Source organism: Rana temporaria, chromosome 9 (genome assembly GCF_905171775.1).
Source record: "Rana temporaria chromosome 9, aRanTem1.1, whole genome shotgun sequence".
NCBI classification, from domain to species: domain Eukaryota; kingdom Metazoa; phylum Chordata; class Amphibia; order Anura; family Ranidae; genus Rana; species Rana temporaria.
In genome coordinates, this window is record NC_053497.1 from 86,081,190 (window position 1) to 86,138,274 (window position 57,085).

Consider the following 57,085-nt stretch of genomic DNA (forward strand, 5'->3'; position numbering starts at 1 on the left):
ACCGGCTCTGTGTTTACATCACATGATGGCTGTGATTGGACATGGCCGTCATGTGAGCAGGAGGGCCTATCACAGAGCCCTCCTGCTGATCTGAGATGCGCCGTGTCCAGGTGACACGAGTGCATCGGGAACGCACGCGTGCGATCCCCCTCCTTCTGAGAGACGTTCTCTGAACGTCCACTCAGAAGGAGAGAGCGCCCGCCCGGCCGTATATGTACAGTGGCCGGGTGGGAAGTGGTTAAATAATTATTTATTTAAAAATAAGGGGTATTTTTAAACATTCTAAAATAGGGTACCTTCAACTTTTTTTTACAACAAAAATAAATAAATGCTACTCAGGTAGCAGCCCCATGGTGAGTCGAACCTATGGCCTACGGCACTGGTAGTGCGGCTCTCTAGCCACTACACCATGCAAGACTGCCCAAATACAGTTAAAAATTGACAGGGTAAGTGATCTTCTAACTATCAGATTGCTGCTGCTGTTGCTGCTGCTATAGCTTCTGTTTTTTCTATAGGGGATATTTCCAATCAGTATAACTTGTTGCTGTCAGTCAAAACTACAACCAAAGAACACCATACCTACTGTGAAGCATAGGGGTGGCAACATTATGCTTTGGGGCTGTTTTTCTGCAAAGGGAACAGGACGACTAATCCGTGTACATGAAAGAATGAATGGGGCCATGTATCGTGAGATTTTGAGTGCAAACCTCCTCCCATCAGTAAGGGCATTGAAGATGAAACGTGGCTGGGTCTTTCAGCATGACAATGATCCCAAACACACTGCCCGGGCAACGAAGGAGTGGTTTTGTAAGATGCAATTCAAGGTCCTGGAGGGGCCTAGCCAGTCTCCAGATCTCAACCCCATAGAAAACCTTTGGAGGGAGGTGAAAGTCTGTATTGCCCAGCGACAGCCACAAAACATCACTGCTCTAGAGGAGATCTGCATTGGAGGAATGGGCCAACATACCAGCAACAGTGTGTGACAACCTTGTGAAGACTTACAGAAAACCTTTGACCTCTGTCATTTCCAAACAAAGGATATATAACAAAGTATTGAGATGAACTTTTCATATTGACCAAATACTTATTTTCCACCATAATTTGCAAATAAATTCTTTCAAAATCAGACAATGTGATTGTCTGGATTTGTTTCCACATTTTGTCTCTCATAGTTGTATACCTATGATGACAATTACAGGCCTCTCTCATCTTTTTAAGTGGGAGAACTTGCACAATTGGTGGCTGACTAAATACTGTTTTGCCCCACTATATATATATATATATATATATATATATATATATGTAGCGTCCCCTTACTTTCAGTATGGGCACTAAGCTAAAGTTAGTGGGGAATGGGAGAGTTATTTTGCTCCCATTCACAATTTATTCAATTGCAGGGCTGCTGTCCTTTCAGAACTGTCTTGTAGGTCAGTCTGCGTTTCAGGGGTGCGTTTCCACCTCTGGGCGGCAGTTGGCGCTAGAGGGGTTCTGGCAGGGTCACTTTTGCCCAGCAGCCATTTAGAGGAGTTTTTCCCTCGCTGGGCATGCTTGGGAAGGGTATATCTGGGACAGACGCCATTGACTCTGAGTCCTTTTTCGCGGGGTCCGAGTTCCAGGTCTGGCATCCACTTTCAGGGTGCGCGCATCCATGGACCCCGCCACCATGGCCTACCTGGCCGGAGTTGTGCACCATGCGGAGCTTCATCCTGATGATGAGAGGGGCCCCAGCGACTTGCTGGGTCCCAACCTTTGCTAAGAGCTGTGAGCTTTGCGGTGGGGAATCGGCTCAGGGAGAACCCAGAGAGCGGTTATCCAGGAGGCCTGAACGAACCATTGGGGATCTGGTCACCACGACACTGACAGGTATATTGCAGCTGTCAACCAGTGACCTTAACTGAAATTTACTGGGAGGATTCACTCAATCCAATTATTGCACCCTAATTCGCTAGACCTGTGGCAGAGGTCCAGAGTCAGGCCTGTGGCAGAGGTCTGTTCCTCCCAGCGATTTACAAGTGTAACTTCGGCTGCCAGGCTTGTGGCAGAAGTCTGTCCGGGGGCACTTTACCCACTCTGGTTAGAGTGGCGACAAACTGATCTCACTATTACTAAGAGCAGGACTGCTCTTTTCATATCCAAGGCCTGATACTAAAGTTGTTCTTATGCTTCATGAACCTTCCCTTTCTTTTCTTATGTTGATGTTGGCCATGTTGGGCCTTGGAATAAAGCATTGAAGAAAATCCAATTGATGACTGGACCTTCGCTCATTGCCTCAACTCACTAATATCACCCCTAGACACCATGCAAGGTAACTCAATACGCCGATCCCACAAACAACCAGTGGCTCCTGTGGGGGTAGGGCTATATATATATATATATATATATATATATATATATATACACATATACATACACATACATGTGAGTGTTTGGGGGTTTAAAGTAATTTTCTAGCAAAAAAATACTGAACTTGGAAAACAAAAAATGCCAAGAAAAGGCTTGTTTGGCAAAGCTATAAATTGAATATTAAAATGTATAAATATGTATAAATGTTAAAATATTCACCAGCAATGAACCGATTACTGTAATTTAAAACACATGCACAAGGAAGACTCACCTACAGTGAATGTCAGATTCACTGCTTCATAACTATGGGCCTGATTTACTAAGCTATGTGCGCTGCGCTGGTTCATGCATTAATTAGTACTCCGGGTGGAGGCTTAATCAGGCGCATGAACCAGCGTAGCAGCCGGCGCATTGAAACTAATATGTAAAGCCGCGCCGAACTCCCTATAGAAGTCTATGGGAGAAATCAAAAGTGTTCATTTTAAAGGCTAATCTGCAAGTTTAGTCCTAAAAAGTGTTTGGGGACCTCAGTCCTGCCCCAGGGAACATGTATCAATGCTTTTTTTATTTTTTAAAACGGCCGTTTTTTCGGGAGCAGTGAAATTAATAATTCTTAAAGTGAAACAATAAAAGTGAAATATTCCTTTAAATTTCGTACCTAGGGGGGGTGTAATGTCAGCATGTGAAATAGCGCATTTTTCCCGCACTTAGAACTCCCCCTGCACAAAGTGACATTCTGAAGGAAAAAAGTCATTTAAAAATTCACACGCGGCTATAATGAATTGTCGGCTCTGACAATTCTAAAGGGATTCATTCATAAAACAAACAAAAAAATGTGTAGGGGTTCCCCCAAATTAAATTACCAGGCCCTTCAGGTCTGGAATGGATATTAAGGGGAACCCCGCCGTAAAAACCAAAAAAAAAAAAAGACGTGCGGTTCCCGGCAAATATCCATTCCAGACCCTTCAGGTCTGGTGTGGATTTTAAGGGGAACTCCACCCCAAATTGAAAAAAAAAATGGCGTGGAGTCCCCCTAAAAATCCACACCAGACCCTTATCCGAGCACGTTGACCTGGCCGGCCGCAGAAAAGAGGGGGGGACAGAGTGCGGCCCCCCCCCTCTCCTGAACCGCACCAGGCCACATGCCCTCAACATGGGGAGGATGTCCCCATGTTGATGGGGACAAGGGTCTCATCCCCACAACCCTTGCCCGGTGGTTGTGGGGGTATGCGGGCGGGAGGTTTATCAGAATCTGGAAGACCCCTTTAACAAAGGGGACCCCCAGATCCTGACCCCCCCCCTGTGTGAAATGGTAATGGGGTACATTGTACCTCTACCATTTCACCCCAAAAAAAATGTCAAAGTGATAAAAATGACAGTAGCCGGTTTTTGACAAATCTTTTAATAAAATCTTCTTTTCTTCTTTCCTTCGGGGTTCTTCCGCTGCCTCTTTCTTCTAGTCCACATCTTGCCCGACGTCTTCTTCTATCTTCTCCGTCCGTCCTTCCGCCTTCTGGTCCCGCATCTTGCCCGTTGTCTTCTCCGCCAGCCTCCTCGTCCGCATCTTGGGTCTTCTGCGGTCTTCTTCTCGGTCCGCCGCCTTCTCGTCCCCTGCGTTTGAATTGTAATTGGCCGCCGTTTTCCCGCTCCTGGGACCCGCCCCCCTCTGACGCCACAAGTAAACTCCTTAGAAGGTCATGTGCGTCAGAGGGGGGCGGGGTCGCAGAGCGTCACACAGCGGGGGAATTCAATTTCAATCGCGCCGCCCGGAGAAGAAGTTCCCGCCGTGTCACACTCATGTGACCCCGCCCCCCTCTGACGCACATGACCTTCTAAGGAGTTTACTTGTGGCGTCAGAGGGGGGCGGGTCCCAGGAGCGGGAAAACGGCGGCCAATTACAATTCAAACGCAGGGGACGAGAAGGCGGCGGACCGAGAAGAAGACCGCAGAAGACCCAAGATGCGGACGAGGAGGCTGGCGGAGAAGACAACGGGCAAGATGCGGGACCAGAAGGCGGAAGGACGGACGGAGAAGATAGAAGAAGACGTCGGGCAAGATGTGGACTAGAAGAAAGAAGCAGCGGAAGAACCCCGAAGGAAAGAAGAAAAGAAGATTTTATTAAAAGATTTGTCAAAAACCGGCTACTGTCATTTTTATCACTTTGACATTTTTTTTGGGGTGAAATGGTAGAGGTACAATGTACCCCATTACCATTTCACACAGGGGGGGGGTCAGGATCTGGGGGTCCCCTTTGTTAAAGGGGTCTTCCAGATTCTGATAAACCTCCCGCCCGCATACCCCCACAACCACCGGGCAAGGGTTGTGGGGATGAGACCCTTGTCCCCATCAACATGGGGACATCCTCCCCATGTTGAGGGCATGTGGCCTGGTGCGGTTCAGGAGAGGGGGGGGGCCGCACTCTGTCCCCCCCTCTTTTCTGCGGCCGGCCAGGTCAACGTGCTCGGATAAGGGTCTGGTGTGGATTTTTAGGGGGACTCCACACCATTTTTTTTTTCAATTTGGGGTGGAGTTCCCCTTAAAATCCACACCAGACCTGAAGGGTCTGGAATGGATATTTGCCGGGAACCGCACGTCTTTTTTTTTGGGGGTTTTTACGGCGGGGTTCCCCTTAATATCCATTCCAGACCTGAAGGGCCTGGTAATTTAATTTGGAGGGACCCCCTTTTTTTTTTTTTTTTTTTAATGAGCAATGACTCTATTCTTTATAGCCATGAGTACTTTAACCACTTGCCCACCGGGTTAATTCTGGCACTTCTCTCCTTCATGTGAAAATCACAATTTTTTGGCTAGAAAATTAATCAGAACCCCCAAACATTATATATTTTTTTTTAGCAGACATCCTAGGGAATAAAATGGCAGTCATTGCAATACTTTTTGTCACACCGTATTTGCGCAGCGGTCTTACAAGCGCACTTTTTTTGGATAAAAATCACTTTTTTGAATTAAAAAATAAGACAACAATACATTTTGCCCAATTTTTTTCTATATTGTGAAAGATAATGTTACGCCGAGTAAAATGATACCCAACATGTCACGCTTAAAAATTGCGCCCGCTCGTGGCATGGCGTCAAACTTTTACCCTTTAAAAAACTCGATAGGCGACGTTAAAAAAATTCTACAGGTTGCATTTTTTGAGTTGCAGAGTAGGTCTAGGGCTAGAATTATTGCTCTCACTCTAACGATCGCGGCGATACCTCACTTGTGTGGTTTGAATACTGTTTTCATATGCGGGCGCTACTCGCGTATGCGTTTGCTTCTGTGCGCGAGCTCGTCGCGACGGGGCGCTTTAAAATTTTTTTTGGGGGTTTTCTTATTTATTTTTATTTAGTTTTATAATGTTTTACACTGAAATAAAAAACAAAAAAAAAAATGATCAGTTTTCTTCCTATTACAAGGAATGTAAACATCCCTTGTAATAGGACTAGTGTGTGACAGGTCCTCTTTATGGAGAGAGGCGGGGTCAATAAGGCTGGAAAGCATGGTATTGAAAAAAAAAAAAAAAGATCTCATGCTTTCAGCTGCAATCATGTTCGTTCACCACAGTGGTGTAGTGTATAGCACTTTGACCTAGCAGCAAAAGAGTCGTTGGTTCGAATCCCGCCCGTGACAGCATCTGCATGGAGTTTGCATGTTCTCCCTGTGCCTGCGTGGGTTTCCTCCCACAATATAAAAACACGCTGTAAATCGGTTCCGGTCTAAATAAGCCCTAATATGCAGTAGTATATTAAGGTTTGGTTCTGCCCTAGGCCTGACTACATATCTGCACCTCCTAATAGAAAAATGACCCACCCCTTCCTGTCAAGGTCACACCCTGTTTTTGTATAACCCCGCCCAGTAATTTTCAGGGGACCCACACACTAGTTCTGGGGGGGCACTGGATTCCCTTAACCACTTCCATACCAGGCACTTACGCACCTTCCCGCCCAAGCCAATTTTCAGCTTTCAACACTGTCGCACTTTGAATGGCAATTGCGCGGTCATACAACACTGTACCCAAACAAAATTGGCGTCCTTTTTTCCCCACAAATAGAGCTTTCTTTTGTTGTTATTTGATCACCTCTGCGTTTTTTTTTTTGCGCAACAACTAAAAAAAGACTGCAAATTTTGAAACAAAAAAACCTTTCTTTTTTTAGGTTAATTTTTTTGTAAATAAGTTTTTCTCTTTCAATTACGGGCACTGATATGGCGGCACTGATGGGCCCCGATGAGATGGCACTGATGGACATCGATGAGGTAGTACTGACGGCACAGATGAGGTGGCATTGATTGGCGGCGCTGCTATGCGGCACTGATGGGCACTCATAGGCGGCACTGATGGGCACTCATGGGCGGCACAGATGGGCGGCACTTATGGGTGGCACTGATGGATACTTATGGGCGGCACTTATGGGTGGCACTGATGGATACTTATGGGTGGCACAGGTGGGCACTGTGCATGGATGGGCACTGTGGGGTGGCACTGATTTTCCCAGTCAGTGCCCATTTGTGGGCACTGATTGGCATCTTTTTTCTTATTTTTTAATGCTTTTTGTTTTTTTGTTCTATATTTTTTTTGTTTTTGCACACCCTGGTGGTCCAGGGTGGGCATCCCTGGTGGTCCAGTGTGGTGATCCGAGGGGGGGCTGCGCTGATAAACAATCAGCGCGAACGCCCCCTGTCAGGAGAGCCGCCGATCGGCTCTCCTATACTCGCGTCTGTAAGACGCGAGTGAGGAAGAGCCATCGATGGCTCTTCCTGTTTACATCGTGATCAGCCGTGATTGGACACGGCTGATCACGTGGTAAAGAGTCTCCGTCTCCGTGAGAGACTCTTTACCGAGATCGGAGATGCAGGGTGTCAGACTGACACCCCGCATCACCGATCGCCGCGCTGCGTGCCCCCACAGGCGCGTGCGGCATGAAATCCTGCAGGACGTCCTGTCAGGATTGTGTAACCACTTCCCGGACGTAAATCGGCCATAGGCTGGGCGGGAAGTGGTTAATTTGCATAGTTTTTCTCTCACTTCCTGTTTGGCTATGGGGCAGGAAGTGAAGGCAAATCTCCCCAATTGGACACAGATAATACAAAATAAACTGACAGGGCCTATAACCCTCCCTCACTCTATCCAAAATGAAAGAAAATAAAACTTGTTGATTATAGTTCTTGTCAGGGGCGGACTGACCATTGAGTCACTCGGGCACTGCCCGAGGGCCCCATGCCACTAGGGGGCCCCATCCGGGTTGCCAGGCTCAGTAAAACCAGGGACAGTATGTAAAAATCTGTGTTTTTTTTTAGATCTGTCCCTGATATGTCCGAAAATGACATGCTTTTAATGTGAATATCCCAAGATTTTAGCTGCCCGCCTCTGCACTACCTCCTGGCGTGGTGGTCATCTGTAAGCCAGAGGGGCCCCATAATCTTCTATTGCCCAGGGGCCCCATGAGTTGTCAGTCCGCCCCTGGTTCTAGTTTAAGCACAAATTTCATAGAGTTTTATTGAGAGCCCTAAGAAAATATAACCATGCCAATAGGCCAGGATAGAGCGTTGCTAATATGTAGGAATGTGTGTGTTAGAGCACCCCACCCAATGTTAACTAAAAAATTATTAATTTGCAAATAAGTATTATCTGCTCATTTTTTTGGGGATGTCTGCACCCCTGATAGTGACAACATTTGTGAGGTGTCTTCACCCTTTCTAATTCATTCACTTCCTGTCACATAGCCAAACAGGAAGTGAGGGTAAAACCTTACTAATATATTTTCTTGTGGACACAGAGATCAAGCTAAATAGTTTCCCATTATGTAAATTGCACTCTAGCATTTTGCTGTGTACACCCCAAATTATTAGGGATCTTGGACTTTGGGGTCCATTTACTAAAGGCAAATCCACTTTGCACTACAAGTGCAAAGCAAGGAAGAAAGAAAACAAAACAACTTTGCTTCTACAGGATTGGATGTTAAAACCATCAGTGCTTCCTCTCTGATTTTCAGCAACTATGCTTGTACTGCAGAGTGGCTTTGCCTTTACTAAACCCCAAACTAAATAATCATTTGGGGCAGGGATCCTCAAACTACGGCCCTCCAGCTGTTGTAGAACTACACATCCCATGAGGCCTTGTAATGCACTGACATTCACAGACATGACTAGGCATGATGGGAATTGTAGTTCCTGAACAACTGGAGGGCCGTAGTTTGAAGACCCATGATTTGGGGTGTACACAGCAGTGCTGGAGTGCAATTTGCTTAATGGGGACACTAGTTAGATTGACCGGTGTCCCCAAGAAATGACACTGGTAGGGTTTTAACCTCACTTCCTGTTCAGCTGTGTGACAGGAAGTGAAGCCAATTTTAAGAAAAGGGACACAAAGCTCAACACAAAAATAAAAAAACACAAAGCAGGGGTTCTAACACTCACTTGGCTTCCCTCAAACACCCACAATTTGAATAGGATTGCCTTGCGCTAGATTTAAGCACAGTGCTGTAAATCAGCACGTCAAGCCTGTCCACCAATAGCAAACCCCCCCCCCACAGGCCATGTTTGCAGGTTTTCCTTCATCTTGCACATGTGCTTTAAAATAGTCTGGACAGCAATTCTTGATAAGAGAAATCCCCAAAACATGTCCTGTCGGGGGTACTTGAGGGCTGAGGACCACTGCAGAATAAATAAAATACTTACCAGTTTTTGTCTTTAAAGTCATGGGAGAATAAACATGGCAAACATTTCATGATTACACACCAGGAAAGAAGCTTAGACAAAAATCACACATAATTTGTTAGGCCCTAACCTAGTTCAGCTGCAGCTGTCAACATATGTAGCATGAAAAAGTAACAAAAGACAAACTTAACAATTTTAAAGTAATTTTTATTGGTCAACAAAACAAGGAAAGCAAAAAAAGACAAACAAACAAAAATACATTTCAAAATTCTAATTAACCATAGCTTTACACATTTTTCATAAAATAAGGCCACATAGACAAATACATCAAAGTGAACATCATTTAAAAATAAACCAAAACCATTGGCAAAATAAAACAAACCACATTTGTGTTTAGCAACAGCATTTCTGCCAGCCTGCCCCTTCTGAGGGCAGCTGAGGACTGATCGATCCAAGCTTTTTATAACAGTGCTAGTAATGAAGCAATTGAAATCACATGAACAAATTGCAGTCTCTAGTTTGGGTGAGCTTGTAATTGGGCACACCTGCAATTAATCCAAACCACGCTCTATGAGCATCCAATGAGTGTTTTTCACCTTTTAAAAAGAAAGGATATTTTTTTTCTAAGTGTTTGAGCATGCTCAGTTCATCACACATGTAGGAACCAAGCTGCAATGGAATGAGAGCTTTTTTTTTTTGGTTTCCCCTGATCTGATGCTTTCCAGCCTGAAGGGGAGGTGTTAAAGACAGAAGTAAACACGCACATTTAATAATCTATTTGTGTGAAAAAAAAGGTTGCCAATTTTGTTTGGGAGCCACGTCGCACGACTGCGCAATTGTCAGTTAAAGCGACGCCGCGCCGAATCACAAAAACTTGCCCGGTCATTGACCAGAAATATGGTCCGGGCTCAAGTGGTTAAAAATTAACAAAACACAAAAGTGAGCCCAATTTTTGGGGATAATGTGAAAGATGATGTTACACTGAGTAAATAGATACCTTACATGTCACGCTTTACTATTGGAAACACTCCTGCAATGGGGCCAAAATGAATTCCGTGAATATCCCCATAGGCGACCTTTTTCTTTTTTTTCCAGGTTACCAGTTTATAGTTACAAAGAAGGTCTAGTGGTAAAAGTATTGCTCTCGCTCTAACGCACGCGTCAATACCTCACATGTGTGGTTTGAACGATGTTTATATATGTGGGCGGGACTTGCGTAAGTCCCGCCCACATATGTAAAAATTATTTTTACTTTTTGCTATAATAAATATCCCCAAAAATATATATTCAAAAAACTAAAAAACCCCTCAGTTTAGGCCGATACGTATTCTACATCTTTTTGGTTCCAAAAAATCGCAAATAGCGTTTAGTGTTTGGTTTTTGCAAAAGTTATAGCGTCTACAAATTTTTTTTTTTTGTTGTTTTAACTAGTTATTGGGGCGATCAGCGATTTTTATCGGTACTGCGACATTATGGTGGACACATCGAACAGTTTTTTGGAACCATTGGCATTTTTCTAGCGATCAGTGCTGTAAAAAATGCATTGCTTACTCAAAAAATGCCACTGGCAGGGAAGGGGTCAACACTAGGTGCGAGGGAGGGGTTAAATATGTTCCCTGGGTGTGTTCTAACTGTAGGGGGGGGGGTGGGACTGACATGTGTAAATGACAGATCGCTGTTCATGAAGGGGAACTCCAGACCCCCCCCCAAAAAAAATAAGGTGGGTTCCCTCCAGGTGCATACCAGGCTCTTAGGCTTGGTCTGGAACATAAGGGGTTAAACCGGGGCCCAAAAAAATAGCGTGGGGTCCCCCCCAAGATCCAAACCAAGCCCTTATCCCAGGCACGCAGTCTGGTCAGACAGGAATGGGGGTGGGGACGAGCGAGCGCCCCCCTCCCTCCTGAGCCATACCAGACCACATGCCCTCAACATGGGGGAGTGTGTGCTGTGGGGGAGGGGGGCACTGCCCCCCCACCCCAAAGCACTCTTGCCCCCATGTCGATAGGGACAAGAGCCTCTTCCCGACAACCCTGGCCGTTGGTTGTCGGGGTATGCGGGCGGAGAGCTTATCAGAATCTGAGAGACCCCTTTAATAAAGGGGTCCCCAGATTCCGGCCCCCCACCCTATGTGAATGAGTATGGGGTACATCGTACCTCTACCCATTCACATGGGGGAAATGTAAAGTAAAAAAAAAACACCACACAGAATAAAATATTTTATTAATCTGCTCCGGAGCCCCCCCTTTCTTCTTTAGCTCTCTTAGAAGGGGGGGTTTCTTCTCTCCCGATCTTCCGCCGGGACCCTGGGCTTCGGTGATTTCTGCCGGGGGAGGGCGCCATCCCTCGGTCCTCTCCGGAGCCTTCCGCCGGATGCCCCCACCCCATTTAAGCTCTTTTTCATTAGGGAGGGGCATCCGGACTTCGGGGTCTTCTGCCGGGGGATGGCGCCTATCCCCCGGTCTTTCCGGTGCCTTCCGCCAGGGTTCCGGTCTTCCTGGTCTTCTGCCGGGGGTGCGCCAACTCCCCGGTCTTTTCTCTTCTGTCTTCTCTGCTCCCTCTTCTGCCTGGCTCCCCCGCGGAGCCAGGGCTTTCTTCCGTCTTCTTTCTTCTCTCTTCCTTCTTCTGCCTGTCTCCTCCGGGAGCCCAGGGCTTGTCTCCGCTGTCTTCTTCCTTCTCTTCCATTCGATGTTGACACGACGAGGTTCCGCGCTGACATGCCGTGTCAGCGGCGGGCATGGACTTATATAGGGTAATGCCACCATGTGACCTCAACCCATGTGACATCACATTCCCTGGGCATGATGGGAATGTGATGTCACATGGGTTGAGGTCACATGGTGGCATTGCCCTATATAAGTCCATGCCCACTGCTCAGACGGCATTCCAGCGCCGGACCTCGTCGTGTCAACATCCAATGGAAGAGAAGGGAGAAGACAGCGGAGACAAGCCCTGTGCTCCGCGGAGGAGACAGGCAGAAGAAGGAAGGGAGAATAAAGAAGACGGAAGAAAGCCCTGGCTCCGCGGGGGAGCCAGGCAGAAGAGGGAGCAGAGAAGACAGAAGAGAAAAGACCGGGGAGTTGGCGCACCCCCGGCAGAAGACCAGGAAGACCGGAACCCTGGCGGAAGGCACCGGAAAGACCGGGGGATAGGCGCCATCCCCCGGCAGAAGACCCCGAAGTCCGGATGCCCCTCCCTAATGAAAAAGAGCTTAAATGGGGTGGGGGCATCCGGCGGAAGGCTCCGGAGAGGACCGAGGGATGGCGCCCTCCCCCGGCAGAAATCACCGAAGCCCAGGGTCCCGGCGGAAGATCGGGAGAGAAGAAACCCCCCCTTCTAAGAGAGCTAAAGAAGAAAGGGGGGGCTCCGGAGCAGATTAATAAAATATTTTATTCTGTGTGGTGTGTTTTTTTTACTTTACATTTCCCCCATGTGAATGGGTAGAGGTACGATGTACCCCATACTCATTCACATAGGGTGGGGGGCCGGCATCTGGGGGCCCCCTTATTAAAGGGAGCTCACAGATTCCGATTAGCCCCGCCCGCATACCCCGACAACCAATGGCAAGGGTTGTCGGGAAGAGGCTCTTGTCCCTATCGACATGGGGGCAAGAGTGCTTTGGGGTGGGGGGGCAGTGCCCCCCTCCCCCACAGCACACACTCCCCCATGTTGAGGGCATGCGGTCTGGTACGGCTCAGGAGGGGGGGGCCGCTCGCTCGTCCCCTCCCCCATTCCTGTCCGGGCCAGACTGCATGCTTGGGATGAGGGCTTGGTTTGGATCTGGGGGGGACCCCCGCGCCGAATCGGCGCGGGTTTAACCCCTCACGTTCCGGACCAAGCCTAAGAGCCTAATGTAGCCCTGAAGGGGGACCCGCGCCGATTTCAAGTTTGAAATTTGGCGCCGAGTTCCCCTTCAGGGCTGAAAACAGCTCGGAGATTCCCGTGCGCCGCGTCACGCAGCGCATTCACGGGTACGCCGCTTGGTATTTACCAAGATTTTCACGGCGTACTGACAGGGCGCACGGGAATCCCTGACTTTTCTCTCTGCGCATGCCCAGTATGCAAATGAACCTCCCGAGGTTCAGGCGCACTGTGCAAGCGTACGGGGATCTGTTTTCAAAAAACACTTTCCCTTTCAATTCGGCCCGCCAAACACTTCAAAACACATGTCACTTCACTTCCCCTGCATCCCCCCACCTCCCCCCTTAATAAACTCCCGCCCAAACCCCCGCAATTTATAGTTTAATGTGCCGTGCGCCAGGTCTGTACTGGTGCACAATGCACCCTCTCCTGGGCGCACGGAGCACATTAGTAACTAGGGAAATACACTGCACTAGCAGCGTATTTCTTTAGTAAATGGCCAAACGGCTGCTACTCCTGCTTTTACTCCATGAGTCATGGAGTAAAGGCTTGGTAAATCAGGCCCTATATATCCAAGACTATGGGGGTTATTTAGGAAAGGCAAATCCACTTTTTACTAGTGCACTTGAAATGTCACTGAAAGTGCACTTGGAAGTGCAGTCGCTGTAGACCTGAGGGGGGACATGCAAGAAAAATAAAAAACACAGCATTTTAGCTTGTACATGATTCAATAATAAAATCAGCAGAGCTTCCCCTCATTTCAGATCTACCCCTCAGATTTACAGCGACTGCACTTCCAAGTGCACTTTCAGTGCAATTTGCAGTGCACGTTGCACTTGTAATTTAAACTTGTAGTGCAAAGTGGATTTGCCTATAGTAAATAACCCCCTATGTCTACTAGCAACAGAAGTGCTTTGCCTGTTGCTGACCCCATCTAGGTTTCAATTTGGAAACTAATGCCGCGTACACACGGTCGTTTTTTGTGATGAAATAAAACAACGTTTTTCATCTTGAAAAAAACAACGTTTTTCTAACGTCATCATAAAAAACGACGTTGCCCACACACCATCGTTTTCTGAAAATGCTCTAGCAAACACGTACGGCGGCACTCTGTTCCATTCAAGCTCCCGTCTCATAACTTTCTTCTGAGCATGCGCGGGTTTAAAATGTTATTTAAAACGTCGTTTTAGCCCACACACGATCATTTTTTATGACACAGTGTGAACCGAGTCTTAGGGGTCTATTTATAAAAAAAATGATCACAAATAACCTCTGTAATGTTTATAATCAGTTTATTTCCTATGGTAGCCAGCTCCACCTAGTGACCAAAATGCAGTATTTTCCTATAATAACTCAATCTGAAAAATAATGCATTATAGCCATTAGATGAAGCAGAAAATCATAACAAATAAATATATTAGACCCCTTTCACACTGGGGTGCTTTGCAGGTGCAATAACACTAAAAATAGCGCCTGCAAAGCACCCTGAAACAGCCGATGCTGTCTCTCCAGTGTGAAAGCCTCGAGGGTGCTAGCAGGACAGTACAAAAGAAGTCCTGCCAAATTTAGTCAATTCCCGTTTAAACCTACCTATTGGTCCCAGTGACTCCAAAAAGTGTCACAATTGTAATGCTTGCCAGTATTTTATTTCAAATAAGCCCCCTGGTTGCGTCAAAGCCGAGATGGTGGGCCATGTATCTGATTGCAAAAAATGTGATACCTGGATATAGTCCCTCTCTCTGAGTTTCTAAGGGATGTTTTTTAAGGTGGTCCGGTAAGTTTACGTAACACCAAGGTGTCCTGCCCAATGTTACCTGACTCATCTCTTGCTCCAATTCTATCTATAATTTGAGTTCTTTGTGTCTGCTCCAGTCTATGACTCTTCTCGAATGAACTGCTTGATGGTATTTAGACACATCTGGGACTGCTAGGCCCCCATAGCACTTGGTAAGGGTCATTTGATTTCTGCTTATCCTTGGTCGTTTATTGGCCCAAATGAATTGAGTAAAGAGCGTGTTTACTTGCCTAAAGTAGGCCCCCGGGATTCCTATTGGTATGGCTTGAAACAAAAACTTTTGGGCAAAATATTCATTTTAATGGTGTTACAGGTCTACAAGAAAATGACGGCCGCGGACCTCTAGCGGCGGTGACAGCGATGGCGGCTGCGGATAAAAATCGGGGGCCCCAAGTATTACTCGGGGCCCTACGCAGCTTGCGTAGCTGGCGTATAGGGCGGATCGGCCCTGTACCCAGGTTTGCAAGATCTTCTAAGGCAGGCCAAAAGAGTCTGTAGCCATTTCAGATGGTCATACACAGCCAGTGTTCGGTTGGCTGAAATTCAACTGGAATTCCACCTGCCTGTAAACCGCCTGATTTGTGACATGGAACTGAATTTTGGTTTCAGCAGAGAGCCGTCAATGAGTATCTGTGTGAGTATGGCACAAAGACAGGCTCAGGGCAGCTCGGCTTTTTCCCCCCCCACGCTAATGGCTGCTGATAAAGGATGAATGCTCTGTACTGTCACCATTTGAGTAGACCACAAGGATGGTGTGCTGTGACAATTCATGCATCAGCGACACAATCCCTCTTGTGTTCTTGCTGGGGCATACTTTGTGTGGCAATATGGACAGCGCATTCGAGGAAGAGCAGCGGGAGGAAAAGGAGGGCTTCCTTTTCTCTCAAGGCCCACTTTATGCAGACACAATTTTTCTTATGCCACAGAACACACAAGAAGAGAGGGAGGAGGAGAGGGGGTAGAAGAGCATGTCTGTCCACAGACTCCATTGACCGGCTGATATTTGTCAAAAGAAATCAGTCCTGGATTAGCAGAAGCTATCAAGCCCCTGATGCCAATATCGCTGAATAAGTGTTATTGAAATCTCTAATCTCAAAATGACTGTCTAAGCTGCCTAGCTTTGTGGGTGTTGATTTTATCTTGAAGTCATTTTTTAGTATAGGTTTCATGGCACAATTAAAACCTAATGACCATTTTTTCAGCACCTGTTTGATCGGTGCATCAAATTTAAATTTTTTACAGCAAGGCAAATTCTTGCTTAAATCAACAGTACCTCTAGAACAGTGGTTCTCAACTCCTGTCCTCGGACGGCCTCCCCAAGCTGTTGTTTACTAAATAATGAAAGCTTTCAGGGAAAATATATTTAAATATAATTTTTTTCTTTATAAATGTCAGTTTTGCTGCAAATGGTTCTATACATGGTACAGATGCATCACTTTACAGGCAGACTAAGGGGACCCCACAGGCACTATATTTAACCACTTGCCGCCCGCCTTATGCAAAAAGACTTCGGCAAAGTGGTTTCAATATCCTGAGTGGACGTCATATGACGTCCTCAGGATATTGAGCCCCCGGGGGCGCACATCGCGGCGATCGTTGTTGCAGGGTGTCAGTCTGACGGAGACTCTTTACCACGTGATCAGTCGTGTCCAATCACGGCTGATCACGATGTAAACAGGAAAAGCCGGTAATCGGCTTTTCCTCACTCGCGTCTGTCAGACACGAGTAGAGGAGAGACGATCGGCTGCTCCTCTGACAAGGGGGGTTTGTGCTGATCGATTATTAGCACAGCCCCCCCGAGGATGCCCACACTGGACCACCAGGGATGCCACTAGACCACCAGGGATGCCCACCACAGGTATGCCACCCTAGACCACCAGGGATGACAATCACAAAAAATGGATGCCAATCAGTGCCCACAATGGATGCCAATCAGTGCCCACAATAGGCATCACTGATTGGCAGGCATTGTTGTTTGGCACTAATTGGCATCCATTAGTACAACACATACATTAGTACGTTAGTGCCACCTATCAGTGCCCATCTATGCCCATCCGTGCCACCTATCAGAGGGGGGAACGGGTGGGTCGCCCGACGTCAGAGATGAGAGAGGAGGAGGGATAAATAGCCCTCCGACTCCTCCTACAAAGGCCAGCCTTTACATATATATATATATATATATATATATATATATATATATATATATATATATATATATATATACGTCCCCTTTAAAAAGCGGCATTGTGGACGCGCACGTGTCGCCAGCGGCGCGCGAGCTCCGTGACTCCGACCACGGGTCCCACAGACTATATGTCTGCGAGCATACCCGCGATCGTGTCACTGTGAGGAAGAAGGGGGAAATACCTATGTAAACAAGCATTTCCCCAGTCTTCCTAGTGACAGGAAAGTGAACACAGCTTCCTGTAATCGGGAGCGGTGATCACTGTCTTGTCACACACAGCCCATCCCCCCTACAGCTGGAATCACTCCCTAGGGCACACTTAACCCCATACAGCGCCACCTAGTGGTTAACCCCTTCAATGCCAGTGTCATTTTCACAGTAGCAGTGCATTTTTATAGCACTGATCGCTGTAAAAATTAAACAATGGTCCCAAAAATGTGTCAAAATTGTCCGATGTGTCCGCCATAATGTTGCAGTCACAATAAAAATCGATGCTCGCCGCCATTACTATTAAAAAAATTATTAATAAATATGCCATAAAACTATCCCCTATTTTGTAGACGTTATAACTTTTGCATAAACCGATCAATAAACGTTTATTGCGATTTTTTTTTACCAAAACATGTAGAAAAATATGTATCAGACTACACTGATGGAAAAAAAACGGTCGGATTTTCCATCATCAAAACACGATTCCCATCGGAAAATCAGATTATGTGAGAGCTGTGCATGATGTCATACGCCTAGGCTTTTTACCAATCGAACATATTCGCCAGCACACCATGGATTGTACAATTACGTCCAAAAAAGTTTTATGGCAGAAAAATCAAATCACAAAGGTGCAACGTTTCGGAGTCACGCAGGACCCCTTCGTCAGGCAATGTGATGACGAAAGGGTCCTGCGTGCCTCCGAAACGTTGCACCTTTGAGATGTGATTTTTCTGCAATAAAACTTTTTTTGGACGTAAGTGTACGGTCCATGGTGTGCTGACCAATATGTTCGATTGTTTGATGTCTCCAGGACCCAACTGGTAAACTGGTGCAGTGCCCACCATTCTTTTGAGCCATTTTAACAGGAACGTGTGCGATTGGAATATTGATTAGGCTTTTTACCAGACAAGAAACAGGAAGAGGCCTGTATAAGGTATTTACTGGCAGAATTTTTTTTTTTACTATCCAGATAAAAAAAGATAAAAGATAAAAAAAAATTACTGAAGTTCCACTTTAAGGAGATTGTACAATCAGATTGTACAATGTGTTATTATGTCCTATTTTTTTTATTTCTCTCGCACATGATTGGGTATTTAAAGTGAGTTCACGTTTTTTCCTGACATTCTATTGGCTGCACGGTGAGCACACAACAGACGTCTTTAATAGTGAATCATCAGCAGCAATAATTCGATGCCAGGGATGGGATGACGGTCCCGCCCCCCGCCGGTCTATGAGGCTCCACCCTAGAAACACTAGAACTGTCTACAAACTGTCCCAGGACACCGGGGCTCCAGAGGGCTGCCAATCACCGGCGAGGGGTGGAAACATTGACGTCACCTCGGTGGAGCAGCTGTTTAGCCGACGACACTGGAGAGACTATACCAATCCAGCCGTAGGGGGGTTCGTCGCAAACCATGAGCTGCACTGAACTGCGTATATGTTAATCCTTTATTACTGTGTGATATTACATACATTCCCAGCACACATAAAGCCGAATTCTCTGCCCCGTGTATAAAGACGGGGAGATTATAGCTGGAAACGCGGGCCGCCCTCCCCCCTCCGGAGAAGAGGTGAGGTTACCCAGCCTCAGTGGCAGGACTTGTTTTTCTTTCGCTGTGATCACATATCCCTCCGCCAGGGTCGGAGCTCCCGGAAGAGGGCTGCTTGTTGGTGTTCCGCCGCCGCCGGGTTCGTTCTGTTTTTTTAGTGTTTCCCGGGGTGACCGCCGTGACATCCTGTGTGGAACATTCTAGATATTCGACCGCGGCCTCCTCCTTCTCCCTCCTTTGTCTCTACAGTCCGGCTTCCGGTAACAAATGTCAACCCCGGCCAGACGGCGCCTCATGAGGGACTTTAAGAGGTAAGATACCGAGTCCCGGGGATGGGGGGCGGCTTATGTACGAGGGACTGACCGTGTGATGTGTGTTCTTATCACAGGCTACAGGAGGATCCCCCCGCCGGAGTCAGCGGAGCCCCATCCGAGAACAACATCATGGTGTGGAATGCCGTCATCTTCGGGTAAGAGTGACGTCACTGGGCATGTCATCAGGTACAAATAGGGGATCAGATCAGGTTCCGATAAGAGCCCACCAGGTAAAGATATGGGACACCCCTCCCCCATTATCTTATTCACGTCTGAGGGTCCTCGTGGGCCTTGTTGGGGGGTCATCAGGTACAAATAGGTGACCCCCCCCCCATCACGTTCCAGGAAGTGAGCCATGCCAGGGTAAGAGGTCACCAGTTAAAGATATGCTGCCCCACCCCCATTATCATATGAGGGTCCTCGTGGGCCTTGTAAGGGGTCATCAGTCCAGGGACCCCCCATCACGTTTCAGGAAGAGTCATGCCAGGGTAAGAGGCCACTAGGTAAAGATATGTGCCCCCCATTATCATATGAGGGTCCTCGGTGGGCCTTGTAAGGGGTCATCGGGTACAAATAGGGGACCCCCCATCACGTTCCAGGAAGAGTCATGCCAGGGTAAGAGATGCCCCCCCCCCCCCCCATTATCATATGAGGGTCCTCGTGGGCCTTGTAAGGGGTCATCAGTCCAGGGACCCCCCCATCACGTTTCAGGAAGAGTCATGCCAGGGTAAGAGGCCACTAGCTAAAGATATGCGCGCCCCCCCCCCCCCCCATATTATGAGGGTCCTCTGTGGGCCTTGTAAGGGGTCATCAGGTACAAATAGGGGACCCCCCATCACGTTCCAGGAAGTGTCATGCCAAGGTAAGAGGTCACTAGTTAAAGATATTCTGCCCCCCCCCCCCCATTATGAGGGTCCTCACTGGGCCTTGTCAGGGGGCATCAGGTAAAAATAGGGGACCCCATCAGTTTTCAGTAAGAGGCCACCAGGTATAGATATGGGAGACCACCCCCCCCCCCCCCCCATTATCTTCAGGTATGAGGCTCCTCACTGGGCCTTGTTGGGGGTCATCAGGTACAAATAGGGGACCCCATCAGTTTTCAGTAAAAGGCCACCATTTAAAGATATGGGACCCCCCCCCCCCCAATAATCTTCAGGTATGAGGGTCCTCACTGGCCTTCTTCTACATCATATTCTGGTAAGAGAGCCATGTCATGGTAAGAGGTCACTAGATAAAGCCGTCGCTGTGCCATGTCCTGGTCAGGGGTCCTCGGGTACAATATGGAAACACCCCCCACCATCAGACTCGGGTAAGGGAGCCATCATTGGGCCTTGTCTCAGCCCAGGGTCACCAGTTTTGAAACATCCCTCTTTCCCATCTTATTTGGGTAAGAGAGCCATCACTGGGTTCCAAAAACGCTGCCCCCCTTATCCCATATCATCATATTCATGTAAGAGGGCCATGTCAGGGGTCATCGGGTACAAATAGGGGACCACCCTATTCAGATGAGAGAGGGCCATGTTAGGGTAAGATGTCGCCAGGTAAAGATATGGAACTCCACACCATTATCCTATTCGGGTAATATTAGCCATCACCATGCCATACCAGGGGTTATCGGGTACAAATATGAACCTCTCTGTCCTTCGTAGTCATCAGGTACAAAAAGGAGACCACCTCTCTACAACATATTCGGGTAAGAGAGCCATGTCATGATAGGTCCCCAGATAAAGCCATTGAGCCATGTCCTGGTCAGGGGTACTTGGGTACAATATGAGACCCCCTCCCCCATCAAACTCTGGTAAGGGAGCCATCACTGGGCCATGCCTTGGTCAGGGGTCCTCTGGTACAATATGGGGCCCCCATCAGACTCCATCTTATTCGGGTAAGAGAGCCATGACTAGGTTTGTCAGGGTAAGAGGTCAGCAGGTTACAGGACCCTCCCCCCCCCCCCCCCCCCCCCATCATATTCAGGTAAGGCGGCCATGTCAGGGGTCATCAGGTAGAAATAGGGGACCCCCATCTTATTCAGGTAAGAGCGAGAGGGCCGTGTTGGGGTAAGAGGTCACCAGGTAAAGATATGGGACTCCACCCCATTATCCTGTTTAGGTAGGAACAAGTATGGACCCCTCTGCCCTTCATTGTCGTCAGGTACAAATGGGGGACCTCCTTTCTACATCATATTTGGGTAAGGGAGCCATGTCATAAGAGGTCACCAGATAAAGCCATGTCTTAGTCAGGGGTCCTCGGGTACAATATGGAATCCTGTGTCAGACTCGGAGGGCAATGTCTTAGTCAGGGGTCCTCGGGTACAATATGGAATCCTGTGTCAGACTCGGAGGGCCATGTCTTGATCCGGGTTCACCAGTTAATGTGAAACCTCCCTCCTTCCCATTTTATTTGGGTAATCCCTGCATCTATAGACACCAGGGATCGAACACTAACCTCTCTATCCTTCCCTGTAAAGAAAAGTTCAGTGTACATACCTTTTTGGAAGCTGATCTGACCTGCTCCAACCCGATCCTAAGCGCGGGAAAGCTCTGCAGAGGACACGGACGTCAACGGCTGTGAAATGGATGGGAAGTGACGTCACCCATAGTTCTAATGGGCTTCCATTGTCCTCCGTCTCCTCTGCACCCGCCTACACAGAGAAGCCACGTCTGACAGCTCAGCGTGGGATCTGGTCGCCGAGGGTGGCTTCCAAAAAGGTATGTATACTCGTTTTTCTTTACAGAGATGGAGAGGTTAGTGTTGGATCCCTGGTGTCTATAAATGCAGGGATTTTAGATTTTCGCATGGACTTCCACTTTAGGATGATCATGTCGGGGGTCATCGGGTACAAATCTGGGACCTCCATTATCATACTTGGGTAAGATGGCCATTGCTGGATCCATATCTGGATCCAAGTTCATGAGGTACAAGTGTGGGTTTCCCCTCCACCTGATAATATTTGGGTAAGAGAGCTGTCACAAGGCTATGTCCAGGGTCATCAGGTACAAATGTGGGGCACCCCCTCTACATCCTATTCATATAAGAGAGCAGTGTCAGGGATAACCAGGTACACATAAGGGACCCCCATCTTATTCAGGTGAGGATACAAAGTAAAGATATGGGACATCGCCACCCCCGTTTATCTTCAGGTAAGAGCCATCACTGAGCCATGTCGGAGGTTACTAGGCACACTTTGAGGACCCCCAATTATATTGGGGACAATGTATGAACTGTAATGCAGCTATGTGTGATTTGCACACTTACGGTAAATTTTTATTTTGCCTTTGTCCATTTTTATTTTTTTGTATATTAGACACAAGAGCCCAAATGGCTTTTTACCTATTTTGTTACATTACAGCCTTTTTTATATCAGAACACAATAGTCTAAGTTGGTGAAGTAAAATTAGAAAAATATATACATAAAACAGTTTTTCAGGAATAAAAAAACTGATAATTGGCATGTGCATATGTATTTCACCCCCTTTGTTATGAAGCCCATAAAAAGCTCTAGTGCAACCAATTACCCTCAGAAGTCACATAATTAGTGAAATGATGTCCACCTGTGTACAATGTGTCACATGATCTGTCATTACATATACACACCTTTTTGAAAGGCCCCAGAGGCTGCAACACCTAAGCAAGAGGCACCACTAACCAAACACTGCCATGAAGACCAAGGACCTCTCCAAACAAGTGAGGGACAATGTTGTTGAGAAGTACAAGTCGGGGGTAGGTGGGTTGGTAAATGGAAAGCACAACGGCAAACCTGCCAAGAGATGGCCGCACACCAAAATTCATGGACCGGGCAAGGAGGGCATTAATCAGAGGCAGCACAGAGACCTAAGGTAACCCTGGAGCAGCTGCAGAGTTCCACAGCAGAGACTGGAGTATCTGTACATAAGACAATAAGCCGTACGCTCCCTAGAGTTGGACTTTATGGCAGAGCGGCCAGAAAAAAGCCATTACTTTCAGCAAAAACAAAATGGCACGTTTCAGTTTGTGAAAAGGCACGTGGCAGACTCCCAAAATGTATGGAGGAAGGTGCTCTGGTCTGATGAGACAAAAATGTAAACTTTTTGGCCATCAAAGAAAACGCTATGTCTGGCGCAAACCCAACACCTCACCCAAAGAACACCATCCCCCACAGTGAAACATGGTGGTGGCAGCGTCATGCTGTGGGGATGTTTTTCAGCAGTCGGGACTGAGAAACTGGTCAGAGTTGAGGGAAAGATGGATAGTGCTAAAGGGATATTCTTGAGCAAAACCTGTATCACTCTCTGTGTGATTTGAGGCTAGGACGGGGGTTCACCTTCCAGCAGGACAATGACCCCAAACACATTGCTAAAGCAACACTTGAGTGGTTTAGGGGGAAACATGTAAATGTGTTGGAATGTCCTAGTCAAAGCCCAAACCTCAATCCAATAGAAAATCTGTGGTCAGACCTAAAGATTGCTGTTCATAAGCGCAAACCATCCAACTTGAAGGAGCAGTTTTGCGAGGAGGAATGGGCAAAAATCCCAGTGGTAAGATGTGGCACGCTCATAGAGACTTATCCAAAGCGACTTTGAGCTGTGATGGCCGCAAAAGGTGGCTCTACAAAGAATTGACTTTAAGGGGGTGAATAGTTATGCGCATGGACTTTCTGTTATTTTGTCCTATTTGTTAGTTGCGTCCCAATTAAAAAAGAAAAATCAAAGTTGTGGGCATGTTCTGTAAATTAAAAGATGCAAATCCTCAAACAATCCATGTTAATTTCAGGTTGTGAGGCAACAAAACACGAAAAATGCCAAGGGGGTGAATAAAATTTGCAAGGCACTGTACTTGTATGCGATAGTATCCTGTTCTTTGTACTTTATGTGACATCCCTGGTGTTCTTGTCAGTCCCTCTGCTGCTTTCCTATTAAAAACCTGACCACACTGAGAACACATCGTGGTCTGTTCCCTAGTTTATGCTGGGAACTCGGTGTGCTCTTCTCCAATAATCAGACCTGTCCTGACACACCCCTGCTGCACAGCCATTCACTGGGAAGCTCAGTCTGCTGCTGCTTCCCACCCTTTCCCAACTCTTATGCAGCTGAGAACAGAGGGAATGTGGTCATTTATAAAAAAAAAGGGGGGGGGGGGTTGTTTTCTAATGTATTTTTCTATCTATACAAAAATATTTTGTCTTTCATTTCTATTTTAAACGGAATGGGTTGTTTTACAAGGTGATCGTTTTACAATTTTACAAGGTGATCGTTTACAGGACACAGTTATGCTGTGGTAGGTTGGCTCCCCCTGGGCGAATTGCTGTAGGGGGCACAGGCGCGCCGGCCGATGCGCACGCCTGCAATGTCTGCCGGGTCCCCTGCGATCACTTCTGAGAGACAGAACGGAAATCTGTCCATGTAAATGGACAGATCTCCGTTCTGTCAGCAGAGAGGAAATGGATCTTATGAACAGTGATCAGTGTCCTCCTCCAGGCAGTCCCATAACAGTTTGTCTACCGGTGGAGGATGTTGCTCCCAAATCTGAGCTTGCTTGTGGGTATGTATGTAAGATTGAGGGTCAGTTGGCCCCAATTCTTTAAGTATAGTATCCCTTAATTTGATCCCTTTCTCCCCAAACCTAGAACGCCCAGGTGCTTGCATCTCTGATCTAGAAACATGTGCAAGTCATATATAAATTTTTTTTTTCTTTTAATCAATTTATCCCACTTATTGGTTTCTAGAAGTACTGGTGATGTAGCGAAGGTCTTGCAGCTGCTTCCTGGGAAGGCTACGTCACCAGCGCCTTCCAGAAGATCTCAGATGGAGGGGTGAAGCCCCCCCCCCCTGTGGCTTTTTTCTGGTGGACTGGCACTGAAAACAAGCAAAATAAAGCCATCTGACAAGGCTGTCTATTTTTAAAATGGCAGTGCATTTTTTTACATGTTTGTCATTGATGGTGTCAATTTAAGTAGGTTTCCACCCTCAACCTAACTGGTCTTTAAAAAAAAAAACAATGTCCCTTCCCCCTCCTAACACCTATGTATATACTTATCTATTTTCAGGCTGCTCTGGTCATGTGATCTTTGTGTCAGCCGATGGCGGCTGCACGGGGGAGGAGAGAGCACTGGTCAATGGCTGGGAATGCCTGTCACCCATAGGCTTCCATGACCCAGCCATTGTCGGCACGCCTTCCTCTCCCTTGCAAATGCCACTGGCTGACACAGGGGAGATGAGTTGCGTGATTGCACCAGAGTGGATTGAAAATAGGTAAGTATATAGCCCTTTCTTCTTCCTGCCCTTGCAGTTCATTGAGAACTACAAGCTGTCTGCCGTGATGGAAGATGAAACTTGTAGTTAGTTTATTCACAAATCTGTGTGAATAAATGCTGCCGCTGTGTGGGAGGAGCCCCACACATTTGCTCTAAGTTTAGATTGATGACAGCGGGTACCCCCCCCAAATCTGCTGTCACAATGGGGGGAGTGCAGGTACTGGAGCACATGTAACATGTTACACCCATATATTAGGGTGCAACATATTAAATAGGTGAACCTATCCTTTAAGACGAATGTGGACAACAACTGAGCACCGGAGGCAGGATTGAATGGAAGCCGTTCTCCCAGCAATCGCGGAAGGGAAAGAGAGAGTGGGGAACATCGCTGTAATGGCTTTCATTTGCATTGCTGTGTGTTCCCCTACAGCCCCGCCTCCTGACCCTGGTACTTTGCTAGACAGGTCACCTGTCCAATTCGGGACATTTTTTGTCCAGGCCAGGAGGCAGGGGTGTATGTAAACATGGCTAAATGGATGTTTTTAGACGTCGGTTTCTAGCTGTCAAGTTAAATTGTTCAGATGAGGTTAAACAACGTCCCGTGTACTTGAAGCCTTAAAAAGATATCTGCTGGGTTTTTCCCAGTTTGGCCTTTCTTTATTTTATCACATGTAATATATTTTTCAGGACCTTGTTCACAGGGGGTTTTCCATTTTCAAGAAGAGTACAAAACCTCTGGCCTTGTGAGCCATGGTGCAGCTGCCCAGAAAGGTTGCTTGCACATTTGGAGGTTTTTAGGATATTATATTTTTTACTCAGCACGGCTATGAGTCAGAAAACTTTAATTTAAAAAACATCAATTATGTTTTACATCACCATTCAGTTGGTTAGACATCTAGTTATTGAGCATATTTTGTTCTCCTATTCACTGATACAGGTGTTCAATGGATGATTTAAATGAGCTAGCATGTGACAGGCATACATGCAAATGTAGAGCTATGGTGGGTAATGATACAGAACTGAGCAGCATTTGCATGTTTTGTCTACTTTTTGCCATGCTTTCAGGCTTTATTTGCATATATCAGAATTTCAGGATGTTGAAAGCTGTCTTTGGCATCAGACTAAGCCCTGGAACTCCAAGGTGATATGTTCCTAATAGCAAATACCATAGGGTACCTTTTTATGTTTTGGATCATTATTTGCATATGGGGTGTACCCAGGTTTTACTGATCCAAAGGTGTGCAGGAGATGATTTTGGAAGAAAATAAAGAAGGTGCAGTCACCTTTTGTTACCCACTATTGGTGACATATTGCTTAGTATTATAAAGTTAAATTACTTCATAATTGTAATGTTTACATCACCTAAAACTACATGGTTACATAGTGGGTAAGGTTGAATAAAAACAATGGTCCATCCCAGGGCTCAAAGTGTCAAGTCCTGAGCTACTAGCCAGGCCTCAAGGGTTACTCGCCACCCGTTGCCCTGCCCAACCCCTACCATGTCCCGCCCCTAGACACGCCCTCATAAATTATCTCATGAAATGACACTTGCATGTTTTATGCAGAATTAAGTTATAAAAAAATATTAACGAAACTTTATACGTGTCCCCAGTCCAGCCACGTTTCCCCAGTGCAGCCTACCTGTGCTGGGTAAGAGAGGAGAGCCGCCGCCTAGTTGTTCAAAGCGCGGGGAACATAACGGCTTTCAACTCAATAGCGAGCTGTCATATACAGCCCCTTTGACCACCAGATCTTTCACCATTCTTGATTATTTTTATTTTTTTTCCCCCCCAGAGGTTCTCCCACTAGTGAGTAGTTTGCATTTTTTTTTTTTTTTTTGCCCCCAAGTGCATTACTTTACATCCCCTTATTTTGTTCAGGTCTGTCTTTAAAATGTTCTAAATCCTGATGTGAAGTTGATTCCTACTTATTTTTGTGTCATCCACAAAAACTGAGATTGAGCCATTTATCCCATCCTCTATATCATTTATGAGTAAATTAAACAGAATTGGTCCCAAGACGGAGCCTTGAGGTACTCCACTTACCATTTCAGACCAGATTGAGTACATGTTATTTTTTCACCACCCTTTTGGACACACACCCTTGTAACCAGTTTTCTATGCGAGAACAAACCTTATGGTCCATGCCTGCAGACCTCGGCTTGTAGATTAAGAGTTTATGGGGAACTGTATTGAATACTTTTGCAACATCCAGATACATCCACATCCACAGGCCTCCCCCTATCTAGATGGCCGTCCACTTCCTCGTAGAATGTTGGCGGATTGGTCTGGCAGGAACGACCCTTCGTAAACCCATGCTGATTACTGCTGATACTTTTCCTCCAGTAAATTTATGGATATAGTCCCTTATCATGCCCTCCAATAATTTACCTACTATTGATGTTGGGCTGACTGGCCTGTAGTTTGCAGGAATTCTGTCTCTACTAAATATTGGTACCTCATACGCTTTTCTCCAATCAGCTGGTGCAATTCCTGTCAGTATGCTGTCCGCAAAGATCAGGAATAATGGTCTGGCTATAACTGAGTTCTGTGAGGACTCTTGGGTGTAAGCCATCTGGCCCTGGTGATTTATTTGTGTTTTTTAAGCTTATTTATTTCAGTCTTGTTTTGGAACTAATTAATATACACCCTGCTATATTCGTCAAGCCACCCACTGTGAAAATAAATCAAATGATGGCCTTGTGCACACTTGCGCTCAAAATGCTGCTTTTCTCTGCCCCTCAATGTTGGCCTATGTGTCAATGCACACTATAGAAATATACAGGAATTTTAAGGGCAAAAAAGCCTTCCACCAAAGTTGCATTCAGGAGAAGAACTTTTAAGCATAAAATGTCGGATGTCCCAAAACACAGGTAAATGTTTCAATGGCCAGGATAAATATCCTGACCAATATAATTTTTTTATTTATTTATTTTTGCCATCTTTGTTTCCTGTCCCATAGCCAAAACAGGAAGTGAGAGGAAATCCCTGCAAAGTAAGGAAATCTCTTGGGGGTCCCCCAGGTCACCAGAACTAGTGTCCCCATTGGAAGATTTCCCCTCTTACTTTTTCATTGACAACCCAAAATGTGGGGTTTTCTTTCACTTTCAATGACATGGTAAATGAGATGAATAGAGAGGAGGAATCTTCCCTAAAGGGGGCTCAAAGCAATAAAAACTGTCCAAAAAGTTTTGCCTTTAGTAATATAGTAATTACCTCAGGAATACATCTGATCGCTTCCTGGCTGAAATTCTGTTGAGCCCTGTCTCTGCTGGTACAGTATTCCCTCCTTACCTCCTAGACTTTTTACTGGTCATTTTTGGATAATTTCCGGTCATTACAATGTAATGCAGGAGATGTGAACACTTACTGCAGGCTGCTAGCAGATAAAAAGCAACATCAGGAAGTACCCTGAATTGAACATGTAATCGGATGGGCTTCATCAATAAAGTGGTGGTATGGTTACACCGCGAGCGCTGTACTAATATGTACTGCCCTCAACTTGTGTATGGACTTTGAAGCAAGCGAGCGCCATTCAGATGAGAAGCAATACTCTTCACATGGCTCTCCTGCACATACTGCTTATTGCCCTACCCTCTGAGCTTCTCTCCTGTACTTGGAGAATATGACGGCTGCCATTGTTGACTTCTGCTTCTGGAAATGCTAGTTACCTGGCTGGCATACAAGTCCTGTAGCTTTAATATGGTCTGAGGCATAGAGCAGATATGCAGATCAGTTCTGACATCCCTGTCACTTCCCAATCTGTATAATCGTTCCAGTTTCCATACAGCTAGCCATTTCAGTTTTCAATTTTATTCATTAATAAATCTAAGACCCCTTTCACTGCTATTTTACTGTCGGATTTGCGGCGCTAATCGGGCGATTTTTAACCTCGCTAGCAGCCGAGAAAGGGTTAATGCCGACCGCAATGCACCGCTACAGCGGCGTATTGCCAGCGCTGCCCATTGGCAGCGATGAGTTCACCGCTGCTAATGCGCTCCAAAGAAGCTGCTGGCAGGACTTTTCCTGCCTGCAAAATGCCCTCAGTTTGAAAGGGGTCTAATGGCGAATATGTTTGCACATTTTCCTGTTGGCTACATTTCCTCACCCTCTTTTTCAGTTGCTAGCCTTTGTATGTGAAATGTAAGGCAGTTCTCTTATAGTACCAATTAACTTCTAGGACAGACATTTTAACAAATGTAATGTAAATAAGTCTAGAAAAAAAGACCTGGGGAGTGACTCGATCCTATTTCTACTAATATTCCTGAGGGCTAATGGCTCAAACCTGGTGGTTTCCTAGCTGCATTACCTGTATTTAAGAGAATTGTTCTAGAAAAGTATTGTGAGCTAATTTATATTTTTATTTTCCCCATAGGCCAGAGGGAACGCCATTTGAAGATGGTGAGTAATCACGAGGGCTTTACTGTATAGAATGTGTTTTGATGTGAGGTTTACATGAGCATGGTTCTCTGGTGTCATGTGGTTGCCTATTGAATAACCATGACCCTGCAGTAAACACTGGTGGGATTAACCTTATCACTGCCAGAGCTGTCTTTTTTTTTTTTTTTTTGTCACAACATATTACTGCAAAGGTTACGCAATACATTTTAGTAAAATAAAAAAACCTGAGATTGCACCAGGTAAATAGATACCCAACAAACCTTAAATTTGCGTGCACTCGTCAAATGGCAACAAACTAACCTATAACTTTTATTTTATATATACTCGATGCTTCAAAGGTCATCCGTTTTCATTTTAAAGGAGGTCTGGAGCTAGAATTATTGCTCATGTCTATAGCAATTAAATTTTTTTACATGTGGGCGCCCCTGTTGCATGCGTTTTACGTTTGTGCATGCATATATGTAGAGGCCTCACATTTTTTTGGGGGGTGATTTTTGTGCTCCCATGGTCCAGATAAAGGCAAGCAAAGAGCTGCAGTCTGACACTTCTGCATCATACCATAGTTTGAGGTGGTAGAGAGTGATGTGTCGCAGGAGGTTGAAGATATTTGTCTTCCACTTGGATCCTGATCTTTCTCTTTTGGAGAGTAATGCTGCGCACACACGATCATTTTTCGGCATGTAAAAAACTACATTTTTTAAAAATGTCATTTAAAACGATCGTGTGTGGGCTTCACATAATTTTTTTGGGTTCTGAAAGGCGAAATTATTATTTTTTTTTTTTTTTTTGAACATGCTGCATTTTTTAACAACGTTTTAAACAATGTTGTTTTTTTCGGGTTGTAAAAAATGATTGTGTGGGCTTAAACGACGTGAAAACCCCGCGCATGCTCAGAAGCAAATTATGAGATGGGAGCGCACCTTCTGGTAAAACTACTGTTCGTAATGGAGTAAGCACAAATAATCATGCTGTAACAGACAGAAAAGCGCGAATTGTCTTTTACGAACACAAAATCAGCTAAAGCCGCCCAAAGGGTGGCGCCATCTGAATGGAACTTCCCCTTTATAGTGCCGTCGTACGTGTTGTACGTCACCGCGCTTTGCTCGAGCATTTTTATTTTTTTTTATTTTTTTTTTAACGATCGTGTGGGCAACGTCGTTTTAATGATGAAGTTGGAAAAAACTTCAATTTTTTTTATATACAGGCTGAAAAATGTCGTTTTTTACAAGCCGAAAAATTATCGTGTGTACGTGGCATAAAGGATCTGAAGTACCACTGCAGCCACTACAATTGGAGTGGCAACAATTTACCATATGGCCTCTGACTGATTGTGCTTAGATATCTATTGGTGGATGTAGATTACATTAATGTCAGGGTGCTGTACTATGCATGAACTGGTCCAATCAGTTTCTGTGGGTTGCTTTAGCAAACATTGGCTCTAGGTGAAGCCAGCCATTCATGGATTGAAATTTGGCCAGTTCAACAGGAACCAGCCAAACTTCAATGTGTGGACAGCCCCCTTAATACTTACCTGAGCCCCATCTAGATTCAGTGATGTTGGGAGTGTCTCTGCTGCCCGGGGCTCCCCTCATTGGCTGAGAGTGGCGCCGTTGGCTGGCAGTCGGTCAGCCAATGAGAGAAAGGGGGTCTGAATGGGGATTGGGAGCTGTGGCTCGGCTCATGTGCCCCTATATCAAGCTGCTTGCTGTAAAGGCACTCAACTGGAGGGGGGGAGCCAGGAGTACCGAAAAGGGACCCAAGAAGAGGAGGGTCTGGGCTGCTTTTTGCAAATTCACTGCACAGAGGAGGTAAGTATAACATGTTTGTTTTAAACTTACTAAAGTGTGTGTGTTGTGTTGTGTTTTTTTTTTTTTTATCACTTTGACCACTTGCCTGTCCACTTTATGCAAAGTGGTTTCAATATCATGACCGGACGTCATATGACATCTTCAGGATATTGAGCCACTGCCCGCCCCCCGATCTAGGTAAAGAGTCTCTGATGGAGACTCTTTAACACGTGATCAGCCGTGTCCAATCACAGCTGATCATGATGTAAACGGTAAGAGCCGGTGATCGGCTTTTCCTCACTTCTGTCAGACGCGAATAGAGGAGAGCCAATCGGCTGCTCCAATGACAGGGGGGGGTGGGGGGTTTTGTGCTGATCCATTATCCTCTCTCCCCCCGCCCCCGAGGATGCCCACACTGGACTGCCAGGGATGCCCACCACCAGGGCATCATTGTTTGGCACTGATTGGCATCCTACAGTACATCAGTGCCGCCTTATCTGTGCCCATTAAATAAAAATCCCAGAGGTGATAAAAATACCACCAAAATAAAGCTCTTTTTGTGGAAACAAAACGATAATTTTGTTTGGGTACAGTGTTGCATGACCGCGCAATTGTCATTCAAAGTGCAACAGTGTTGAAAATTGGTCTGGGCAGGAAGGTGTATAAGTGCCCAGTAATGAAGTGGTTAAGCATTGGCCTCTTGCATTGCCTGGTTTTAGCTTTGGTCCCAATGAGTCGGTGTCCTATGTGCGATCAGTTGCCATTTTTCTGTATCCTCTGGGATGCTTGATTAGATAATTGCCATTTAAACCAACCTGGACTTGTGTTGTATGATTTAAGGGCATTGCACAAAGCCTTTGTTTCACAAGGTGTGGTTCATATGACAACAGTCTCTTAGACAGAGCTAAGTGGTTTGTGTAATTGTCAAGGTTTACCTCATTTTTAAAGAGGCATAAATAGCATTTTTCTGCATCTTGGGCTTTCTGATTTTCTTAGGATGTGCCATGGCTATTTATTGCCAGTTCATAATTTCAACCAACACTTGATTTATGGTAAGCACTGAAATCAATAGGTTTCCACTTTCCTGATTGGTTTTTGTTCTCTCCAGTGAGGCATTGCTTCCTTTTTGTATTGCTATAGTAACCTTCGATTTGTATTCCTCACTTGGGAGGTCTGCATATTGACTTCTAACCATAGCTTAGTTTCTTCCTCCTAGTTTATAGCTGTTGTGGATAATATACCTTGTAAAGTGCTTTTTAAGAGTTCTAGAATTCCCCAAGAATGCTTGTCGCTTTATCCCGTGTCTGTCAGATTAAGGTCGAATCTGAAATGTGTTTTTTTTTTTTTTTTCTTTTCTAAGAACTGCCGTTATATTTCCTCAAAGGAAAAGTGTCCGTTCTTCTCAGTAAATGCACATTGAGTTGTTGTAGTGTTAGTGTAATGTGAATCTGTGCTTTGTCCATGTTCTCTGCTGGTTTATTTAGTTGGTAGAGTGGAAATAAATCATTTGTAGGCTCCAAAACCTTGGGTTGTATCTTGCACAAAACCATGAACCACCCTGTGACAGTACTGATTAAACCAGCACGGTCACATGGCCGAGTGCTTTGTATACCTGGATATTTGTAGTGTTTCCTTTTGCTCCTGACACTGAATAGAGTGGCAGATGAGTGAAGGAGCTGTAGTTAATGTAAACCTACCTAACCTGTTTATTTTTGCTGCTATAAGCATTACAGTAAATATGAAAGGCAGGATAAAAACAAATGCTCATGCATGAATTTGACAGGCTGCCAGCAGTAGAGCTGTATAGCACACAGCAATTTGATCTGTCCCCTGTGCAGGGCTGTGTTTTACAGGCATGGGGATACACAGGTGTTGTGTGCATCCCCATGCTGGTAGTCCCATAGCTGCTGCCCTTGGGCCCCTTACACATGGGGGGGGGGGGGAGGTTTGGATTCCACCTGCTCAGTGGGGAATCTGTCTACTGATCCCCACTGAGCAGGCAGATGGCTGGTCCATGTAAACTGCTTATGCAGAGCAGAGCAGACACGACCCACTTTCCTCTGTGGGTGGTCGGTCGGTCAGATGTAAATGGACTACCTGTCCGTTCACACCCGACCCATCAGACTGATCCCCATTGGTCTGTTTTTAGCGGACAGGATGAGATGTAGGTAGGTGTCAATTGATGCCTACCATTTCATAGAGGAGACTGAAGGATCCAAGCTGGTCTGTTTGACAAACTGGCAGGCAGACCCGATCAGTCTTCCTGTGTGAAAGGGCCCTTAGGGTGTGACATGGTTGTATATGCTGTACCTGAATCAAGGGGGCTTTTAAGGTGCCATTATATTTTCTTTTCAATTTGCACATGCACAACCGCATCCCCCAGATCTGGGATAGGCCATGAAATGTCTTTAACAAAGCTATCTGCCACTGCAGGCAACACCAAGCTTGCTGGAGATCCCTTCTCACTATGTCACACCTTCTGTATTAGAGGTGTACTTCCTCCAGCCCCATAACAGAAGTGTTATGCCGCGTACACACGATCGGAAATCCCAGCAAGAAAACCGTGGATTTTTTTTTTTTTCCAGGCAGAATCTTGGCTCAGACTTGTGTTATATACACAGTCCCACACCATTCCGACCGTCAAAACAGCGACGTACAACACTACGACGAGCCGAGAAAAATTAAGTTCAATGCTTCCGAGCATGCGTCGACTTGATTCTGAGCATGCTTTTTTTTTTTTTTTTTTTTTTTCCGTGTCTGAATTGCATACAGACTATCGGAATTTCCAACGAGAATTTTTGCTGTCGTAAATTCCTACAGAAAAAGTCCGATGGAGTCTACACGCGGTCGGAATTTCAGACCGAAAACTCGCATCAAACTTTTCTTGTCGTAAATTCCGATCGTGTGTACGTGGCATCAGTCTGTGCGTTGTACCCACAACACACAGATTGTGGCTGCAATGGTCTGTAGCAGTAAATGTTGAGTAGTGTTTCTTCATTTACTGCTTTTTATGTTGCTAGTTATCTTAAAGTATTCTCATTTCTCAATTATGGTATGTTATAGGCCATGTTGCCTCAGCCATATTAGAAATCTTTAGACATGGCTTTAGCAGATTTATTCAGAGGAAACATGTCAGTGAGCTGTGCACCAAGTATAATGCAGTACTCATGGCAACCATTCACACTCCATTCTGGTTTAACGTCCGCTGTATTGATTAACTCTCTGCCTTAGACAAAGCCAAGTATGTACACACTCGCTGATGGTTCTGATGTATCTAAACCCAAATGGTTTGTTTTCAGTTTGGATGTAGTAGGGCAAAGCCAAACAAGAAGTGAGAGCCATTCTCTCCAAAGTGAGGGAGTCCTGACCTGGAAATCCATGTCCCCTATTGGTTCAACCTTGAATCGTACCTGAGGAGTTGCACCCTTTTAGTTTTGTACTGACAACCAGGACCTACAAAGCTAATATTTCTACATGGTTCAGGAAAGGAAATCCACTGATTCTGGTTTGTTCCTGGGTCATCGTGTGTGTGTGTTGGGGCTGTGCAAAAAATCGATTTGATTAAAAAAATCAAGTTGGTAGGTCAAATTGATTTAGATTTTGACAAAATCACTTCCCCACCCCCCCCAGGACCGGCTGACACCGCGCCGGTCTTGAGGAGCTGCGGGCATGACTTTTTTTAGGCGCGGCCGGATGCCACGGACTAGGCTGAAGCCGTGGCCTCGCCTAAAAACTCATGCCCGCAGCTCCTCAGAACCAGCGCGGTGTCCAAAAAAAAAGTCATTTTTTTATATAAAAAAAATATATATTTTTTAGGGGGAAAAAAATCACCCAGCTCTTTGTGTGTGTGTGTGTGTGTGTGTGTGTGTGTGTGTGTGTGTGTGTGTGTATATACATAAAATGTTTTATTGCTTTACAAAGTGCTACGTGCCTGCAGTTGATACTTTGCTTGGCTGTTAGACTCATTATTTGGGGTTTAGACTCATTATTTGGGGTTTATGAGCTCTGTAGCTTGGACTTGGCTCTGATATAACATGGAAGCACTCTTTATGACGTTTGTACACATAAGCATTGGAGAAGTATTTAATGTTTTTTTCTTTCTTCGTTCTTAGGAACATTTAAACTCACAATAGAATTTACAGAAGAATATCCTAATAAACCACCTACAGTTCGTTTTGTATCTAAAATGTTTCACCCCAATGGTAAGTAAAGATAATTTTCAGCTGTGCAGTTGTACTGTGACCAGCTCTTGATGTATTCTAGCCATAGTTTATTTCCATCATGATCACATGGTTTGCGTCTAGCATCTTGAGTGTTTTGTAGCTTGAAGCCTGAAGCTACAAAACGCTGGGGGGGGGGGAGGAATCGATTATTCTCTATGGAGATGGTTCACATCTCCACTCCAAAACGCCTGAAGCTCAAAAGTTCTGTAATTTAATTTTTTTTATAGGCAGGTTGTCTGTGTTAATTTTGGCAGCAAATTTCGATTTTGTTTAAGTCTTCTGCAATTGTTTTTAGTTTTAGTCGTATTTAGTCGACTAAATCTCCAGTACATTTTAGCCGACTAAAACAAATTTTAGTCGTCTAAAATCGAATGAGTGCAATTAAATTTTAATGCATTGGTTAACATTTCTCTACAATTTCCAAACTCATTATATACTGCTGGAGTGAAAAATATTGTATGTTATTTTATGGTACTGAGGTGTGAACATGCACCACAGACCAGTGTTCATTTTGAAGTCAAATTTCAATTGACTTTTCTTAGTCAAAAGACTAAAATGCTATTTTAGTTTTGGTCGACTAAAATAGTATTAATTTGGTCAACTAAAATGTTTTGGTTGCTACGCTCAGGTGTGAATGGGGCCTTATAGTTGCACACTCCTTTTATCGTGGTGCTGTCCCATAAATGCCCAAAACCATAATCCGTGAAAGTTTGACGGAAGAAAATGGAGCCCGTTTGGGTCAATGTCACAATGTCTATTTAATATTTAATAATCCTATATACATTTTTTTATTTTTTAGTAAAATAGGAGACATTATGTTTTTTTTAATTTTATACCTTTTTTGTATAACATAAATGACGGAATAGTCAGACTGTTAAAATATTCTACTCTAAGTCCTCCTTAGGCCCCTTTCAGACGTGCGTCCGTATGTCCGCTCTTTCATCCATCCGTTTGCGGATGAAAAAGGGACATACATTGGTCCCTATGTGATTGTGGGTGTCAGCGGATAAACATCCGCTGACACCCGTGATTATCCGCCTCCGTAAACATCCGATTTTGCAGATGGAAGAAAACCCTATTTCTGTTCATCCGATCCCCCATAGGGGAGAGCAGAGAAAAGACAGGGCGGTCCCTGCACAGTGTGCGGGGACCGCCCTATCAGCCGCCGGCTCAGCGGGGATTTACGGAGCGATCCCTGCTGAGCTTACAGACACACGGAGGCAGATCATTACTGATCCGCCCTGTGTGAAAGGGCCCTTAACAGTGGCACTGTTAAATCTGTGTGTGTATAGGACATTCTAAACACACACATATGCATGTTAAAAAAAAAAAAAAATAGAGCGACAATTTGGAAAAAAAAATAAAACATTTTTACTTGTTGCTATAATAAATAGCTCCATTTTTAAAAAAAAAATCATTTTTTTATCCTCAGTCTAGGCCGATACGTATTCTACATATTTTTAGTAAAAAAAAAAAAAAAAAAAATCGCAATAAGCGACTGGTTTGCGCAAAAGTTATAGCGCCTACAAAATAAGGGACAGAATTATTATTTTTTTTATTTTTTTTTTACTAGTAATGGCGGCGATCTGCAATTTTTATTGCGACTGCGACATTATCGCGGACACTTTTGACACATTTTTGGCACCATTCACATTTTTACTGCAATCAGTGCTATAAATATGCACTAATTACTGTATAAATGTGACTGACAGGGAAGGGGTTAACACTAGGGGGTGAGGAAGGGGTTAAATGTGTACCCTAATTAGTGTTCTAACTGTGGGAGAAGGGGGGTGACTGGGGGGGTGACCGATCTGTGTCTCTATGTACAAGAGACACAGATCGGTCTCCTCTTTCCCTGACAGCACCGCTGTCTGTGAGAGCCGGCAATGAGAAATGATCTCGTATGTTTACATATGAGATCATCTCTCATTGGCCGCACAGATCGCCTAGCAAACGGCCACTCCGATTGGCCGTTCACGGCGATCTGTGATTGGCTGTGTCCAAGGGACACGGCCAGCACAGCAGTTCCCCGCTGCGCGCTCGGAACGAGCAAAGGGGCGGCCGTAAAAACATGGCGCCCCAGAGAAGTAGAACCACCCTGCGACCGTATATAGTCGTACGGCCGACGGGAAGTGGTTAAAGTACTGTAATGATGTAAACATGGCACCTTTAAAATACATTCTTTCTTTATCATACATCATGGGACACAGAGCAACCATAATGATTATATGGGTTATGCGCCACTTACTGGTGGATGGGCACTCCTACACAGGAAGGACTTTGGCTTTTTTCGCCAGTGTCTGTAGGGTGGAATGGTCACTGATGTGATACATGTGCTCTTGAGGTCTGGACGGTTCTATTTAGAATCGTGGACTTCATTCGGATCCAATTCGAAAAAGCTATCGGCCAAAATGGATGGTACCCGAACCTCATTGGAAGGAGAGAAGATTCTTAGAGGTTTTACTGTAATGCGGCATTACGGTGCTGAACCCTGTGCAGTGTTCTGACCAAGGTGCTTTCCTGCAGGATGCTATACAGATCCAGGGGAGTGGACCCCACATTAAGGGGGACCCAGTCCCTGAAGGACTTTTATGACAGCTCACTGTGATGGGTGAAGACTGGACTCCTGTTATGTTCAGAGTCCTGCAGCGGGAATGGTAAGTCCTGCATTTTTGCAGGCTCTCTTAAAAGAGATCTGACTGTTTTCTCAGTGGCCACTGGGGGCAGTGTGCTGTTAAATCATGCTGTGTACTACTTAGTCGTGTGGGCTGCTGTTTTCTCCTCTAGCCACTAGAGGGCACAGGCTCACATAGTATGGCCTTTTTTTTTTATATAGGCAGGAAGTGGAAGGGCGACCATGTTAAGAATGCCATGTGGTTGACAGATTCCATAAGAGCAGCCCATGGATACAAGTGACGTGTGAGTACTTGGTATGGGAGAAATGTGCGGTCAGACAAGTCATGATTATATACTACATACTTACTGCTTAATTCAGCGGGACTGTACAACTCTAAGTTGATACACCCCTAGCAGTGCATTTTAAAGTGTTGGGTCTCCAGAATACTGTGCGTTTGGCGCTCAAATGGTATGGGGCATAGTGCAGTTGAACAGGTGCGTACTTGCAAACTTCAGAATACTGTAATTTGCATTTGGTCTGCACAAGCTTACATTTATGCTGAAGCAGGAAAAGGCTGCGTGGCATGCATATGTGCTAAACTAGTATGGGGCCAAGTGCAGCATGTACATGCTTGCAAGCTTGTTGCCTAAATGCATGCTTCAGTAAACACGTTTTGCATAGATATTGCATACATACGGCATAAGCACGTGTTTGGAAGACCATGGGCCAATGTGCACTTGCTGGAGTTGTCTCCAGCATAGCATGCATTGGATCTGCAGGAGCTTGGTTTTGGGTTCCATTTTCACACTTGTGCGATTTGCAAGTTGCACGTTTTTCTGCAACTTGCGATTTTGCAGCGACGAAGCAGTGCCCGGGTAATCTTGAGGTCTATGGATCACAAGTTGCGCCATGGTTGGACTGGAGTGGTGCAGGGGCTGCTTTGAGGTTGCACAGGTGTGAAGGGTACTCATTGGAAATCATGGGGTGTGACATGTCGGGAACCTTGCGGTCCCAAGTCGCAGGACGGGTCGCGCAGGTGTGGAAGAGGCCTTAGGCTGTTGAAACAGCATAGAGACTGCATTGGATGCCTATGTACTTGGCTAATCTTGACTATAACTAGTATGGGCCCAGGTGCAGCATAGTATACATGCTTGCTTACTTGCATGGAACACAAGCCTGCATAGGCACATGTTCGCAAAGGGTCCTGCCCCATGGCCCCCGTGCTCGACAAGCGGGCGTGCCCAGCATGCAGCCTTCCCAGGCCGGCCGCGATGGCGTGTTTTTATAAGCATATGTTGGTATAGACGTTTGGGCATAAGTGTATGCATGTTCCATAGATATACGTGTTTGCGTGGATGCACGTTTACATAAACACATGGTGCATAGACACATGATTGCTTAGACGCGTGTTAAATATTGCATAAACAACGCATTCTTGCTTATTACGTAAATGCATGTCTCTATGGGCACGTATTGCGTAAGTGCATGGACATGCGCTTCGTGTTTTGCCTAAATGCATATTTGCTTAAGCACATATATGCTTCCATAAACGCATGACTCCATAAACGCATATTGCTTAAACGCATGCAGGCGTCTTTTCATTCTTACTGCATACGTATATGCTTTAGTTTGAACTGCACACATATGTGCTTGGTTGCATCAAACTGTATACAAATGTGCTTATTTACATTAAACCGTATACATGTGTGCTTTTTTGCCTAGGACTACATGAGATGTGCTTATTGCCTTGAGCTGCATACATGGATGCATGAATACTTGTGTACCTGCATGTTTGCATACCTGGGTACCTGCATACTTTTGGGGTTGTATAGCTGTAGGCCAACATTGTCTAGGCCTGCATCCTTGTGGAACTGCGTATTAGTTTGTCTAAGACAGTCACTTTATTATGTAACTGTAGACTAGCTAAATGACTTGGAAGGTTGCCACCACCCTCAGGTTAAGTGGTTTGGAAATGGCATCAGGGTGATCTGAGCCACTGTGGCGCCTGATCTCGGATCAAGCCTGCTTAGTACTTGGATGGGAGACTGCCCAGGTTTCCCTCCTAAGTTGAGGAGGCACCTGAGGTTGCTTTGTTTGAGAGTATCTTAGACCATAAGATTTTAGCGCAATCTCTGAAGTGGTTGCTCCTACCTTAGCTGGATCAGTCTTTGCCTTGCGTTGGGTCTTGAAGCAAAAGTTATGGGCTTGTTGTTGTAAAACAATTAAATGGTAACTTCAAAACTGAATAGGGACATGAGGTCTATCTTTAGATCTCAATCCGCTGGGCATCCTTCTGCTTCAAATATGCTTGGTCTGTTCAGTGTTGACCTCTCTGCAAGAGGTAGATTGTGGGGACCATAATCGGGGGGAAAACGCACAGCTTCATGTGCTGGGTTGTTTCCAGCCTCAAAGATTTCTGTAATTGCAGTGGGAAGTCATCTGTTTTCTTTTGTGACCATCCTTCGGGCTGGCCACAGCTTCTGAGGTTCACAAAGCTCTTAACTGCGGTGCTGGTCTTGCTAAAGATGCAGGGGGTGTCAATCTCCGTATACCTCACTAACCTTTGCTCAGAAAGCAGTTGGTCCAGATTTTCCTTTTAATATATTTTGCTGTAGGAAGCTGTATTTAGGTCGAAGCACATTCCGCATGTACAGTCCCACTCCAGGTTTTGGAGATGATCATTCTCTGTCTGGAACTTTGATCCAGGCATTGGATTGCCAGAGGGCTTTGTTCCTGGGGAGTTGCACAGCTAAAGATTGGTGGTTGATGGTTTGGAATCTAGAAAGGTTGAATTCTTCCTTTCAGTATGACAGCTTCTCCATTTTTGGTTTGAGTTTGAGGGTAGCTACAGCTCAGTGGACTTGGTCTCTATAGGAGTGTATACTGCAGTTCCCATAAATATCTTGGAGCTTTTGGCCAGTACGTCTTGCTCTGGATTATGGTACAAACCAGTTATACGTTCTATCCGGGAAGAGCCTTTACAGGGGCATATATATCAACCACCAGGGTGACACCAGGAGTCATGCGGCTCAGGAAGGTGAACCACATTCTGTCTGGGACAGCACAAGTGCTGTCTCTATCATCAGTGTATATTCCAGGTATAGAATAGTGGCAGGGGGAACTCTGCAGGTGAATCTAGTATATTCCAAGTTCTATTAACAAGTTGGGGCAGGCTGTGTCCAGGACTAGGGTACCACTGCCAATGGGGTTAGATGTACTGGTAAAACCTTTAGGGACCAGTTCTCCCTTATTTGATGCTTTCCCTCTGTTTCGGCTTCTGCCACATATTTTGCAAAGAATACGTAAGGGGGCAACACTGACATTAATGTTAGCCGAATTTGCCCAGGAGGGCTTGGTACACTGACATATCAAGTTTTGTGGGGATTGCTCTTTGGACACTCCCAGTCCAGCTGGACCTAATGGTCTTGTCCTGTATCTCGGCACTGTCTAACCCCTGGAAGCTAGCTTCAGGGAACTTCAATTACAGGACTTGGGGGGGATGTATTTTTTTGCCTGAAGTGGCATCCACAGAAATATGCAAGTAGGAGATTTTTCTTTCTTTCTCCTAAGTACCTTTTAACGGTCATGGTTTGTCCCTATACGTTTTTTTTTTTTTTCCAGGGGCTGTTTCTCACTCCTCGATTCATACTACATACAGCGTGTATCATAGACGGTCTCGCCTGTCAGGCCATTCGTGTCATTGATACTTGAATTTGATCTTGACTGTCCTTGCAGAGGCCACTTTTTGAACCAATCGAGAGATTCTGTTAGTCCTTTATCTCAAGGTGGCTTCTTTGGTTGCTATCACTTCACTAAGTGGAGTGTTCGAGTTAGCGGCGCTTTCATGCAAGGAGCCTTTTTCTGTCTAGCCTCATATTAAGGTGATTTTAGCATCGTCGCATATATATAGGAGTTGGATCACTGCATAATCTGGAGGTAGTTCTGGTGGTCAGAATTGATTTGTCAGAACAGGTCCGGAATCCTGGTTTGTGCTGCCAGTAGAGCCCAGGATGGACAGGGGGCATCCAATGAAAATAGTCAACTTGGATTTTCCAGTTAATTATTTAAGCCTATGCTTGAAAGGGCAAGGTCCCCTAACATCCCCCTAACATTTTTTGTGTTACAAGTGGTCGCTACCAGGAGTGTGGGGGCATCTTGGGCCATCCGCCATCAGGTGTCAGTGGCTCAGGATTTAAGGCCATTACATGGTCTTTTGTTCATACATTCACAGAATTTTTTACCATATGGATATCAAAGCCACAGAGAGGATACTGCTTGGCCACAGTATGCTTTGGACGGCAGAAGGAATCCTTCTCCGGTGGCAGTTTCAGGGAGTCTCCCTCCCCTCAAGTGCATTGCTTTAGGATATCCTATATAGCCATTACTATGGTTGCTTTGTGTCCTGCGATGTACGATAAAAAAAATTGGATTTTTTTTAAATGTCATAATTGCCTGTAAAGTCCTTTTCTTGGAGTACATCACGGGACACAGAGGTCCCTCCCGTTTATTTTGGGATATTCCTTGCTTTGTTACAAAACTGAGTTGCGTTGCAGTTGTGACTGCATTAAAGGAACATCTAAACACAGGGAAAAGGGACCAGGAAAGCATAAACGTTTTCACCTTTTCTAAACTCAAGAGAAGTTATCTGGGAAGAATTAAGACATGAATGCCAGTGTGAATGAGGCCTAGCTGATCTCTGGATAAAATTAGCCTTTTTTACTTGCTTAAAGTGGAGGTTCACCCGAAAACTTAATTTTTAAGATTAGATTGATCATTTTGTCAAGGGGAATCGGGTAGTTTTTTTTTAAATCGAAGCAGTACTTACCGTTTTAGAGAGCGATCTTCTCCGCCGCTTCCGGGTATGGGCTGCGGGACTGGGCGTTCCTATTTGATTGACAGGCTTCCGACGGTCGCATACATCGCGTCACGATTTTCCGAAAGTAGCTGAACGTCGGTGCGCAGGCGCCGTATAGAGCCGCAGAGACATTCGGCTACTCGTGACGCGATGTATGCGACCGTCGGAAGCCTGTCAATCAAATAGGAACGCCCAGTCCCGAAGACCATACCCGGAAGCGGCGGAGAAGATCGCTCTCTAAAACGGTAAGTACTGCTTCGATTTAAAAAAAAAATACCCGATTCCCCTTGACAAAATGAGCCTCAATCTAATCTTAAAAAAAATTTTTTTCGGGTGAACTCCCGCTTTAAGCTAAGGTCACTTGATACTGCAGTCCTGGGCCTTCTTTCTTGCATCCAATGGAGTCTGTATTCAGGTGTCCACATCACTGCCTGCATGACGTGGACATTCCCTATTGGTTGTCTATCGTTGTCCAGGCATCCAGCGGTATCCTCACCCGAGCCGATTTTTATTTTTTACATACATACATACATACATACATACATACATACATACATACATACATACATACATACATACATAATTGTATCTGTTTTTGTAGAATGGGAGCTGCCTGCTTCTCCCATCTTATTTGTATATGTGATCTGGATAATTACTGTCATTTTATACTCAAGTTGGCCATGTATCTGTCCAAAATTAGTAACTGCATTTTTTTCCTTACAATATCTATCTCAAACCCTTTTGTTTTTCTTTTTGTATTTTAGTGTATGCTGATGGCAGTATATGTTTGGACATTCTTCAGAATCGTTGGAGTCCAACTTATGATGTTTCTTCTATTTTAACCTCTATACAGGTAGGTTCAGTCAAAGCTAGTTGTGTTGATTTTTATGGTCTTGTCCTTTTAATGTACAGTATGCAGCTTCAGATATTTCTCTTCTACTTCTAGTCGCTACTGGATGAACCAAATCCAAACAGTCCAGCGAACAGCCAGGCAGCACAGCTGTACCAGGAAAACAAGCGAGAATATGAGAAAAGAGTTTCTGCAATAGTGGAACAAAGCTGGCGTGACTGTTGACCCTTGCCCTTGTATATGAACACTGACCATGCGGAAAATATATATCAAGTGTTTGGGTGATCTTCCTCTTGCTAGAACCTTTACATTTACATCGACCGCAAATGGCTGTTGTACTGTCACCACCTTCCTTTGGCCCCCAGCTGATGCTTGCCCCCCACCTTTTGGACACCTGAAAGCATTTGTGTTAAAATCAAATGTACCATATGTGGGTTACTTGCAAAACTTTTCCTTTTTATTCCTTCTGGTCCACAATTGTTCACTGTTTGTAGGTTATGAGAAGGTCCTCTGCAGTCTACTTGAAGAGCAATGGATAGACAGGGTGTATCCATACAAACATTTAAGGACATCAAGTTAGCAATGCTGGTGATTGGCATAGAAAATGTTAAGTTTTATTTTGAGTTGTTTTACAGGATGTTTTTGGCAGGTTAGGTTAACAAAAAATAGTTGTTCAGATATAAAGTGGAAATTCCACCTTTGGTCTTGAATAGCATGGGAAATGGCAAGAATCTCTCAGATTTTTATTGCTCTCTGTTATGCGGCTATATTTACTCTCACTTTCTGCACCGATGATTCTTGAGGGTGGAATACACAAAATTTTTGTATTACAACAGGAGATGTGTGGAAAATGTATACAAGAGACACATTCCTGTCCCTCTCCCTATAGGGAGAATTTCTCTGGTCTTTTCGCGACAGGAAGTGAGGGTGAAACGTACCAAGGGGGTACATGCAAAAATAAAAAGCTGAGGGGTTCTAATCATCTAACCAGATTGGGTTTTGATGCATTTACCAGACCAAAAAACTCTGTGAGAAAGATGGTTCTGCTCAAGTTTACTATGGTATGTTGATGGCAAGAAAGAATGGTATCTCTTTATTGTACTGGAAGTTTCACCTGAATTATGGGACACGTTTTATTTCAGCCAATCATTAGACTAATCTAAAAAAAAAAATTGCTTTCAATTTAACTGACTTCTCTGTATAAACATAATATCTGAATTGTGTGCTTTCTTTCTTTAAGGCCTCCTTTTAAGTTGTTTGGTTCCATCTGCATAGCTTACACTGCTTCATTTTTGTACAAGTAACCCATGTAAAACTGTACATCATCTAAACTTGTAAATAAAAAGAAAATAACCGATCCGTCTCTTTATGCAACCTTTCCTTTAAAAAAAAAAAAAATTAAGGTGTCCGATGGTGTAATCTAAAGGGGCCAGTTTGACCATGTTGCCAAGTGCACTCCATGCTAGACCAGCCTTTCTCAACCAGTGTGCCGTCAGAGGTTCTCGGGTGTGCCGCGGGGGTCAGTGGAGAGAAGGCTGTCAGATGAGCTCTCCTGCCGAACTGTGAGAAGCTCTGTTGGCTTCAAAAGTGAAAGTAAAGTGCAGAGGAGTGTGCTGTGCTCTCTGCTTCCCCCTAGAGTGCAATACCCGGCTGAATGAGGAACCTGGAAAGGTACTAAGCTAGATTCATTTTAAAATGGCTTTATACATGTGTCTGTGTGCACATGTGAGTGTCTGTATGTGCGCATATGTATGTGTGTATGCGTGTGTAAGCATATGTATGTGTTTGTTACTTTTAATCCTGAACCCCCCCCCATTCCTGTACCATCAGAATTACTTTTGTAGGGCTTGTTTGATAGCAGCAAGGACTGCTCTCCTCTGAAAAGCAATCCATGCACAGATCGCTTTTCAGAGGCATTTGACAGGCGGTAAAGAGGCATTATGTTGCCTCTTTACCACCTGTTTTAAGCCCATGAGGCCGGAATCACACTAGTGCGTTGCTTTTTTGAGCTGCGTTGTCATTGCAGATTTCTCTAGAGGGTGTTCTGCAGATCAACTGCGGTTTAGCTGCAGATCAGGTGCGAATTTGGAGACCTGGGAGAACTTCCGGGTGAGAGGAGAGTGGGGGAGAATTGTATTGAGCTGAATGAGAGAAACTCCTGCAGAGAACTGAACACATGTGCGAATTAGATGCGTACCCATAGAAGATAATGGGACTGAATTCGCACCTGAGCCGCACCGCAAGACATAAAAACCGCATGCGGTTTGGAGGCAATACGCAGTGCGAATGCATCGCACATATGTGAACCTGCCTCATTGAAAACAATGTATTTTGAAATGTCCTGCGAATTAGATGCGGTTTAAACCGCACTCAATTCGCATAGGTGTGAACCTAGCCTAAATGCAACATCACTACACTGCAACCGTGCAATGCACACAGTTGCGGGGTAGTTGCAGTGCAGCCCCATTCACCCTCGGTATACCTCCAGTTGCAACCACAGCACGTGCACACCCTCAGTTGCTGCCTCTGCAGCTAAAGGTGGAGAAGTTGGGAGTGGTAAAAACAGCTCAACCATGTGGTTTTACCGCCTCTATGACTTGTGAACAAGCCCTTGGTTCACATCTGTGTAGCTGCAAGTAGGGCAGTCCATTCATTTCCGTACCCACAAAATGCAGGGAAACAAGTCCCCAAACTTTTATTTTTTAATTTTTTTAATTGCACTGCAGCAAAAGCACCCCCGCGTTTTCTCATGTGTGGGGGGTACCATTAAGAATTAATGGCACCCCTAAAGAGCAGAGCATTTGTGTCAGGAATGAGCACGATTTTGCGCGTGTTCTGCGACACACCGTAATGTGAACCAAGCCTTGGACTGGGGTGCCTCAAGACTGAAAATACTTTTTAAGGGTTTCCACCGACTGGAAAAAGGTTGAGAATCGCTGTGCTAGACCATGCTTTGATTTCAGTGGAGAATGTATCGCGAAAATAAAAGAAAATGTGTTCCCGGTCTTTTAAACAGATGTGAAGGATATTTAAGTAGCAAACTATATATACTTTATGTATTGTGGCTGCAGCATCAGTCCCCCTGCTGGTTGTTGGTCTTCATTGAATAGAGTGCGTTGACTGTCCGTCACCGGCTCTGTTCTGCCCCTCCAGCGCTCACTGGGCTGTGGAGGGGGCAGGAGTGGCTGGCTCAGTCTTTCAGCATTACGTGAAGAGGCTGAGGCAGCTGCTGGTCAGGCATCTGTATGGATTGCAACATTATCGGGTGACATCAGCCAACAGTGAACTTTAGCCTGCTGTCGGCTAAATCTGGGTCACAGGAGTGCACTCCTGTGACCCATAAGAGAAGTATGTTCAGATTTAGCCATACTTCTTAAAGTGCAATTCATGACTGGAGAAAAACCTTTAAGTGTTGTTTTTTTTTTTTTTTGTTTTTTTAACCTGTCTTTTGAAAAGATTTGCCTCAATTTTTTTTGTCAGAACTAGTGACCGGAAGCGGAAGCCAGGTAAAATCTCTCCAACGGGAATACGAACAGTAAAACTATTCTGAGAGCTTTTAGCTGGATTTCCACATCTTACTGTATGTGGTATTGCCAGGTAAGCCAACGTGTGCATATTTTTAATATTACTACATGTGGCAACCTTTTCTCAAACTGCAAAACAGGTAAATTTTTAGCTTTCGGTGCTCTCACTTTTTGAATGACAATTACTCAGTCATACAACACTGTATCCATTTTTTTTCCCCACACAAATAGAGCTTTCTTTTGGTGCCATTTAATCACTGTTGGGTTTTCTTTTTTTTTTGCGCTGTAAAATGACTGAAGATTCTGAAACGAAAAATGTATTTTTCTTTGTTTCTGTTATAAAATTTAGCAAATTTTGTAATTTTTTTTTTCTTCATAAATTTTGGCCAAAATGTATACTGCTACATATCTTTGATAAAAAATAAGTACAAATTGGTGTATATTATATGGTCTTTGTGAAAGTTAGAGTCCACAAGCTATGGTGCCAATATCTGAAGATTGATCACACCTGAAGTACTGACGGCCTATCATTTCTTGAGACCCTAACATGCCCGAAAAGTACAAATTACCCCCCAAATAACCCATTTTTGGAAAGAAGACATTCTAAGGTATTTAGAAAAAGGCATGGAGTTTTTTTTTTTTTTTTTTTTTTTTTAATTACACCCCCCCCCCCCCCCCCCCCCCCCAAAGTTCTTTGCAAAATCGAGATTTTTTTTTTCTCTAAAAAATTGCAGGTTATTTCTCACACAGCATTGGCATACCACCAATTACACCCCATTCTGCTATTCCTCCTGAGTATGGCAATACCACATGTGTGAGACTTTTACACAGCGTGGCCACATACAGAGGCCCAACATGCAGGGAGCACCTTTTCTCTCCTACATGTAAAATTCATCATTTATTTGCTAGAAAATTACATAGAACTCCAAAACATTATAGTTGTGTGTGGGGTTTTTTTTTTTCTTTTTTTTTTTAAGCATAGACCCTAGAGAATACAATGGCGGTCGTTGCAACTTTTTATCTCGCACAGTATTTGCGCAGCAATTTTTCGAATGCTTTTTTTTTTTGGGGAGTTTTAAAAATAAAAAAAACCTGTAAAGTTAGCTTAATGTTTTTGCATAATGTGAAAGATGAAGTTATGCAGAGTAAATGGATACCGAACATGTCACCCTTCAAAATTGCACACGCTTGTGGAATGGCGCCAAACTTTGCTACTTTAAAAAAAAAAAAAATCCCCATTTCTTACTGGTTACAGATGAGGTCTAGGGCCAAAATTATTGCTCTCGCACTAATGTTCGCAGCGATACCTCGCTTGTGTGGTTTGAATACTGTTTCCATATGTGAGCGGGACTTGCGAATGCGTTCGCTTCAGCATTTAAGCACACAGGGGCAGGGACTCTTTAAAAATTACATTTTATTGTTCATTTTAGTTTTTTTTTTTAATCACTTTTATTCCTATTAGAAGGAATGTAAACATCCCTTGTAATAGGAATATGGCATGACAGGTCCTCTTTACAGTGAGATATGGGGTCAATAAGACCCCACATCTCACCTCTAGGCTGGGAAGCCTGAAATACAAAAATCATCCTGGCTTTGATCGTAGCGGTGAGTTGGTAGGATGTCCCCTTTCACTTTCCATAAGAACGATCAAGCGGTGGAACAGCCACTATGATCATTCTTATGGTGTAGGGCAGTGGTCTCCAAACTGCAACCCGGGGGCCAGATGCGGCCCTTTGCTTTTACCTGGCCCCTGGGGCATTATTCCCCCCACTGTCAGCAACCAATGATGGGGCACTATTACTAGCACCAATCATAGGGCCCTAGTCCTCCCTTTGATACCATGGATGGGGTACTATTAATCCTATTGATACCATGGGATACCACTATTGACTCCATTGATGGGGCACTATTACTGATGCCAATGATAGAGCACTATTACTACTACTGATACCAATGATGGAGCACTATTACTACTACTGATACCAATGACGGAGCACTATTACTGCTACTGATACCAATGACGGAGCACTATTACTGCTACTGATACCAATGACGGAGCACTATTACTGCTACTGATACCAATGACGGAGCACTATTACTGCTACTGATACCAATGACGGAGCACTATTACTGCTACTGATACCAATGACGGAGCACTATTACTGCTACTGATACCAATGACGGAGCACTATTACTGCTACTGATACCAATGACGGAGCACTATTACTGCTACTGATACCAATGATGGAGCACTATTACTGATACCAATGATGGAGCACTATTACTGCTACCAATGATGGAGCACTATTACTGCTACCAATGATGGAGCACTATTACTACTACTGATACCAATGATGGAGCACTATTACTACTACTGATACCAATGATGGAGCACTATTGCTCCCCCTAATACCAATCATGGGGAGTTGTGTACTCCCACTGACGCCAGGACATTCTCTACTCCCACCTGCCAACAGTCCGGCCCTCTTAAATTTTGAAGGACAGTAAACTGGCCCATGTTTAAAAAGTTTGGAGACCCCTGGTGTAGGAAATCGCTGGCTAAAAAAGCTTATATCTGAATGATGCCTGTAACTGCATCCATCATTCAGATATCCCTGCATAAAGTCAAGGACGTCATATGATGGCCGGTAGGTGGGAAGTGGTTTAAAGCACTTTATATAAAAAAAAATGTTTCCATTTATACAATATTTCTAACACATAGCATGTACATACCAAAATTGACACTCCAAAACAGATTCCCCTACTCCTCCTGCGTATGGTGATACCACATCTAGGAGACTTTTCCACAGCCTGGCCACATACGGAGGCCGAGTATGGCGGGATGGATGGCTGGATCTGTGACGGCTGCTGCCACCAATCCCTCCCCTCACACTGTACTGATCGGTACACGCCGGTTTCATTTGACGGAGCGATCACGTGGTAAATGACCGCTATCGTGGACACTCCCGCGTGCGTGTCCCAGGGAGCGCGATTCAGAATTATCGAGCCGTCATTTGGCTATGGGTGGGTCGGCAAGAGGTTAAAGGCGGAATCCTGCACCTACATGTTTTTGTCTTCACTTGTGTGTTTTTGCGGACGTCCATGTAATCTGAAACGAGGCACGAGTAGGTGGTATTTGTTCCTGGTATCAAAGCTCTCACTGTCAAATATGAGGAATAGTAAATTGTGCTGCACTGCTATTAAAATACACACACAGGAAAATAATTATTTAATCCCCTGCAGATTTTGAAAGTTCGCCCACTTACAAAAAGACTAAGGGTCTATAATTATCATAGGTGTATTTTAAATGATAGCGAAAATGTCAACCAAAAAAATGCAGGGAAAAAAAAAACGCATGATTCAAATGTTCTAAATCGAGTTGCAGTTCAGTGAGTAAAAATAAGTATTTGATCCCCTACCAGCCAACAATAATTCTGGCTACAGTATGTACTCATGTGGTACACACATTGGTCCTGTCAATTTTAAGAAGGTGCGCCTAACGACAACTCGTTATGTGTATAAAAGGCACCTCTCCACAGAATCTTTCTTTCGTTCAAACCCACCATCATGGGCAAGACCAAAGAGCTGTCAAAGGTTATCAGGGGGAAAAGATTGTAAACCTACACAAGACCATCAGCAAGAAGCTTGGCGAGGAGACAACTGTTGGAGCGATTATTTACAAATGACAGAAATACAAAATAACGATCCATCGCCCTCGATCTGGAGCTCCATGCAAGATTTTGCCTCATGAGGTAAAGATGGTCGTGGGGGATCAGACCAGAACTACACAGGAGGAACTTGTGAATGATTTCAAGGCAGTTGGGACCACAGTCACCAAACATACAATTGAGAACACAATACGCTGCCATGGATTGGAATCCTGCAGCGCCAGCAAGAAAGCACATGTATGGGCCCGTCTGAAGTATGCCAATGAACATTTAAATGATTCGGAGAAGGATTGGGAGAAAGTGCTGTGGTCAGATGAGACCAGAATTGAGCTCTTTGGCATTAACTCAACTCGTGTTTGGAGGAAGAAAAATGGTGATTATGAGCCTAAGAGCACAATCTGTACAGTCAAACACTGAGGGGGAAACATTATGCTTTGGGCTGTTTCTCTGCTAAAGGTACAGGCCAACTTTACCACATTGAGAGGCCAATGGATGGAGCCCTAGATTGTAAAGTCTTGGTTGCGAACCCTCTTTCCTCAGCCAGAACATTGAAGATGGGTTTTCCGGCATGCCGATGGTCCAAAACATACCACCAAGGCAACAAAGTAGTGGCTCAAGAAGGAGCACAATAAGGTCATGGAGTGGCCTGGCCAGTCTCCGGACCTTAATCCTATAGAATATTTATGATGGGCGCTGAAACTTTGGGTTGACAAGAAACCTTTAAGGATTTAGAGAAGATCTGTAAAGAAGAGTGGACCAAAATCCCTCCTGAAATGTGTGCAAACCTGGTCACAAGAAACGTCTTATCTCTGCTTGCCAGCAAGGGTTTCTTTGCATCCCTGCTTTTTTACAATATTGGCCATCTGGCTTTTGAAGTGCTGCGTTCAGATGTTGCTGGGCTAGCCAGAAACTGACCTTCAGGCAACATAAGGTGCCTTCCAGACCATGTTCTGGTACCGGGGTCAGCTGCGCAGCACGTTCAGATCCAGAGCTGCTGGCAATGCTTTAGGGCAGTGATGGCGAACCTTGGCACCCCAGATTTTTTGGAACTACATTTCCCATGATGACCATGCACTCTGCAGGGTAGTTGAGCATCGTGGGAAATGTAGTTCCAAAACATCTGGGGTGCCAAGGTTCCCCATCACTGCTTTAGGGTGTGCCCTGTATCTGAAGATTCACTCTGTGAGTAGTCTGGTTGGGCTGAGGCCTAGGAGCTTACCTCATTTCATAGGTGGCTGGATGCCTTTAAATTCCCTGTTTCTGGATCGTTTTTGCCATGGAAGTGTCTAGTGCTATGTGACTGAGAACTAATGTCATACACTAGGTTGAGGGTCATGTGTCTGTCCCCATTCATACAGAATTCCCTGGCTTTTGCAAAAGAGGTGTAGAACACTTATCCTCTGTTCATTACTGCGCCTGACCCCCTACAGTAACCTTTGACACCTGTGGGGTTTTAGAGACAGCGGTCTGCACCAGGTGACCCCAGTTTGCGCCACTAACTATTCAGGGGATGCTTATGCCATGTCGTCTGAAGGCACCAGCATCTACAACCTGGAATCCTGCTATCTTCTGCTCAGGCTAAAGCTTAGTATACACTACTGACCTTAGTACAGCGATCTCCCCAGCTGTGCTATTGTGTTCTGATGGGGGGAGGGCTTTGCACCCCTTCCCTGGCAGTACACTGGTCAGCATTCTGAGCCATTGGCTGAGAGCGCTGATAAGGAGTAAATAGGCAGACCTTTTTCTGGTCAAACCCCTTCGACAGAAGCCCGCCTGACATTGAGCCTGTGTGAACTAGGCTTTATCAGGGTCCTTCCTAGCTTTGACAAATAGGGCTGAATACCTTACCTTGGCAGCCTACATCTCTGCTACAGTCACACAGGCCTTTGTGGTCCCAGTTCCCTGGCTGGCTCTGACTGCAGAGGCTTTAAGCTCATTCCCCTGCAGATTTTATGGCTGATCTGCCTTTCTGAGCCATCAGTCACAGTAGATATATCTAATTTGCAGTCTATTGCTCCAGAATGAAAAAGTCTGTTTCAACTCTTACTGATGTGGTACACACTACTCTGCAACTTGAGGATTAGCCTACTAATGTCTTGGGTCTGTTGGAGGCCTTGCAACTGCACTCTTCAAAGTCCCTCAAATAAGGATCGGTATCACTCTGATGGGCCTCTGCCACCCCTCAAACACTTATGAGACTGTTTACTGTTGCTGTTTTGTGGTTAATAAAAATTAATTGCACAGTTGGGCTACTGCTGTGGAGATAGTTGTCACCTTGCTAATCATCCCTTTCCACTGGTATTGTTTCCCTTGAAAAATTAGACCTTCCTCGTGTGGTTCTTAAGTCTCCAAGTTGGGTGTGGCATTTGGGATTCTGGAAAGTAATTTACTGCCATCACGGGTCCCTGACTGGGAGACAATATCGGCCACCAACCCTCTGGTTATGGTTGTTCTTTCAGCTGGTTTTTACTATGCCCTTTGTTTGATTAACACTCACCAAGTAGCTCTGTACTTACTCCAAAGTCTGGGTAGGAACAGATCCCCCAAGCTCCATGGACATGATGGACCAACTTGTCATGGGCCTCAGGTGCATGTGTACTGCATCTTGGATGTGACATATTGCCTTTCTGTTTTCCATCTCAACTGCAGTGTTCTGGTCAGTTTTCTGACTTCAATGTTTGGTCTACGATCCAGTCCTCTGAGAATGCTGAGGTTGCATCTATTAATAGATATGACAGCCAGTCTGACTGCGTGGTGTGACCACCCGCAGGGAGGCCCAAAGCATTCCTGGCATGCCACAGGGATCGTCAACACACCCAGGGAGCAGGACTAAGTCCTGCACTTCACAACTTTCACTGATGCTGGTCCCATACCCACCGGGAAGGGGACAAAGGAGCACGGCTGTTCACCAGAAGACCCATTGCAGGCAGGTGAGCCCTGCATACTTGGAAATGGGGGAAAGTATGAAGACTATAACTTCCAGGAGGGGAAGAGGAGAACCTGTGCCCAGGGATGGCAGAGACAACCTCCAAGACCGATCTGTGAGGTGGTGAGGCTGTTGGCCAGGGTAACATTTGTCGGCTGCCTCGGTCCAGGATGGGGTTGTCGCAGCCAACCCAGCGTGCAGCTAAAGGATTGCATGCATTAATTGCCTAGCCTGGGATGACCACTGGATCTATATTATCGAAGGAAAGAACAGAAAGAAACCCAAATGATTTGTTCCACAATCATTTATTCATAGGTCCTTCACTTTATAGTCCATATAAAAAGATTATAGCAATGTGACCAGGTTGTGTAGCCATAAAATGTCCATCCACAAGGGGATTAGAAGCAAAATTAAGCAGGAGCTACAGACTATTAAAAAAAAGAGAGACGCCTCTATGTGTAGCAATATGTTGCTAAATGTTGTACCTCTATTAAATGTAACCATATTGCTACACTTAGAGGCGCATATCTTCTCTTTTATACTCAGTTGTGACATGTTGCTACTCTTATATCAAGACATCGCTTGTTTATCAAGTCAAAATTTATTAAAAAATGTTGCTTGTCTTGCAAAACACTCTCAAACCAAGGTTTTACTGTATTTAAATTCAATTGAGTTCAAGGTTCTTTTTAAATTGACCACTTCCAGCCCAAAGATTGGTGTGAGCACAAATAAAGTTGTTAATATTTATTTTTATAACTTAATTCTGCATAAAACATTTAAGTGTCATTTCATGAGATAATTTGAGGGCATGTTTAGGGGCGGGGTTGGGTGAGGAAACTGGTGCCAAATAACCCTTGAGGCCTGGCTACTACAGTCCACCAATTCATATGTGAAAGTACTTTAATATACAGTATATCCACATGTTTTCATATTATATCTTCAGCGTGATCCGCTTTGTGCAAAAAACACACTTCCCCCTGTGCTCACCATTGGATCCATTAATCACAGGATAATAAAACAACACCTAATTTCCATATAGGAGGAAAACATTAGCAAAGCTTAACCACTTGTCAACTGCCCTATAGCAGATATACTGCCAAAGGGTGGCCACTGTGCGCAGGATCATGTACAGCAGCCCTCAAAAATTCCACTTGCCTGCTTGCATTTTGCAAGTGGATTTTGAGGGCTGGCGAGCTATTGGCAGGGAGCGGGGGGCTAGCACTGCCAACAGCCTCGGTGGAAAAGGAGTCCGTCTCCCAACGGTTTCACAGAGGGGGGGAGAGGGAGGGCGAGAGACAGAGACTCGCCCGGATGATCAGATCACAGTGCAGGGAACACAGCGATAACGACTTTAATTTCATTGCAGTGTTCCCCGCTGCTCGCTGTCAGATACAGTCCCTCCTCCTAGTCCCCGGACTTTGATAGACAGATCACCTGTCCAATCCCAGGAAGGGTGATCTGTCAATAAAAGATCCTCTGGCCAGGGGGCGGGCTGTATATGATGTTGAGCGGTGGGAACACAGCAATTGAAATGAAAATGGAAAATTGTATCAAATACTTACCGTAATTTTCCTTTCCTGACGCCAAGACATGGCAGCATACATATGATATAGCTCCGCCCCTATATCCACCCACAGGACCTGTTTAGCTCTATAAAAGTCTGACTGAGAGCTACCTCCTCCATTCTACGTATTAAAATACAAAGATCAGAGGGCGGGTTAGTATGCTGCCATGTCTTGGCGTCAGGAAAGCAAAATTACGGTAAGTATTTGATACAATTTTCCATTTTCCTGACACCAGACATGGCAGTATACATATGATACATAATGAGCTTTTGAGAGGGAGGTTTTAATGCTACAAACTTGGTCTTTATTTGACAATAGACATAAAAGCTTAGATGGTTTTCCTCTCACACTCTACTGTAGTAAGAGCTGCTGGATCCACCCTATAGTGCAGGGATATGCAATTAGCGGACCTCCAGATGTTGCAAAACTACAATTCCCATCATGCCTCTGGGTGTCATGCTTGTGGCTGTCAGAGTCTTGCTATGCCTCATGGGACTTGTAGTTCTGCAACAGCTGGAGGTCCGCTAATTGCATATCCCTGGTATAGTGTTTTAAGAAAGTATGATGCGATGACCAGCTAGCCTCTTTGCAGACTGTGTCCAGAGACAATCCTGCCCGTGCCGCCCAAGAAGATGACATCACCCTGGTTGAGTGATGAGCTCTAACCACCTCTGGAGGATCCTTCCTGGCTCTATATGCCCGGTGAATATTTTTTACTATCCAGGCCGAGATGTTTCTGGCCAAGTCCTCTTTCTCTTTAAATTTTCATGATGAAAAAGTCTATCAAAACTTCTGAATGTAGAAGTAGCCTGGAGATAGGCTTTGAGGACTTTTGGAATGTTCAACTTGTGCAGATCAGCATCTGATTCTGCTGGGAAGGCTGAAAGCACCCATTTACTGGAGAGATGAAATATCAATGCCACTTTTGGGACAAAATGATCCAATGATCTCAGCACAACCCTGTCTGGGAAGAACATGTAATAAGGTTCTGCCACCCCCAATTCTTGGAGTCCGACACCCTTCCCCCTGAAATTATGGCTAAGCGGAAAGGCGATATTCCATAATGAACTTCTGTCAGAGGACGAGGATGGTTTGCTAGAAGATTGAGGACAACTGCCAGGTCCCATTGAGAGAACCTATTTCTCTTGGGAGGGTGTGGTCTAAGTACCGCTCACATAAAGTGCTCTACCAGCAGGTTTGCTGCCTATTTCTTTTAGGTAAAAGCCAAGATGGCTGAAATTTGCACCTTAAGCGAACTGAGCCCCAAATCCAATCCAGATTGCAGGAAAGACCCGATTTGAGATACATTTGGGTCACTTAGGCCAAACTGACGTCCAGCTGCAAAGCTTATGAACCTATTCCATATTCTGGAACTCTGTAAAGTTCTAACACCCTCTGGAGAACATCCTAACTCTTGTAACTCCTGCCTTACAATCTCCAGGCCGCCAAGGTCAGTCGTGATGGTTGCAGATGTAGGATATCTCCTTCAGACAGGAGATGCGGAGTCACCAGCAGAGTGATCGGTGTGCAAATAT

General features: G+C 45.0%; 1 protein-coding gene across 1 annotated transcript; it reads left to right on the forward strand.

Moving 5' to 3' along the window:
* The first annotated feature begins 18,355 nt into the window (after window positions 1-18,355).
* UBE2A (ubiquitin conjugating enzyme E2 A) lies at window positions 18,356-45,224 on the forward strand. The gene is made up of 6 exons (XM_040323842.1): window positions 18,356-18,906; window positions 18,984-19,064; window positions 29,510-29,535; window positions 35,435-35,524; window positions 43,782-43,870; window positions 43,964-45,224. The coding sequence occupies exons 1-6, from the start codon at window positions 18,863-18,865 to the stop codon at window positions 44,090-44,092; spliced, it is 459 nt and encodes a 152-aa protein (XP_040179776.1). The 5' UTR covers window positions 18,356-18,862; the 3' UTR covers window positions 44,093-45,224.
* Window positions 45,225-57,085: the final 11,861 nt, after the last annotated feature.

What these genes read in the sequence shown, in the direction of transcription:
- UBE2A (XM_040323842.1), top strand. Translation starts at nt 18,863, where the DNA reads ATGTCAACCCCGGCCAGACGGCGCCTCATGAGGGACTTTAAGAG. An exon ending in TGGAATGCCGTCATCTTCGG is followed by an intron (nt 19,065 to 29,509) that starts GTAAGAGTGACG and finishes TTTTCCCCATAG; the next exon opens with GCCAGAGGGAACGCCATTTG. An exon ending in GGGAACGCCATTTGAAGATG is followed by an intron (nt 29,536 to 35,434) that starts GTGAGTAATCAC and finishes CTTCGTTCTTAG; the next exon opens with GAACATTTAAACTCACAATA.